Consider the following 64,333-nt stretch of genomic DNA (forward strand, 5'->3'; position numbering starts at 1 on the left):
CTTCAAGTGGAATAAGAACTTTTCTTCAGTATATTCCTAGCCACTCTGGTATAAGTGGTAATCATCAGGTTAATGAAATAGCAAAAAATGCTATAAATATCGACCAGCCAAGTGGGAGACCAATCCCCATTACAGATATTTACTGCTGGAGACTATCAGATACTATGTTGATTAAAAATAATCCCAGCCTTTCCCCATTTCCCAATAAGTATTTTTCTAAAATTTATCATAGACTTTGTTCTGGAATAAATGGCCTAAATTTTATTGCATTGTCGTACCAGTTTCTCAATTCAAGTGGTTCAGTTCCCCTGTCCCCTCTCTACAGGTATTGTAATATGAATAATGAAACAATTGACCACTGCCTATTTGAATGTAATATGCTGACGTCTGGACAACATACCTTGCTTTGCCAACTGTTAAATTGCTTCAAACACCACAAAATCTCACTATCAGCCAAGATCCTAGCCAACTAACTATACCTGCACACAGAGCAATCTAACAACTTATATTTGAATTCCTTGAGTCGAAAGATCTACTGAGAGATATCTGAGAATAGACCCATTTTTTAACACTAAGATCATACATCCAAGATCTTACATCTTTCTGCAAAGATTATCGTTTTTTACCTCATCTTTGTTCTAAGATCTTAAAGCTCACTGATGTTAGCAAAAAGCGTGAAGACCGCCACTGTTTTGCCCTATAGAACAATGATGAGAGAACTTTTATGATCTACTCATCATTGTTCTCAGACTGCTGATCAGAGCAGAATGATGAAAGACGTTTGCAGAAAAACGACCAAAGATGTAAGATCTTTGTTCAAAGATTTCACTTTTAAGCGATTTCTAACAAAAGATGTAAGATCTTAGCACATTGATGAGTGTAAAAACGCCCCTAATATCTAAAAAATAAGAGACAACCAAGCCAGTAGCTCTGTAGCCCACAGAGTGAAGCAAAAGGAAAAGGGCTAAATAGTAGCGACCGAAAAGCCCGCCTGCTGTGAAATAGAACAAGAAGAAGAATTTGATGAATTGTAATTCCTTTAGTAATTCATAAGAAAATCAAAATATATTTTCTTGTGAATTATTATCGCTTCTAATCAGCAGTTGTACCAAACCAATCCTGCTCAACTCATCCTCAGGGCTATACTGTGGTGTTTATCCTCCCCATAGTATAGTGCAGACGGTTTAATATCATTCTATTTTCCCTTCTTGTTTTAATTTTATTTTTGTGTTTAAAGCTTTTTCCAATAGGCAATGTTTAGAAGTCCTCCAAAAAAAAAGTCCCCCCAGATCCCAAATCAAATTCCAGTGAAAGTGTCATAGTGAAAGATACCCATCCTGGCAGGTCAAGCACACTATCTCAAAGTTCTAATGATAGCTCCAATTTGGAGAATAGGACAATGATAAGTGTAGGGGCTAATGTAACCATAAATGATGATAATGTGTTTCAAGAGGTCCTCTCCAGAAGCTCTAAAAAAAGGGGGAAAATCTCCCCAATTAAAAGAATTTTCCCTATCCCTGCCCAAGATTCTGCCTCCAAAAACTTAGGAATTTACCTTCAAATTACTCCCACTACCCTCTTTGAAATAAAAATGATCACTGCAATAAGAGTTGCAATTTTTAAATTGCTAAAATCAATGTTCTCTCTTAACATTAACCGTGATGGATCTCTGCTAATAGCTGTAGAAGATCAGAAATCAGCAAATACAATAATTAACCTAAAATCCCTTCTGAATACCCCAATTATTGCATCTAATTGGAACCCAAAACAATCAACAACAAAAATAGTAGTTTATAATGTTCCTCCAGAGATATCTACTCAGGAGTCAAAAGAAGGCCTCTCACATATTGCTGGAAACACAATCTCAGTTGAGGATGTTACCCAACTTGGAAAACCTAACTCTAATGGCCTAAAAACTAGTAGATCCTTCTTATTCACACTGAAGGATAAAATTGATATCCCAGAAAAATTATTCCTATTTTGGCAAATCAAACCACACAAGGAATACAAACCTAAGCCTATCCAGTGTCAGAAATGTTTCAAACTGGGACACACGACAAACAAATGCAATGAAATTCTCCAAGAGTGTAGTAATTGTAAATCTTTACATCCTAAAGAGATGACAACTTGCAACAACACTCAGCCTACATTCATCAATTTCACAGGCCCACATGAATCTACAAATAAATAATTATGCCCTGCATACAAGAAAAGAGCTCTAACACTCCAAATATCAACAGAGAAGGCCATCCCATACCCCTGTGCAGCAATGGAAGCAAATGCTGCCCAACAATCCCAAATAAAGCCTGTAATGAAACCAACCAACCCCCCCAAGTCAAATGCCCCCCATGCATCACGCCCCCCATATAAAACACCATCTTCTAAGCCCCCTAGCTCAAATCCCTATCAGAAGGAATCACCAAGCCAACAAGCCTCCTTGTCCGGTGGGATGAGGTCAGCCTGGCCCCCCCCCCTCCCAAGAAGAAACGAACCAGAAACACTACCAGGAATCAATCCCTTAACCAACAAACAGGAAGCACAACCAAAAATGCAATCCCCAAATATATGCTTATTCATTCTAAACTGTAATGCAGTTCAGGCCATGAACATACATCAACTACAGAAAACAAAAATTATTGCAGAATTGGCAAAAATCTACATCCCAGATGATATGCTCATTCAAGCAAAAAAAGATCTTGCTTTACTTTTAACAAAGCTGAACATTGATACACAGTCGGCCTGGCACCCCCTCCCAACAAGAAACAAACCAAAAAAACTACCAGGAATCAGTCCCTTAGCTGACAAACTGGATGCACAACCAAACATGCAAACCCCAAATATATGCTTATTCCTTCTAAACTGCAATGCAGTTCAGGCCATGAATATACAACAACAACAGAAAACAAAAATCATTGTTGAATTGGCAAAAATCTCCATCCCTATTCATATGCGCATTCAAGCACAAAAAGATCTTGCTCTACTATTAACAAAGCTGAACATTGATACACAGTCATATGAAAATTAAATCAACAACACAACACATATCAATACTCCAATGGAACGTAAGATCAAATACAGAAAATAAGCTAAATGAACTAATATCTTTTATGAATAATAATTCCATTGAAATTGCTTGCCTCCAGGAAACTCATTTAACCCAAAATCAACAAATTAAGTCTCCGGGATATGCTATCCTGAGAAAGGATAGATCTTCAGAGAAAAAAGGAGGTGGGGTAGCTTTATTAGTTAAAAATAATATAAAATTTTGTGGCATCAATTTTCCAGATTTTGCAAATGATGTTGATGCAATTGGTATCAGTGTTTGGCTGAATAATTTAAAAAACCTACATAATAAGCTTTTATAACCCTAATGGCCAAACTACAGATGCCAAGGATTTCTTAAATTATATAAATAATTCTAATATGTTAAAAAAAATCATTATTTGTGAGGATTTCAATGCCCACAGCCTTTTGTGGGGGAATAAACCAGCAAATAAAGCTGGTAAATTCATTGAGCATATGACTTCAAATAATAATGAATTGGCTGTTGCTACCCCTCCAAACCTGAACACATATTTCAACCCCAAAAGTGGCAGATTCTCTACAATTGACCTACAAATTGTGTCATTAAATTTTTTGAACAAAATTTACATAAATAAAATTGATAGTCTATGTACTGACCACTTTGCTATAGTTTGCTCCCTAAATGAACCATCATCATCATCAAATGAAACATCATCACTAAAGCAAATTTGTCTATGTTCCAAAATAAGCTAAATGATGAAATTACAAGTTTCACCCAAAGTTCATGCATTTCAAACACAACAGTTGACACACATGATGAAGCCTTGACATCTTTAATAGGAAACACAGCTAATACTTCTATACCCATGACAACACCTAAGAAAATAGTGCCTAAAAGAATTCCTAAAGCATGGTGGACGAATAAGTGCCTCAATAAATGGAGGGCAAAAAAGGCAGCCAGGACTGAATTCATAAAAAAACCATCACCTACTATATCTTTAAAAAAATTACAAGCAGAATCTAATCTAAAAAGGACCATAATAGATGCTAGATATAAATACTGGAATAATTTTGCAAATAATCTCTCCAGAGAAACGCATGAGCCAATTATACATAAAGTCATAAGCCACATCTGTGGGAAAAAGACTTCCCCCAACCCACTCCTGTATGAGCTTATACATAATAATACCCATTATGACAATGATAATGGAAAAGCTAACCTATTTGCAACTCTTTTCGTTAATAAGCGAACATCAAAAAATCAAAGCAAACTGTCCACAATTCTCATGAACCCAAGTTACCAACCACGCCCAGGATCCGAGTACATAACCAATCCATTTTCAATCTAGGAATTGAATAATGCAATACATCATATTAGGACCAAAACCAGCAGCAGCTATGACAATATACACCCTACATGGATAAAGAATCTCACACTTTCATACAAACAAGAACTGCTAAATTGTTATAATCACGCTTGGGCATCTTTTAGGTTCCCCAATATATGGAAATGTTCGTCCGTCATACCAATCCTAAAGAAAAATAAACCAAAAGATAACCCTGAGTCTTATAGGCCCATAATGATTACTCCTGTGATGGGGAAAATAATGGAGAAAATGATCTATCAAAGACTCCTCTGGTTTGTTGAAAAAAATAATGTGATCCCACACACTCAAACTGGATTCAGGAAACACCACTCCTCAACAGATGCTTTCATTTTGCTAACAAATGCAATAAATGAATCTTTCTCAAAAAATAATGTCCTAGTGGCAGCTTTCCTAGATTTTGAAGGGGCATATGACAATGTGAACCACCAAATCCTTTTAAATAAACTTGCCAACCTTGGAGTACCCCCTACGCTAGTATCCTTTATTAAATCCTTCATAGAAGTGCGAAAATTCATCGTTTGTGTTGGTTCAGCCTCTTCAACCCAAAAGACAATAACCAAAGGCCTACCTCAGGGAGCAGTCCTCTGTTGCCTCCTATTTGCCCTATATCTCTGGGACATGAACCTACCCCACAGGAATCTACAATATGCTGATGATCTGGTGCTATGGTCATCTGGCAACACCTTTCAGATAGCACAGTCAAATCTGCAAAAGTCACTTTTCCAGTTTGAAAAATTCTCTCAACATTCAGATTTACCCATTGCACCCACCAAGTCAAAAATAATCCAATTTCACCGGAAGCGAAACCATGTTAATGCAAAACTAACTCTAAATAAAACAACTATTCCAGAAAATAATCATATTAATTACCTAGGTCTCATGCTTCACCAAAAACTCAATTTCCACCTCCACATTTCAAACACAATAAAAAAATGCAATAGAAAAGCAAATATACTAAAAAGACTTCTTTCCACGCCCTGGGGTTGTAAGGAGAAAACCTTACTCCAATTTTATAAATCACATATAAAACCCCATTTTGACTATGGGCTCATCGTCTATGGTGCATGTGCAAAGACCCAGATGCAAAAAATTGAAACAACACAAAAATATAATAAGTCTCATATTTGGTCTTAGGAAACCCACAAGCACCAAGTTTCTGCTTATGGAGAGTGGATTAACAACAATAAGGGAGAGACGTAGCTTTCTCTTGACAAAACATCTTACAGAAATTGAATCAAATAGCTCACACACATTACATAATTGGTTTAGAAATCCAGCCACGTATAGATAGTATTGTAGATGAGTATGCCAAGATTCAAAAGAAGTTCCCTATACCAACAAAGTCTATTGCACCTACTTTCCCCCGATCCCCTCCATGGAATTGGTCATTTCCCATAATAAATACCGAATTTTCAAAATGGAATAAAGATTTAACCCCCATTGCTTTTGTCCAGAAAAAATTTGCAGAACTTAATACAATTACCTATAAAAATCACTTCCAAATATTTGTTGATGGGTCGAAAACGAATGAGAAGGTTGCAAGTGGTGTTTTCCTTCCTCACCTGAAAATTGCAATGGGTGAGAGATTATTTAATAATTTATCTATAATGTCTGCTGAGTTAAATGTCATAATCATGGCATTAGAACACCTTAAGCAAAACCAACCTTTGATTGCAAATTCGAATAATATTATCATCTATTCCGACTCTCTATCAAGCCTTGAGTTGCTGGCCTCAGCTCCTCAATTTAAGTTGGACATTGACACTTATCATTGTCTCAGTATTATTGATAATCTTGCTTCATGTGGCATAAAACCTTATTTTCAGTACATTCCTAGCCACTCTGGCATAAGTGGTAATCATCAGGTTGATGAAATAGCAAAAAATGCTATAAATATTGACCAGCCAAGTGGGAGACCAATCCCAATTAGAGATATTTACCGATGGAGGCTATCAGATATTAATTTTAATAAGATAAATTTCCTGGCATTCTCATATAAGCTTTCTAATTCAAGTGGTTCAATTCCCCTGTCCCCTCTTTGCAGGCATTGTAATATGAATAATGAAACAATTGACCATTGCCTATTTGAATGTAATATGCTGATGTCTGCACAACATACCTTACTTCGTAAACTGTTAAAATACTTCAAACACCACAAAATCTCACTATCTGCCAAGAGCCTAGCCAACTATACCTGCACACAGAGCACAGAAAGTCGATATCTATCATCTTATATATGAACTCCTTGAGTCAAAAGATCTACTGAAAGATATCTGAGAATATCTAATAAATAAGAGACAACCAAGACAGTAGCTCTGTAGCCCACAGAGTGGAGCAAAAAGAAGAGGGCTAAATAGTACCAACTGAATAGCCCGCCTGCTGTGAATTTGAAGAAGAAGAAGAATTTAGTTTGACATTCTTTAATTTTTCTTCAATTTTCAATTTCGAAATATATTTTCTTCTACTAAACCAATTCTGCTCAAGTCATCCTCAGGGCTATACTGTGGTGTTTATCCTCCCCAAAGTATAGTGCAGACGGTTTGATATCATCTATTTTCCCTTCTGGTTTTGGTTTTATTTTTGTGTTTAAAGCTTTTTCCAATAGGCAATGATTAGAAGTCCTCCAAAAAAAAGTCCCCCCAGATCCCAAATCAAATTCCAGTGAAAGTGTCATAGTGAAAGATACCCATCCTGGCTGGTCAAGCAAACTATCTCAAAGATCTAATGATAGCTCCAATTCGGAGAATGCGACAATGATAAGTGTAGGGGCTAATGTAACCATAAATGATGATAATGGGTTTCAAGAGGTCCTCTCTCGAAGTTCTAAAAAAAGGAAAAAAATCTCCCCAATTGAAAGCATTTCCCCTCTCCCTGCCCAGAATCCTCCCTCCAAAAACTTAGGAATTTACCTTAAAATTACTCCCACTCCCCCCTTTGAAATAAAAATGATCACTGCAATAAGAGTTGCAATTTTTAAATTGCTAAAATCAATGTTCTCTCTTAACATTAACCGTGATGGATCTCTGCTAATAGCTCTAGAAGATCAGAAATCAGCAGATACAATAATTAACCTTAAATCCCTTCTGAATAACCCAATTATTGCATCTAATTGGAACCCAAAACAATCACCAACAAAAATAGTAGTTTACAATGTTCCCCCAGAGATATCTACTCAGGAGTTAAAAGAAGGCCTTTCAGATAGGGCTGGAAACACAATCCCAGTTGAGGATGTTACCCAACTTGGAAAACCCAACTCTAATGGCCTAAAAACTAGTAGATCCTTCTTATTCACACTGAAGGATAAAATTGATATCCCAGAAAAATTATTCCTATTTGGGCAAATCAAACCACACAAGGAATACAAACCTAAGCCTATTCAGTGTCAGAAGTGTTTCAAACTGGGACACACAACAAACAAATGCAATGAAATTCTCCAAGAGTGTAGTAATTGTAAATCTTTCCATCCTAAAGAGCTGACAACTTGCAACAACACCCAGCCTAAATGCATCAATTGCAAAGGCCCACATGAATCTACAAATAAATCATTATGCCCTGCATACAAGAAAAGAGCTCTAACACTCCAAATATCAACAGAGAAGGCCATCCCATACCCCTTTGCAGCAATGGAAGCAAATGCTGCCCAACACTACCAAATAAAGCCTGTAATGAAACCAACCAAAACCCCCAAGTCAAATGCCCCCAATGCATCGAGCACCCCATATAAAACACCATCTTCTAAGCCCCCTAGCTCAAATCCCTATCCGTAGGAATCACCAAGCCAACAAGCTTCCTTTTCCGGTGAGATGAGGCCAGCCTGGCCCTCCCTCACAAGAAGAAAAAAAACAGAAACACTACCAGGAATCAATCCCTTAACCAACAAACAGGATGCACTACCAAAAATGCAACCCCCAAATATATGCTTATTCATTCTAAACTGTAATGCAGTTCAGGCCATGAACATACATCAACTACAGAAAACAAAAATTATTGCACAATTGGCAAAAATCTACATCCCAGAGGATATGCTCATTCAAGCAAAAAAAGATCTTGCTTTACTCTTAACAAAGCTGAACATTGATACACAGTTATATGAAGAATAAATCAACAACACAACATTTATCAATACTCAAATGGAATGTAAGATCACTCACAGAAAATAATCTAAATGAACTAATATCATTTATGAATAATAATTCAATTAATATTGCTTGCCTCCAGGAAACTCATTTAACCCAAAATCAACAAATTAAGTCTCTGGGATATACTATCCTGAGAAAGGATAGATCTTCAGAGAGAAAAGGAGGTGGTGTAGCTTTATTAGTTAATAATAATATAAAATTTTGTGGGATCAATTTTCCAGATTTTGAAAATGATGTTGATGTAATTGGTATAAGTGTTTGGCTGAATAATTAAAAAACCTACATAATAAGATTTTATAACCCTAATGGCCAAACTACAGATGCCAAGGATTTCTTTAATAATATAAATAATTCTAATATGTTAAAAAATATAATTATTTGTGGTGATTTCAATGCCCACAGCCTTTTGTGGTGGAATAAACCAGCAAATAAAGCTGGTAAATTTATTGAGCATATGACTTCAAATAATAATGAATTAGTTGTTGCTACCCCTCCAAACCTGAATACTTATTTCAACCCCAAAAGTGGCAATTTCTCCACAATTGACCTACAAATTGTGTCTTTAAATTTTTTGAACAAAATTTACATAAATAAAATTGATAGTCTATGTACAGACCACTTTGCTATAGTTTGCTCCCTAAATGAACCTGCTGAAACTTTATCTCATACATCCAAATATATCAACACTAAATCAAATTGGTCTATTTTCCAAAATAAGCTAAATGATGAAATTACAAGTTTCATCCAAAGTTCATGCATTTCTAACACAACAGTTGACACACATGCTGAAGCGTTGATATCTTTACTAATAAATACAGCTAATCATGCTATCCCCAGGACAACACCTAAGAAAACATTCCCTAAACAAATTCCTAAAGCATGGTGGACAAATGAGTGCCTAAATAAATGGAGGATAAAAAAGGCAGCTAGGACAGAATTCATAAAAAAACCAACACCTACTACATATTTAAAAAAATTACAAGCAGAATCTAATCTAAAAAGGACTATAATAGATGCTAAATATAAATACTGGAATAATTTTGCAAATAATCTCTCCAGAGAAACAAATGAGCCAATTATACATAATGTCATAAGCCACATATGTGGGAAAAAGACTTCTCCCAACCCACTCCTGTATGAGCTTATACATAATAATACCCATTATGACAATGATATTGAAAAGGCTAACCTATTTGCAACTCTTTTTGTTAATAAGCTAACATCAAATTATCAAAGCAAGCTGTCCACAATTTCTATGAACCCTAGTTACCAACCACGCCCAGGATCCGAGTACATAACTAATCCATTTTCAATCCAGGAATTGAATAATGCAATACATCATATTAGGTCCAAAACTAGCAGCAGCTATGACAATATACACCCTACATGGATAAAGAATCTCACACCTTCATACAAACAAGAACTGCTAAATTGTTATAATCACGCTTGGGCATCTTCTAGGTTCCTCAACATATGGAAATGTTCGTCCCTCCTACCAATCCTGAAGAAAAATAAACCAAAAGATAACCCTGAGTCTTATAGGCCCATAATGATTACACTTGTGATGGGGAAAATAATGGAGAAAATGATTTATCACAGACTCCTCTGGTTTGTTGAGAAAAATAACAAGATCCCACACACTCAAACTGGATTCAGGAAATACCACTCCTCAACAGATGCTTTCATTTTGCTAACAAATGCAATAAATGAATCTTTCTCAAAAAATAATATCCTAGTGGCAGCTTTTCTAGATTTTGAAGGAGCTTATGACAATGTGAACCACCAAATCCTTTTAAATAAACTTGCAAACCTTGGAGTACCTCCTAGGCTAGTATCCTTTATTAAATCCTTCATAGAAGTGCGAAGTTTCATTGTTTGTGTTGGTTCAGCCTCTTCACCCCAAAAGACAATATCCAAAGGCCTACCTCAGGGAGCAGTCCTCAGTTGCCTCCTTTTTGCCCTATATCTCTGGGACATGAACCTACCCCACACGAATCTACAATATGCTGATGATCTGGTGCTATGGTCATGTTGCAACACCTTTCAGGTAGCACAGTCAAATCTTCAAAAGTCTCTTCTCTAGTTTGAAAAATTCCCTCAACATTCAGATTTACCCATTATACCCACCAAGTCCAAAATAATCTAATTTCACCCGAAGCGAAACCATGTTATTGCAAAACTAACTCTAAATAAAATAACTATTCCAGAAGATAATAATATTAATTACCTAGGTCTCATGCTTGACCAAAAACTTAATTTCCACCTCCACATTTCAAACACAATAAAAAAATGTTATAGAAAAGCAAATATACTAAAAAGACTTCTTTCCACACCCTAGGGTTGTAAGGAGAAAACCTTAGTCCAGTTTTATAAATCACATATAAGACCCCATATTGACTATGGGCTCATCGTCTATGGTGCATGTGCAAAGACCCAGATGCAAAAAATTGAAACAACACAAAATGATATAATACGTCTCATATTTGGTCTTAGGAAACCCACAAGCACCAAGTTTCTGCTTATGGAGAGTGGATTAACAACAATAAGGGAGAGACGTAGCTTTCTCTTGATAAAACATCTTACAAAAATTGAATCAAATAGCTCACACACATTACATAATTGGTTAAGAAATCCAGCCATGTATAGAGGTATTGCAGATGAGTATGCCAATATTCAAAAGAAGTTCCCTGTACCAGCAAAGTCTATTGCACCTACTTTCCCCCAATCCCCTCCATGGAATTGGTCATTTCCCATAATAAATACTGAATTTTCAAAATGGAATAAAGATTTAACCCCCATTGCTTTTGTCCAGAAAAAATTTGCAGAACTTAATACAATTACCTATAAAAATCACTTCCAAATATTTGTTGATGGGTCAAAAATGGATGAGAGGGTTGCAAGTGGTGTTTTCCTTCCTCACCTGAAAATTACAATGGGAGAGAGATTATTTAATAATTTATCTATAATGTCTGATGAGTTAAATGCCATAATCATGGCATTAGAACACCTTAAGCAAAACCAACCTCTGATTGAAAATTCGAATAATATTATCATCTATTCCGACTCTTTATCAAGCCTTGAGTTGCTGGCCTCAGCTCCTCAATATAAGTTGGACATTGACACTTATCATTGTGTCAGTATTATTGATAATCTTGCTTCAAGCGGCATAAAAACTTACTTTCAGTACATTCCTAGCCACTCTGGCATAATTTGTAATCATCAAGTTGATGAAATAGCAAAAAATGCTATAAATATTGACCAGCCAAGTGGGAGACCCATCTCAATTAGAGAAATTTACCGAAGGAGACTATCAGATACTAATTTTAATAAGAATAATCCTAGCCTTTCCCCCTTTCCCAATAAGTATTTTTCTAAAATTTATCATAGAATTCGTTCTGGAACAAATGGACTAAATTTCCTTGCATTCTCATATAAGCTTTCTAATTCAAGTGGTTCAATTCCCCTGTCCCCTCTTTGCAGGCATTGTAATATGAATAATGAAACAATTGACCATTGTGTATTTGAATGTAATATGCTGACGTCTGCACAACATACCTTGCTTTGTAAACTGTTAAAATACTTCAAACACCACAAAATCCCACTATCAGCCAAGAGCCTAGCCAACTATACCTGCACACAGAGCATAGAAATCGACATCTATCATCTTATATTTGAACTCCTAGAGTCGAAAGATCTGCTGAAAGATATCTGAATATATCTAATAAATATGAGGCAATCAAGCCAGTAGCTCTGTAGCCCACAGAGTGAAGCAAAAGGAAAAGGGCTAAATAGTTATACTGAAAAGCCCGCCTGCTTTTAAATAGAAGAAGAAGAGAAGATTTTTGCTGTTAAATAGAAGAAGAAGAAGAATTTTTATTAAGCCAATATTTATTAAGAATTTTCCATCAATTGGCATCAATTTTCCAGATTTTGAAAATGATGTTGATGTAATTGGTATAAGTGTTTGGCTGAATAATTTAAAAACCTACATAATAAGCTTTTATAACCCTAATGGCCAAACTACAGATGCCAAGGATTTCTTTAATTATATAAATAATTCTAATATGTTAAAAAATATCATTATTTGTGGTGATTTCAATGCCCACAGCCTTTTGTGGGGGAATAAACCAGCAAATAAAGCTGGTAAATTTATTGAGCATATGACTTCAAATAATAATGAATTAGTTGTTGCTACCCCTCCAAACCTGAATACTTATTTCAACCCCAAAAGTGGCAATTTCTCCACAATTGACCTACAAATTGTGTCTTTAAATTTTTTGAACAAAATTTACATAAATAAAATTGATAGTCTATGTACAGACCACTTTGCTATAGTTTGCTCCCTAAATGAACCTGCTGAAACTTCATCTCATACATCCAAATATATCAACACTAAAGCAAATTGGTCTATTTTCCAAAATAAGCTAAATGATGAAATTACAAGTTTCACCCAAAGCTCATGCATTTCTATCACAACAGTTGACACACATGCTGAAGCGTTGACATCTTTACTAATAAATACAGCTAATCATGCTATCCCCAGGACAACACCTAAGAAAACATTCCCTAAACAAATTCCTAAAGCATGGTGGACAAATGAGTGCCTAAATAAATGGAAGATAAACAAGGCAGATAGGACGGAATTCATAAAAAAAAAAACACCTACTACATATTTAAAAAAATTACAAGCAGAATCTAATCTAAATAGTACTATAATAGATTCTAAATATAAATACTTGAATAATTTTGCAAATAATCTCTACAGAGAAACAAATGAGCAAATTATACATAAAGTCATAAGCCACATATGTGAGAAAAAGACTTCTCCCAACCCACTCCTGTATGAGCTTATACATAATAATACCCATTATGACAATGATAATGAAAAGGCTAAACTATTTGTAACTCTTTCTGTTAATAAGCTAACATCAAATAATCAAAGCACACTGTCCACAAGTCCTATGAACCCTAGTGACCAACCACACCCAGGATCCGAGTACAGAACTAATCCATTTTCAATCCAGGAATTGAATAATGCAATACATCATATTAGGTCCAAAACCAGCAGTAGCTATGACAATATACACCCTACATGGATAAAGAATCTCACACCTTCATACAAACAAGAACTGCTAAATTGTTATAATCACGCTTGGGCATCTTCTAGGTTCCCCAATATATGGAAATGTTCGTCCCTCCTACCAATCCTAAAGAAAAATAAACCAAAAGATAACCCTGAGTCTTATAGGCCCATAATGATTACACTTGGGATGGGGAAAATAATGGAGAAAATGATTTATCACAGACTCCTCTGGTTTGTTGAGAATAATAACATGATCAACAAACCAGACACTCAACCACACACTAAAACTGGATTCAGGAATTACCACTCCTCAACAGATGCTTTCATTTTGCTAACAAATGCAATAAATGAATCTTTCTCAAAAAATAATATCCTAGTAGCAGCTTTCCTAGATTTTGAAGGAGCTTATGACAATGTGAACCACCAAATCCTTTTAAATAGACTTGCAAACCTTGGAGTACCTCCTAAGCTAGTATCCTTTATTAAATCCTTCATAGAAGTGCGAAGTTTCATTGTTTGTGTTGGTTTAGCCTCTTCACCCCAAAAGACAATATCCAAAGGCCTACCTCAGGGAGCAGTCCTCAGTTGCCTCCTTTTTGCCCTATATCTCTGGGACATGAACCTACCCCACACGAATCTACAATATGCTGATGATCTGGTGCTATGGTCATCTGGCAACACCTTTCAGATAGCACAGTCAAATCTGCAAAAGTCACTTTTCCAGTTTGAAAAATTCTCTCAACATTCAGATTTACCCATTGCACCCGCCAAGCCAAAAATAATCCAATTTCACCGGAAGAGAAACCATGTTAATGCAAAACTAACTCTAAATAAAACAACTATTCCAGAAGATAATAATATTAATTACCTAGGTCTCATGCTTGACCAAAAACTTAATTTCCACCTCCACATTTCAAACACAATAAAAAAATGTTATAGAAAAGCAAATATACTAAAAAGACTTCTTTCCACACCCTGGGGTTGTAAGGAGAAAACCTTACTCCAGTTTTATAAATCACATATAAGACCCCATATTAACTATGGGCTCATTGTCTATGGTGCATGTGCAAAGACCCAGATGCAAAAAATCGAAACAACACAAAACTATATAATACGTCTCATATTTGGTCTTAGGAAACCCACAAGCACCAAGTTTCTGCTTATGGAGAGTGGATTAACAACAATAAGGGAGAGACGTAGCTTTCTCTTGATAAAACATCTTACAAAAATTGAATCAAATAGCTCACACACATTACATAATTGGTTAAGAAATCCAGCCATGTATAGAGGTATTGCAGATGAGTATGCCAATATTCAAAAGAAGTTCCCTGTACCAGCAAACTCTATTGCACCTACTTTCTCCCAATCCCCTCCTTGGAATTGGTCATTTCCCATAATAAATACTGAATTTTCAAAATGGAATAAAGATTTAACCCCCATTGCTTTTGTCCAGAAAAAATTTGCAGAATTTAATACAATTACCTATAAAAATCACTTCCAAATATTTGTTGATGGGTCAATAATGGATGAGAAGGTTGCAAGTGGTGTTTTCCTTCCTCACCTGAAAATTGCAATGGGCGAGAGATTATTTAATAATTTATCTATAATGTCTGTTGAGTTAAATGCCATAATCATGGCATTAGAACACCTTAAGCAAAACCAACCTTTGATTGAAAATTCGAATAATATTATCATCTATTCCGACTCTTTATCAAGCCTGGAGTTGCTGGCCTCAGCTCCTCAATATAAGTTGGACATTGACACTTATCATTGTCTCAGTATTATTGATAATCTTGCTTCAAGCGGCATAAAAACTTACTTTCAGTACATTCCTAGCCACTCTGGAATAAGTGGTAATCATCAGGTTGATGAAATAGCAAAAAATGCTATAAATATTGACCAGCAAGGTGGGAGACCAATCCCAATTAGAGATATTTACTGATGGAGGCTATCAGATATTAATGTTCATAAGATTAATCCTATCCTTTCCCCCTTTCCCAATCAGTATCTTTCTAAAAATTTATTATAGAATTCGTTCTCGAACAAATGGACTAAATTTCCTTGCATTCTCATATAAGCTTTCTAATTCAAGTGGCTCAATTCCCCTGTCCCCTCTTTGCAGGCATTGTAATATGAATAATGAAACAATTGACCATTGCCTATTTGAATGTAATATGCTGACGTCTGCACAACATACCTTGCTTTGTAAACTGTTAAAATACTTCAAAGACCACAAAATCCCACTATCAGCCAAGAGCCTAGCCAACTATACCTGCACACAGAGCATAGAAATCGACATCTATCAACTTATATTTGAACTCCTAGAGTCAAAAGATCTGCTGAAAGATATCTGAATATATCTAATAAATATGAGGCAATCAAGCCAGTAGCTCTGTAGCCCACAGAGTGAAGCAAAAGGAAAAGGGCTAAATAGTTTTACTGAAAAGCCCGCCTGCTGTTAAATAGAAGAAGAATAGTCTTCAAGAAACCCATTTAAACTCATCAGTTAATCTAAAAATTCCTGGTTATGATGTCCTAAGAAAAGACAGATCTTCCAATAGAATTGGTGGTGGAGTTGCAATCCTTGTACGATCTCACCTCAAATTCTGTGGTATAAGCCTCCCTGATTTCAGTCATGACATTGATGCAATTGGTGTAAAGTTGTGGCTGGGAAACATGGAGGTCACTGTTATTAATTTATATAATCCAAATGGCAATAACAATGGACATGATTTTTTCAATTTTATTTCTAATAATTTCTCAAATTCAAATCTAGTGGTTGTTGGGGACTTCAATGCCAATAGTTATATTTGGGTTTCTTCACCTAAAAATAATGCTGTAAAATAAATAGAGGAATTCCTCACCAATTTTACAAATATAGTACTAGCGACTCCTAGACACCTAAATACCTACTTCAGCAACAGAAGTGGGAGTTATTCAACTATTGATCTTCAATTAGTTTCATCAAGTTTAATAAATAAAACTACTGTCAACAGAATAGACAACCTCCTGATTGACCATTTTGCCATATGCACAAAAATTGGTGACCCAGCCATCATTGACAATTTCATTTCCCACTATGTGTGGCAAAAAGCAGACTGGCCAAACTTCTCCCACATTCTCTCAAACCATGACTACTCTTCACTCTCCACTGACCCTAACCAACTCTCCAAAAATCTCACATCACTACTTCTTGATGCTGCAAAACTTACCATACCCCAGTCCCAATGCCCTAAAACACTAAAGAATAACAAACCCCCTAAGCCATGGTGGACATCCTCTTGCCAAGAGGCTTGGCACAATAAAAGAAATGCCATCAGATCCTTCAAGAGAAATCCATCCACTGGAAAATATATTGTAAAGCTACAAGCAGAGGCAAAACTTAAGAGAACAATCAAACTTGCAAAAGAAGAGGCTTGCAAAAACTTTCTCTTATCAGTGTCCCACAAAACGCAAGAGTCAAAGATTCATAAATTCCTAGACAAGATGTGTGGCAAATTCTCCAGACAGAACCCCTTCCATTACCAGCTAACTCTAAATGGTCAGCAGCTGGAAACCAACGAAGAAAAGGCTCAATTTTTAGCAGATTTTTATGAGAAGAAATTCAAAAACACCTCTCATAATCCACATCAGATCAGCCTAACACCCCATTTTGACTTGCCTGGGTCCCAGTATCTACTCCAAGATTTTACAATGATTGAGCTGAATAAAGCAATCAATTCAATCAAACCCAAAACAACTTGCAGCCACAACCAGATCCATCCATCTTTGCTCCAACACCTTCCAATAGAGTTTAAAAAAGTACTCTTATCTCTCTTCAACAATGCCTCGAGTAATTCCTTCTTCCCATCTGCTTGGAAAACATCACTCATCATCCCCATATTAAAACAAAATAAACCCAAAGAGGACCCCAACTCCTTCAGACCCATTATGATTACCCCAGTTCTGGGAAAATTATATGAGAAGATAATCCACTCCCGATTGTATTGGTCTGCTGAGTCTAACCATCTCATCCCACATACCCAAACAGCATTTAGGAAATATTATTCTTCCATTGATGCATTTGTTCGCCTAACCAACGCCATATCTGAGTGTCTGAAAGGCAACCAAATCCTAGTTGCAGCCTTCTTGGACTTCCAAAACGCATATGATAATATCCAACATCCACTCCTACTGCAAAAATTATCAAAAATGGGTCTTCCAATACCTGTAGTGAATTTCTTTAAAAGTTACCTATCTGAACGCTCTTTTGTTCTCCAAGTAAATTCCTACATCACTTCCAAAAAGTCTGTCTCCAAAGGCCTTCCCCAAGGTGCTGTCCTCAGCTGTCTCCTGTTTTCACTATATTTATGGGATCTCAACCTACCCCAAACAAATATTCAGTTTGCAGATGATATAGTCCTATGGTCTACCTCAAATGATTTTGAAGTAGCCCAATCCAAGTTACAAAAGTCACTTTATGCCTTTGAATGTTTCTCCAACAATTCATGCATACCCACCGCCCCATCAAAATCAACTATAGTACAGTTTCATAACAGGAGAAATCCCCAATCTGCCCTACTAACCCTAAATGGTGTTGTCATCCAAGAGCAACAACACATCAAATATCTTGGCCTCACTCTAGATCAAAAACTAACATTCAGGCTCCACATTGAACATGTGAGAATAAAATGCCTCAGAAAAATGCGTATCTTAAAAAGGCTACTCAATATGCCTTGGGGTTGCCATGAAAAAACTCTAACAAATTTCTGTAAGACTTATATTAGATCTCAGATTGATTATGGACTAATTGTATATGGCTCATGCTCAAATACCCTACTATGCTGTCTGGAGACTGTCCAGAATACTATGATCCGTGCTATACTTGGCCTCAGGAATCACACCAAAACCAACTTCCTCCTCAGTGAAAGTGGTCTCACCTCTATTGCCATGCGTAGAGACATCCTACTTGCCCGCTACTTTACAAAAATTGATGGTAACAGTTCCCATAGATTACATGACTGGCTAAGAAACCCTGGAGCTTTTAGGGGCCTTGCACGGGAATTTGCAACCACCCAAATGACCTACCCCATACCTTCATCTTCTTTATTTCAAATTTACCCCCCGGATACCTTCCTGGGCTAACCACTACCCAGAAGTGAACCTTTTGTTTGCGCCAGTTATTAAAACAGACCTGTCCCTTGCCTATATAAAATCATTATTTCATGAACTTGAGTCTCAGAGATATATCCACCACCTCCCAATTTTTGTGGATGGCTCAAAAACAGATTCAAGGACTGCTTGTGGAGTCCACTTCCCATCTTTAGGTATCGCAGCTGCTGAAAGGCTCCAAAATGATGTGAGTATCATGACAGCTGAAATAGCTGCCATCAACATTGCATTGGAAACCATTATAAAGATGCCCAACCCCCCAAGAAACACCCCGCTTATAATTTATTCAGACTCAAAATCAGCCCTTGCCTCAATATCACCAGAACATTCAGACTACCCAGACAATGATACCTCCACCACTCTTGTACTATTGAACCAACTACTTAAACAAGGTATATCGACAAAATTCCAGTACATCCCAAGTCACATGGGTATAAAAGGGAAACACAAGGCAGATGAAATAGCTAAATCTGCCCTTCAGCTTGAAATAATTTCTGGAAGACCTATCCCAGTAAGAGATGTAAACCATTGGCGCCTAAAAATTTATCTAGCAAACCAATGTCCACCAAACCTTTCTCAATTTACATCCCGGAAAGACTCAAAGATGTACCACAGAATACGATCAAATGCTACTGGCCTTAACAGCCAAACTTATCTCTATCAAAACACAACCATTCCAACAGTAATGAGCCCTCTTTGCCGCCTATGTCAAACCTATGATGAGACCATCGACCATGTTCTTTTTGGTTGCCCTGTGGCAACTCTCAACCATAAAAAAGAATGGCTAACTTTATCTGCTATACTCAAGCGCCTCAAGCTAACCCCTGATATTGACCAACTAACACAAAGGAGACACTCTTCAACTGATGATGCTGAATTGTTCAAAGCTGTCTTTAACTGCCTCAATATAGGTGGTTTCATCAATGATGTATAAAGCCTATTATTGAATAATAATAGTCTAATCTCTATATTTAATTTCCCAGGACACCCCTGACATAATCATACAATACGAAAAAGGTTAAATGGATTCATCCGAAGCCTATAATTGAAGAAGAAGAAGAATAGTCTAAACAATAATTGTTTAGACTTGATATGTATCCTCAAGTAACATAACACTTAGGCTACTGCCTTTTGTGTGCTCTTTTTGAGTGTAATAATTGCTTTGGTACTTACCTGTTTGCCAGTAAACACTCAAGAATTTGGATCTACAGGTACAGGGTTGAAACAACTAAGATGCTTGGGAGACATGTAGGTAAATTGGGCTGTAGCATATAGGCTATTTGCATATTAGGGTGGGGCTAAGGGGTTAAGTAGTCTATTTAGGGGATACATGCAAAATATTACCTAACCAGCCTGTGATCTTGCCTTTACTTTTGACTTACCTATCCGCAAAGATATTTGGTCAATATATACCAAATCATATTATTGAGTTTCAAATAAAGTGAATAGACAATTCGATGCCTTTTTTTATGCTGATTACGAATATAATAAGCATTTCTATTGGAAATTTATTTCAGCCCCCCTCCCCTATATAGGCTATAGGGTAAGACACCCAGTAGTTGGCCCCCTGCCTATTCTCAGACAGAATCATTTATACTATTTTAATAACTAATTTACAATGAGCCAATTGTATGTCGGAGTTTAGGCAGAATTGTCACTTGTTAATAAATTCAAAAATAGGAGGCGCTGTACAAGTGAAACTATTTGAATTAGTAACCTACTTGTTCAGAAATTTTTTGATACAAAAATTAAGTTTCTAGGGGGTATAATACAGTAATTAGAGTAGTTTAAATGTCAAAAAGTTTTCAAAGTGATTTAAGTGTCCGACTACTGGGTGTCTTACCCTACCTAACCCTGAATTGGCATATATAGGGGGGAGGGGGGGGCTGAAATTCATTTCCGATAGAAATGCTTATTATATTCGTAATCAGCATTAAAAAAGGCATCAATTGGTGTATTCACTTTAGTCCTAACTCAATAATATGATTTGGTAGATATTGACCAGATATTCTGCATGCTGTTGCAGAAAGAGGCATAAAATATTTGGTCATCAAACCACTTGACTCAATATACAGTAATTGGTCAATATTTACCAAATCATATTATTGAGTTTCAAATAAAGTGAATACACCATTTGATGCCTTTTTTTATGCTGATTACAATTATAACAATCATTTCTTCCCCCCCCCTATATATGCCCATTCAGGGTATATATTTCTACATTAGGGGGGGGGTGGGGGCAAATTTTAACTTTTAATTTTAACTTAAATTTAAACTTTACCCCCACCCCCCTAATGTAGAAATATATACCCTGAATTGGCATATATAGGGATGGGCTGAAATTCATTTCCTATAGAAATGATTGTTATATTTGTAATCAGCATAATAAAAGGCATCAAATGGTGTATTCACTTTATTCCTAACTCAATAATATGATTTGGTAAATATTGACCCAGTAATCTTTGTGTTATAGGGTAAAGGCACCAATGATTCAACATTGCAATTTCGGAACCACTGTCAAAATTTTCCTTCAAAACAGGATAGCTCTGCTTAGCCGTGACTTAGAGCACCATCTCTTGGAGCCATCGTTATATTTCGATGGTGCGAAACGTGGACACTATATCCGGTACACCCAGATAAGAAAAGAACATTAAATTCGGTCAGTTTCCTGTTTTCAACACAAAAGGAGCTACCAACAATTTTTCAGGTATGTAATGTTCAAACTGTCATTACTTGGTTATTTATTGCAAGAAAAAATTGGGATAAGCACCAATGTGTTGAGATACATCTGATCTTCTCTGAAATGTAGCCACATTAGCTTTTTCTGGATAAAATTAAATGAAAATGGCAACGGAAATTGCATTGTTGAAACTAGGTTCCAAGTGTCAAAAATTCTTGTTTGATGTAGTGGAATACCAGGCAGACTAAAAATGTTCCTTCAGCTGCATTCAAGCATAAATATCTGCTTCTATCAAGGGATTTATTTCTTTGGCGAATATCTCATAGTAACCTTGTCGAAATTTTGGACAGACAGCAACAGGCCCTGTCAAAATATAGGTGACTTTGTTGAAACTTCACTGGACATGTAAAACAGATGAGAAATAATAGGTGTCAAAATTCCAGGATCCACTGACAAAACCATAGGCACCATAGCTGTCAAATTTTTGGGTGCTTTCTGTGCAATAAGAGATTTTGATGATTATTATTTCTAATAATATTTCAGATGAAAGAACATTTAAACAAAAGGTTTTTTTTTAAACTTTGAAGTTTTAGGCTACTTACAGACACTGAATTTTTCCATCTTCTGAGGAACTGCTGCTTGGCCTCATACCATGCAGGGGCGTATATTGCTATGGGGCAGACCTTGTTTGGCCCCCCTTCTACCTGATTTTGCCCCCCCCCCCCCAGATCTCTTTAGATTGTACCCTTATTTATCCTTCATCCAAATAAAAAATATAAATTTTATCAAATACGAAATGACGCATAGGCCTATGTTTTAGACAAAGCTAAGAATCTGCATATGAAAATAAAATCCACTAAATCAAATAAACTTCTTAAATTTCTTGAAATCCACTCCCGTTTTCCTAGACCCCATCCCTTCCGAAATGCTAGTGAAACAATTTTGTTATACTAAATACTATTTGTATTTAATAATTTATATTAAAATATGTTGTACCAATTTGGTTATACCAAATACTACATACTTGAAACGATTTTGTTAGTTTTATTACTTCTACTTTTTGTGTTTTAGTCTTTAATACTTTTATACATTAAATGAAGTTGAAGAAAAACAAAGAAACAAGAATATACATGTCAAATACACCAGGTTCTGCCCACAAGTATTCCCCAAGTATTTAGACGGGTGTTGAATTGGGTTCTGACTTGCGTCAAAAACAGGTGACTTTTTTGTTGTGTCGATTTTGTAGGTGAAAATGCTCTAATTTCGGAAAATTGGAGTTTTGTACCCTTTCCAGACAAAGCTTCAAACTTCTCATCAAACAGTTAGATTCCTAGATGTTTTTCCTACATACTGAAAACCTTTTCAAACGGAAAGTCTTTAAATTAAGACTTCTAGAGTAGAAAAACTGGCTTTTTACAAAAACTGTCAAATCATCGGTTCAACACCCAATACAGGTGTTGAATTGGGTTCCCACTTGCGTCAAAAATAGGTAACTTTTTTGTTGTGTCGAATTTGTAGGTGAAAATGCTCTAATTTTCGGAAAATTGGAGTTTTGTACCCTTTTCAGACAAAACTTCAAACTTCTCATCAAACAGTTAGATTTCTAGATGTTTTTCCTACATACTGAAACCCTTTTCAAACCGAAAGTCTTTAAATTAAGACTTTTAGAGTAGAAAAACTGGTTTTTTACAAAAACTGTCGAATCATCGGTACCTTTACCCTAATAAAGCATCCCAAATGGGATTGCAGTATGCTCTTAGAAATTGGTATACCAGTGAAAAGGGTATATCAAGAGTCATGATTGGTACATCACTGAAGCCCCTTCCTCCTCCCACATGCTTATTATTGTTAATGCCCTTAGACAAGTTTATCCTGTATATGGAAAGCTTGTCCCAAACAAGACAAGATTTAGTCAGTATTGTTGCCTGATTGTAGGCTATAATGAGTTTGAGTGTGATGATTCTGATGAATTAACTGGGATTACAATAGCCTATGCTCTTAGAAATTGATATACCAGTGAAAAAGGGTATAATGCAAGGCGCAGTAAGTTCACCAGATCTATTCAATAGTTCTATAATCCTAGCTCAATATGAAGCCCCAACAATGTGCATTTTATACAGGAGTAATGTGTTGCTTACTGGTCTTGCTGATGATATTTTAAATATTAGTAGAACTCTACATGGAATGAAGAGATGTTTTATTCATTAAAGGTAGAATATACTCGTGTTGGCCATACATTTGATTTATCAAAAACTGACTTGCTACTTTTAAATCTTAAAGTGTCAACTTTTGACATATGTGTTATGCTAGAAGATACAGAAATCAAACCTGTTCATTTACTTACCTAAGAGTCATGATTGGTACATCACTGAGACCCCCCCTCCCACATGCTTATTATTGTTAATGCCCATAGACAAATTTATCCAGTATATGGAAAGCTTGTCCCAAACAAGGCAAGATTTAGTCAGTGTTCTTGCCTGATTGTAGGCTATAATGTGTTTGAGTGTGATGATTCTGATGAATTAACTTACAGTGAATTAAATCCCAATTGTCAAAGTTTATGAAATAATAAAAGACCCAGTACATAAATAGTAAACTCCTATATGCCAAAGTGTTCAGAAAAGTCTTATCTATCATAAGAAATTGTCTGGAAAACAAAATATTTATCCATTGCCCAGATATAGGGTACTTCATTTGCCATAGTGTCATGCCATCTATTAATCTAGACTTCCTCAAGTTATTCTAACTGGATAGGTAGTGCTGTGGACAGCTCTTTTTCTTGAACATATGATTCATAGTGCCATCATAATCATCCTTGCTTACATAAACAATCAGCAACAAAAAATATCAACAATTAATCTATATTAATAACCTACCAAATTGAGTAAATAAACCAATTTGTTGACAATTGGCTGAGGTTTGTTGTTTTTTATATATTTTTGATTGGTTTCATTGAGTTTCTTTTGCTGGTTTAGTAGAATATATTATGTCTAGTAGGGCTAAAAGAAAACAAATAAGCCCAATTAAGGGACATGACAGATGTGCTGCTTGTTCTACTGAATTGGAACAAGCTATAGAGTGTGGTATTTGTGAGGTTTGGATTTGTTTTGAATGTCTTGACCTGTCCCCTGGAGAAAATAAATTATTAAGCAAGATGATGCAATCCCTTACCTGTTCCTGGTCATGTCCAGCCTGCAAAGTTACCCCCCCCCCCTCGCCCCTCTAGTGAGCAAGCTATGATAAATATGCCAGCAACAGCTATGGATAATTCCCTAAAATCTTTCAGGGAAGATCTTCAAAAATAGTTGGGCACCACTAGTCAGTTGACCCAATCACTTTCCCAACTGAGAACTGACATTAAAAGTGACATCTTGACCCAGGTTAGTGATATTGCTAAAAGGGTATCCCATATTAAAAATTCTCTACAATTGGTTTGCTTTGTTTCAACTGTTCAGGACCTAGTAATTTCTACAGAATCTTCTAAATTGTCTCAACATCCAGTAGCCCAATTAACTGAAACCAATGTTTGGCAGATAGCACATTCAGAGCACCTGCATTTTGAAAGACATCATAACATTGTTGTGTATGGTATCCCCACCCAGACTGATGATGCAGTTTTCCTGTACAATTATCTATTACACAATTTTTGGAGTTGACATTGGTGCCCCCCCCCCCAGCCCAAGTAAAAAGACTTTCTAATAGCCAGCAACTATCTGTTAGCCACCCCCTCCTCTTGTCTTTTCTGTACCATCAACTGAATTTAGAAGGCAAATAATACAGAAATCCTTTGAAACAAAAGGATCAATCAGTTTCTATGGTGATAGTCCTAAGGAAGATTGCATAAAACACAAAGCTCTAGTTGAGGAGCTGAAATGCAGAATAGCAAAGGGAGAGGCAGATTTGATAATTTGGTGCCATCATCCAAAAAAACTTACCAGTTGGAGCAATTCCCCAGACCACTCCAATGTCCCACTAATGTATGTGCATCCTTCTACCTCTGTTAATTGTTTAAGTGTTTATGGACCTGCATCACCAAATTCTGTCTCTCAATGGTCTAGTAGTAAACATAATAACAATATTTGCCTGTATGATGCTGACATTTCTCCTGTTTCTTCAGCAACAACTTGGTTACCTGATGTTTCTTACTTGTTGTTTCATAGTCCAATAACTTTACCAGTCCTTTAGTTCCTGCATCCCCTCAGTTTCCTACCTCTCAGGGAATGCGCTTCTTTAGCTCCAATGTTGATAGCCTCCCTAATAAGCTTTCTGAACTTTCCTTTCATATGAAATCTTGAGGAGTGGACATTGCAGCCATTACAGAAGTTTCACCAAAAAATACCTTGCCAGTCTTAACTCCTGATGAAATCAAAATCAATGGTTACCAATTATTATCTAATCTGAATTTCCCACTTTTCCACAGAGGAGTGTACCTTTATATTAGAGATTGACTAAATGTTAGTCACATTCAATTCAATTGTCTGAATACTGATGGAATTAAGTCTGCATGGATTAAAATATACAATCAAATAATTTCAATTGTAGTGGGTGTTGTTTATAGAAGCCCCAGTGCTATGTGTGTTTTGGACTCTGAGTGTAGTTTGACTGCTATGTTGTCTCATGTGATGTCCAAATTTGCCAGCTATGATCTTGTCCTTATGGAGGACTTTAACCTTCCTGAAATCTAATGGATTGTTGAATCTGGTTTTTGCAATAGAGATTCTCCTTTTTTGTCTACCCTCTCTGATTATTCCCTCTGTCAAACAATCTCACAACCAACTCATTACAGGGTAGGTCAAGTCTGCAACATCCTTAATCTGGTTATACTCAGCAACCCTGACCTACTTATTAAGAATGTAATAACCACACCTGTTTGTAATAGCAACCATGTAGTAATTATTTCAGAGCTATGTTTGCCTACCAAACATCCTTCCTCTAAGCAATAAAAATATGTAAACTACAAAATAGTCTCTGATAAACTTGCCAAAGTCAACTGGAAAACGCTTATTACTGATGATATTGAGGAGAGTGGGTCAAATGCAAAAACGGGAATTATAAATTTGGAAAAGTCATGCACCAGAATTTTTCAGGTAAAACAGGCAAAAAGTTTACCATTTTTAACCACTAAAGTAAGCAAGCTAATCAATCAAAAACACAGAACATGGAATCGCTGTAGAAAAAATAAGACCAAAGAAAACTACATAGTCTTCAAATCCCTTTGTAATCAAACAACAAATCAAAGGTAGGTGTTTAAGAGAAAGTTTGAGGAAATATTAGCTGAGGACGTTAAGGATAACCCTTAATTTTTCTGGCATTATGCCACTCAAAAATGTAGCAGCAGATGCACAATCCCAGATATCATGCACAGCAGTAAATCAGTTGCTGATCCTGAACTGAAAGTTGATATTTTCAACCAATATTTCTCTTCTGTTTTTTGTTCAACTACAGTATTGTTTATCCTACACCTCCTTTATATGATGCATCACATAATATGGAACCAATTCTGATTACAGATACTTTGGTACTAAAGGAACTCACATCCCTCAAACTGAATAAATTCGCTGGCCCAGATGGCACTCACCCACATATCCTACATGAATGTTGTACAGTTTTGTGTCAACCTCTTTCCCTGCTGTTCAATTTATCATTAAATCCTTCTAGATTACCCTAGGGCTGGAAAATTGCACATATCATTCCTATTTTTAAAAAAGGTAGAAAGGACCTTGCCAAAAATTATCAGCATGACATCAGCAGTTGTTAAGGTTCTTAAAAGAATAATCAACTCTGTAGTTGATAAACACCTTGAAGCAAACTATGCTTTACACAGTTCACAACATGGCTTTTGTTCTGGAAGATCTGTTGACACCAATCTCCTTGAATCATATGATCACATCACCAAGTTGCTTGATATTGGGGTGCCTGCTGACATGATTCTTGACTTCTCTAAAGAAGTTAAAAGTCTTGGCTTTTGACAGAGTGTATCACAATCAACGCAATTAAATTATGTGCAGTAAAGCTTGAAGAGATATCCCTGCTCTGAATCCTTGATTTTCTTTGTTTGCATAATCAATGTGTTCAGTTATTTGACAACTCTGGTAATTGTATTCTTTCTTCCTCAATGCTTGTTCTGAGTGGAGTTTCTCAGGGAAGTGTCTTGAGTCCTACACTATTTAGTATCTTCATCAATGATGTTCCTTCCATTCCAACTCTTTATGCAGATGACCTGAAGCTTCTTTGACCAGCTTTGTCCTGTGATGATCATTCCCTACTACAAAATAATCTTCAACTGCTGGGTCAATGGGTTGAGGCCTGGCTTTTTGAATTCAATGTTGCCAAGTGCCATACCATTCATTTTGGCAAACTGAATCCTTGCCGCTCTTATTTTTTCTTAGGCCACCCACTCTCCTCTGTAAATAATGAGCAAGATCTTGGTGTCACTATTGACAATGAAGTCAAGTGCAGCAGTTATGCTAAGAGGTCTGCTGCTAGGGCTAGTTTAACTTTGGGATCGATTAAGCGTACTATTTCCTCTTGTTCCCCTAAAGTCATCAGTCTTCTTTATAAGGGACTTGTGCATCCTAAGTTTGAAGTTGAAATGTGTCTTGCCTCTCCATATTTTAAAAAAAGACTTAAAAGTTCTTGAAGAAGTGCAGAGACATGCTACTAAAGTGATATCTGGCATGCAAGAGCTTTCCTGCACTGTAAGACTATCACAGCTGAATCTCCCTACACTTGTATACTGGACAAAAAGACGGGATGCCATATTAGCCTTTAAGTTATCGAGGGCAATGTTCTCCCAGCAATATTCCCTACTGCTGGCGCTAATTCAGGAACCAGAGGTCATCACCTGAGACTTGTCAGGTAGTCTACAACTTCTAGAGTCCATACTTGATTCTTCTCAACGTGTATTGTCAATAATTGGAACAAATTATCATAGGCAGTGCAATTGCGCTGCCTAAGTAAAGAACAATATATTATTTTTTTTTCTTCATACCAGGGCACTTTGTATTGAAGGAGTTGTCGTAGAAACTTCCAAAAGGGCTCATTCGATTGGAAATTGGAGTGGCTAGTGCCCTTTTTAACAGTTTAAAGTGATTGGAGTGCAACTAGCCCCCCCCCCCCACGCCTATCATTCCCCCAGACACATCCAATAAAAATTTTAAGATAGCCATTTTGTTCAGCATAGTTGAATTCCAGATAGAAAACATTTTTTTGAGGAGGATACACCTCCACAACCCCCAGGGCAAGGGTTTTAAGTTTATGCCCCAGGAGCATATAGGAACGACGTTGGCACAATGTATTATTTATTATTTTTTTCTTTAGATCAGGGCACTTCGTATCAAAGAAGTTGTCATAGAAACTTTTAAAAGGGCTCATTCAATTGGAAATTGGATTGTGCCCTTTTTAATAGTTTAAAGTGATTGGAAGGCAACTAACACCCCTTCCATGCCCACCATTTCCCAAAACACATCCAATCAAAATTTTGAGATACCCATTTTGTTCAGCATAGTTGATTTCCAGATAGAAGTTATGTTTTTGAGGAGGATAGTCCCCAACAGCCCTTAGGGCAAGGGTTGTAAGTTATTCCCTAGGGATGTATAAGGTATATAGAAGGCATTGTCATAGAAACTTCAAAAAAGGCTCATTCGATTGGAAATTCAAAGGGCTAGTGCCCTTTTTAATAGTTGAAAGTGATATAGGGTGACTAACCCCCCTCTCACGCCCGCCATTCCCACAAACACATACAGTCCAGAATTTGAGATTGCCATTTTTTTCAACAACGTTGTAAGCTTGGTAAATTAGGTCTTTGAGAATAACAACCTTCCCACAGCCCTCAGGGCAATGGTTGTAAGTTATGCCTTGGGGGCATATAAGGTTTTTATAGAACGCGTTGTCATAGAAACTTCAAAAAGGGCTCGTTCGATTGGAAATTGAAATGACTAGAGCCCTTTTTAATAGTCGAAAGGGATTGGAAGGCAACAAACACCCCTTCCAAACCTACCATTTCCCCAAACACATCCAATCAAAATTTTTAAATAGCCATTTTGTTCCATGCAGCTTAAAGTTCAGGAAATTATACCTTAGAGTAGGACACTCCCCCCCCCCCACAGTCTTCAGGGCAAGGGTTATAAGTTATGCTCTGGGGGCATATAAGGTTTTTATTGAAATATTTGTTATAGAAACTTGAACTAAGGGCTCATTTGATTTGAAATTCAAAGGGCGTTGTCTTAGAACTTCAAAAAAGGCTCATTCGATTGGAAATTCAAAGAGCTAGTGCCCTTTTGAATAGTCAAAAGTGATTGGAGGACAACTAGCTCCCCCCACGCCCATTATTCCCCCAAACACATCCAATCAAAATTTTGTGATAGCCATTTTGTTCAGCATAGTTGATTTCAAAAAACATTTTTTGTTTTGTTCAACCCTCAGGGTAAGGGTTGTAATTTATGCCCTGGGGGAATATAAGGTTTTTATAGAAGGTATTGTCTTAGAAACTTAAAAAAAGGCTCTTTCGATCGGAAATTCAAAGGACTAGTGCCCTTTTTAATAGTCAAAAGTGATTGGAGGGCAACTAACCCCCCTCTCAAGCCCAGCTTTTCCTCAAACACATCCAATCAAAATTTTGAGATAGCCATTTTATTCAAAGTAGTTTCAAGTTCTGTAAATTAGGTTTTTGAGAATGACAACCCCCTCACAGCCCTCAGGGCAAGGGTTATAAGTTATGCCCTGGGGACATATAAGGTTTTAATAGAACGCGTTATCGTTAAAACTTCAAAAAGGGTTCATTCGATTAGAAATTGGAATGGCTAGTGCCCTTTTTTATAGTCGAAAGTAATTTGAAGGCAACTAATACCCCTTCCACGTCCACAATTTCCCCAAACACATTCAATCAAAATTTTGAGATAGCTGTTTTGTCCCGCGCAGTTTAAAGTTCAGGAAATTATATCTTTGAGCAGGACACTCCCCCAACAGTCTTCAGGGCAAGGGTTATAAATTATGCCCTGCGGGCATATAAGTTTTTAATGAAATCTTTGTCGTAGAAACTTGAAAAAGGGCTCATACGATTGGAAATTCAAAGGTCTAGTGCCCTTTTTAATAGTCGGAAGTGATTTGAGGGCAACTATCCCCCCTCTCATGCCCACCTTTCCCCCAAACACATCCAATCAAAATTTTTAGATAGCCAATTTATTCCACCTTGTTGAAAGTTTGGAAATTAGGTCTTTAAGGATGACAAACCCTCCACCCCAGAGCCCTGAGGTCCAGGGTTGTCAGTTATGCCCTGGGGGCAAATAAGTTTTTTATTGAAATCGTTGTCGTAGAAACTTCAAAAGGGCTCATTCAATTGGAAATTGAAAGGGCTAGTGTCTTTTTTAATAGTTGAAGGTGATTGAAGAGTGACTAACGCCCCTCTCACGCCCACAATTTTCCCAAGCACATCCAATCAAATTTTTCAGATATCCACTTTTTTTCAATATAGATGAAAGTTCTGGAAATTAGGACTTTTAGGATGATAATCCCCACAGAGCCCTCAGTGCAAGGGTTTTAAGTTATTCCCTGGGGGCATATACGGTTTATATAGAAAGTTATCTTAGAAATCATAGGCAGCGCAAACTAGTGCCCTTTTTAATAGTGGAAAGTGTTTGGAAGGCAACTAACACCCCTTCCACGCCCACCGTCCCCAAACACATCCAATCAAAGTTTTGATATAGCCATTTTGTTCCACGCAGTTTAAAGCTCAGGAAATTATACCTTTGAGCAGGACACTCCCCCTACAGTCTTCAGGGCAAGGGTTATAAATTATGCCCTGGGGGCATATAAGGTTTTTATTGAAATCTTTGTTATAGAAACTTAAAAAGGGACGCATTTGATTGAAAATTCAAAGAGCTAGTGTCCTTTTTAATAGTCAAAAGTGATTGGAGGGCAACTAGCCCCCCCCCACACCCATCTTTTCCCCATACACATCCAATCAAAATTTTTAGATAGCCATTTTATTCAATGTAGTTGAAAGTTTTGAAAATTATGTATTTAAGGATGACAAACCCCCAGGGAATAGGTTGTAAGTTATGCCCTGGAGGCATATAAGGTTTTTATAGATAGAGTTGTTGTAAACTTCAAAAGGGGCTCCTTCAATTGGAAATTGAGAGGGCTAGTGCCCTTTTTAATAGCTGAAAGTGATTGGAGGGTAACTAAACCCCCCCCCTGTCACGCCCACCATTCCTCAAAACAAATCCAATCAAACTTTTCAGATAGCCATTTTGTTCAACGCAGTAGAACGCTCTGGATACTTGGTGTTTGAGGATGACCCCCCCCCCCAGCCCTCAGGGCAAGGTTGTAAGCTATGGCATGAGGGCACATAAGGTTTTTATTGAAAGTGTTGCCATAGGAACTTCAAAAGGGCTCTTTTGATTGGAAACTGAAAGGGCTAGTCCCATTATTAATAGTTGAAAGTGATTAGAGAGTGACTAACACCCCTCTCATGCCCACCTTTTTCCCCAACACGTCCAGTCAAAATTTTGAGATACCCATTTTGTTTAATATAGTTGACAGTTCTGGAAATAAGGGCTTATTTGATTGGAAATGGAAAGGCCTAGTGGCCTTTTTAATAGTGGAAAGTGATTGGAAGGCTTGACATTTTTATAGTAAAGATCAATGTGGGTACAATGTATTATTTTTTGTTGTTGTTGTTGTTTAGACCGGGGCACTTCATATCGAAGGAGTTGTTGTGGGAACTTCGAAAAGGGCTCATTCAATTGAAAATAGAAAGGGCTAATGCCCTTTTCAAGACTCGAAAATGATTGGAGGGCAACTAGTCCCCCTCCCGCGCCCACGCTCTCATTTGCCCATTATGTGTAAAAACTAAATGTTGGCTTAAGACTAAATCAAAATGCACTGTGTTAATGCTAATTCCCAATAAGGCATCTCAGCAGTATCCCAAGAACGACTGAGGATATTATGTTCAAACTTTTGGGGCTACTTCTGCTCTTAAAATTTAGCCAAATCAAAATAGCATTAGTGTATCCAAGCTATCAAAAAAAGTAAATAGATTTTTTTGCAAATGGTATCAAGTTTTCCATTTCTGGTCAACTAGAAGAGGTATGAAACTAAATTAAACACTACTATTTGTGTTAAGATTTTTAAAAGGGTGCATGTTGTTAAAAATTGCTGAAAATTTTTCTCTGGCATACAAATACCAGGCCAAACTATAAAGTCTTAAAGAAATGAAAAGATTTAAAGTATCATTTTCTTTTTCCCTGAAAAGACTATGTCAATATAAAACAAACAGAAATTAATAAAAAAAAACTTTTTCCACGAATAAGTTTTTCAAAGAAAAGTAAAGAACTCCATTAAACAAAAAATGATCAAAAATAAAATCAAATAATCTACCAAGCACGAAACTACCACAAATCAACATTGATGAATAAATTAAACCCAAAATGAAGAAAAATTACAATAGATAACCAATTCAAACTCAAAACGAGCAGAAATTAACATAAGTTGGGCTCAAAACCCCTATGCCTTCCCAAGGCCAGAACAGAATTTGCACTTTACTAAAAAAAATACAGCTGAATGTGCATTGTCAGTTTAATATACATATACTGATATTTAGTAATCAAAATGTTAATATTACTCGATTTATTAAAGTTATAAAAGTAAAAACATTTATGTTTTTTTCAGTAAAGTGCAATTTTGGTTCTGGCCTTGGGAAGGTATAGGGGTTTTGAGCCCAACTTATGTTAATTTCTGCTCGTTTTGAGTTTGACTCGGTTATTTATTGTAATTTCTGTTCGTTTTGGTTTCATTTATTTATTGATGATGATTTGTGGTAGTTTCATGCTTGGTAGATTATTTTATTTCATTTTCGCTAATTTTTTGTTTAATGGAGTTCTTTACTTTTCTTTGAAAAACTTATTGTGTGGAAATTTTTTTTTTAAATTAATCTAATGAAACAGTTACTGCTGAATCCGTTGATGCTTTTAAACAAAGGCTAGATGCTGAATGGTTCTCCAGAGAGTGTAAATTCAATTGGGATGCTACCGAAGATGCAACAGCACCTGGTCACCAGTGAACCTGCATATAACTAGTCTCATCATTCCGGAGCTCTACAAGGAGTAATCCTTAGACTACTCCTAGTTGCAATTTAAGGTAATTTAAGGTAATACTGGCTTTTCCCTGTATTTTTCGGTTTTGGGATTGTTTTACACAGACAGAAAAGAAAAGCTGCGTATGATTTATATCAAGTATGTGAAATATTTGCTTGGGCTCCCACCATGATCCAAAAACAAGTATTTGGTCAGTATGTTTGGACTGTTAGACCCTGCTTTGTCAGTTCCTATCAGAGCAGTGAATTTCCATCAAAAGTTCCTGACTCTAGGTTATCTTTGGATAACTCTTCAGGGATGGACTCAAGATGAAAATTTTGTTTGAATGTTGATGTTGAGTTAGCATGTTTTGTTATATATATCTGTGTTAAACTGTGTTTCGTTGTTTCTCTTTTTTTTTATACTCTGCTGCCCATTGCATTTTATACAGATTTGGTAGGTAATATATCCATCTATATATACATCATATCATATAATGTAACACTTAAATTTGTCGAGATCTTTATCCGTCTGAGATAAAGAGATCTTTATCTTTATAAATTCTTTCTATACATATTATCCACCTAGTTAGAGGGACTAATTTAGCTCTTGTGCCTTACTTAATCTGGCTGGCCAGATAAAATAGTTTTTCTTTTGTGTTTTAATTGTTTCCCCAAACTACTAATTTATTTCCGTTTTCCTTTAAATGATTTTTCAAATACATAACTAGTTTGATAATTTTGACAAAACTTAGGTATAGTTGGATATTATTTTCATATTCTATTTAATAAATGTTTTTACATATTATTTGTTGGGTATATTCCCTTTTCACAAATCTGGTAGTTATTGTAGAGGGTAGAAATCAGATAGGAAAAAATGAACAGCATTAGATTTTCCATTCAATGATCTTTTCAAATATAATTTGGACTGTAGGTTTCTAATCTTTGATGTGATATAGCTAAGATAGCTTCAGATGTTTGGGATTGGCTGATAGTTGGACTGGAATAACTTGTGCATTGTCCAAAAAATAACTGATATTTGTAAATAGCATAAAATAAGGAATGGGATGGTACTATTTCTATTTTATGAAAGTGTTTCATTCCAAAGAACACTAACTCTGGACAGTTAGGTCTACCCTTATTTAATTTCGTTATTTCATTTTTCTTTAAACTTTCAAATTTTTTACCCTTGTGTCCTAGTCTATTTAAATATAAATATTCTGCTTCCCACCACTTGCCTTAAATTAGATTGAATGTATCCACAATAGGGTCTGTTTATGATTTAGACATTTTGTTCTAGCTTTAATACCCCTTGTCTATGGTTAGGCAGTATGATTCAAGTTTAGGCCCAAGGTTGATGTGTTTGTCCATGATTAGGCTCCACTATCATTGCTCCACTGTTGACTATTACTGAATTTGAAATTGTTAGTTTTATATAGGGTTAAAACGTTCCAGCTAATCACATATTTACATGAAACACAGCACTTTAGAAAAATCGAAAAGTGAAACAATCCACTTTATAGGTTGTGTAATAAAGATTTTACAATGACACAACTGTTGAAAGGGTTATTAGGTGTCCAACTGCTGGTTATCTTACCCTAGCCTATGGCCTATAGCCTATTGGTATATCTTGCACCATTCAGGGGGTGTGGGATGTAATTGCAATGGCAAGAGTTATCACATGTCAAAGAGAATAGAATATGGAATTGCTGGATGTATTTTTTTGGTAATTATTTTGTTAGTTGCCTAACCATCTGGAAACTACTTCAAAATTTTCTAAAGACACATCAACTTTGAAAAGTTTGTGTAAAAAAAAGAAAAGAAAAATTCACAAAGTTGATTCAATGTTAAATTCTCAAAGGTTACAAAGCTGCATGGCATGATTACACCCATGCTTTAGAATTATTCATTTTAAAAAAGCAAAATTAAGGCTTTGTTCATATATTGCATGCCGCAAGACAATTGGATGTACTTTGCAGTACATTGCTACTGCTTTGCAGTAGCGATCTGGGCCTCAGGGAACAAAGAAAGGTATTTTAGGGAAGAGGGTGGCTCAAAAGGGACAATTCAAAGATTTTGATGGTGGTTATGATGTAGAAATGGCCTTCAAGAATGCCAAAAAGTCTATTCGATGAGATAGAACTCATAAAAATCAACAATACAATCTGCCGAGACAAATACTATTCTGGATATAAACATTTTTCAGAAATCATACTCAAAGTTAGAGTAGATGACAGCATGCTCAATCCAGTAAAAGTAAAACCAATGTTGTATTGTGATTAGTCCTCTCCTGTTTATACTCTTTATCAATAGAATGAGTTGAAGTATCATCAGCATTTTGAAAGTCTGGGAAGTTTCAAGCACTTAGACAGCCAAACTTTTGTAAAATTCTATAAGCAGATTGTCAGACCTAAAAATAAACTATGGGAGCATGATTTGGGGATCCCACTACACAGTAGACTGGAAACCATCAAATAGTTTTTGAACATATTGAAGTTAATAGACTTAGCTACAATTTTTGGATATATACAAGCTCTAGATGACTGGAAATCACTCCCAGAAGCAGTTGTGAAAGCAAAAAACCTAATAGGATAAAAAATAGTCTTGATCAATTTTGGAAAAAACATTTTTACATCGCATGTGAACTTTAGACTGGACACACAAAATTACTGGTAGCAGTCCGGAGAGTGTTGAAAAAGGTTTTTTTCTGATGGAAGTGACAATCCCACAAGTGACATAAATGCCAAGTAACTTGATTTCATCAACTCTATGAGATGCCATGAGAGGCTGAATTTAGCACTATTATTTAAAAAGGTGAAGTTTAATACAATAGACTTGCACATGTTAACAGACACATCTATTGTATAAACCTTGTCACAAGGGCTATTATGTTCCCTGCTTTGGTAGGGATATTTCCAGAGGCTTTCTCTTGGAAATAGAGCTCATTTATACTTCCTCTTGTTGGATAGCCTAATGCCAATTTGTTTGCCATAAGAAGAAATAAAATTGTTTCCAAAAGAGCACATTGGTATACATTGCAGTTGATCCGTAGGCTATCTAAAAAATTCACCCTTGTATTTAGTTTTTGCTTTCTTATAGTGAGGATTTATTACTACTTACTACTGTTTTTTCCATAACTATTGTTTGTGCATTTTAGGAAGATTTGATGACATTCTGTCTCACAGAAGAGGAGTTCTCTACTTTCTTCAACTTGTAGCTTTGGAGATATCAGATCACCAAGTATACTAATATCATCTGGAGAAAGTAAAATTTATATTAATCCCAAATATGGTGGAACCAGTAAGCTATTTAGAGCCTTCTTTTGGTGAGATGGGTAAGTCTAGCTCTTTTGATGATGTATTCCTTTAATAAGTGTCAGGGTTATAGTAAAAGGTTGGCTTAAATACAGTGACCAAGAAATTTTCCTGGGGGGAGGGCATCTTAGCTATGGTTTTTTTTGTAACCATACCATAAACATTGGTTCAACCCAGTAACTGGTAGTTTAGTTCAGTTTTATTTAAACCAGTAGTACAGCAATTTAAGTATGGCCTCAGGGCTAAGGCTAGTAAAGGAAACTAATTATAAATAATATGGATACAAACTGCAGTGTAAAAAGTTGGGTAGCATAGTAGCAATGCTACTTGGAAGTTTTCATGGCCTAGTGAAATTTGTTGGCAAATTTTGTCTGAAAATACTATTTTAAAATATAAAAATACGTTTTACTCAGAGAAAAGCTGTCAAAACAAAAGTTATGCTTCTAAATTGTTAGCAGCTTTTGGAATTCTGTTGAATCCTGCTACTGGCAGCTTTTTCCACACCTGGATATGAAGAATAATAGTTATAAATGAAAAAAAACTATTTCTAGATTTACACTTGATTTATCCAGTTTAACACCAAACTCCAGCAGCTACTATTTTTTCTAGTAACAACTCACCACAGTACCAAGTTGCCTGAGGCCAACACCGCTACGCATGCTCCTCCTTTATCCCAATCTACTCAAAGCCTTCCTCTTTACACCCTCCCAGGAAGTTCCTATTTCCTTTAAATCTTTCTTTATGACATCCTCCCATCCCAACCATGGACAACCTGCTTTACGCTTAGCCCTAGACAGTTGGCCAAAAAGGACAATCTGTGGCAATCTATAATCCTTCATCTGCAGAATGTGTCCTAGCCATCTCAACCTTTCTCCCATTATAGCTCTAGAAAGTGGGATTGAACCACACTTTTTGTATGGCCTACTGTTTAAAATACACTCAGTCAGCTGGATAACCAGAACAGTCCTTTGGCAATTTATTTGGAAAACATCTAGCAAATCTTTGTCTGCTTTTTGGAGTGCCCATGCTTCAGAACCATATTTGAACACTGTCAAAAACACAAGTTGTGCTGCTAAAGTTTTGGCAGCTTTTGGAATTCTGTCAAATTCTGCCACTGGCGGCCTTGAAATTTTTCCATACCTGGATATGAAGAATAGTAGTTATAAATTTTCTCTTATTTTTGCAATGCTCAGTGCTAAGAGAGAGGTAGTCCAGTCAATTAAAAATGCACATATTAACACATAAATATGCACAAATCAAATTATCTATCTCCCTATTGTCTTTAGATTACTTTTTAATTCTGTTTAAGGCCATACTAATTTTGGTTTGCACCTCAGTCAGCAAATCTTAAGTGTGACTCTGCAGTAATTATGCCAGCTGAGAGATCTGACTGTATGTCTGGCATCATTGAGATACCTCAAAGATCACTGTTTCTTGTCTTTCACATCTGACTATGTGACATGCAGACACACACACAAAAAAAAGAAATCAAAAATCTTTGAGAAACAGTCTATGTAGAAATGGAAAACAAAGAAATACAGAAGACAAATAAGTATCTTTTAGAGATCAACCAGACAGATTTGTGCAAACAGCCTTAAAACTGAACTGTTCACTCCCTAAAGTTTTTAAAGTGACATTTAAATGTTAAATGCTATAAAACTTCCAGTAAACAATTAGTACTAGTAGTTTTTGTAGTAGTAGCTGTAATAATAGTAGTGTTAATATAGTTATAATAGTATACACATTTTGCATTTTGTCTAGTTCAACATCCCCCTTAACATGTCTGGAAAGTTTCAATGTAATACCCTAGAACATTCTTGGGATACTGCTGATATGCTCTTTTGATAACCTGCTTGTACAGAGTGTGTTTTTATTTAGTTCAACATCCCCCTAAATGTTCCCTGAAAGTTTCATCATTGTACCCTTAGTCTCAGTAGTAGTAGCCATAGCAATAATTGTGGTAGTAGCAGAAGTAGCAGCAATAGTAGCAGTATGCACAGAGTGCCTTTGGGTTTGTTCAATGTTGCTTTCAACACATTTTGAAAGTTTTAAATTAATATTCTGAGCTATTCCTGAGAAATTGCTCATACACCCTCTGGGCAACCTGAACACACAAAGCATGTTTTGATTTACTTCAATGCCCCCTATATGTCCCAAGTTTCACCTCAGTAGAAGTAGTAGATATATCTGTTGTAATAGAAGCAAGGGTGATAACATGCACATAGTGCCTTTTGGTTAGTTTAACACCCCCCTCAACATGCCCTTGGTCAGTTGCTCATCCCCCTCTTTCTTTTAAATACTCTGAGTCATTCTTGAGTTTCCCGCTTTTGACCACCTCTGTGCCCATAACATGTTTTTATTTAGTCCTACAGTTCTCTCAACATTCTTTGAAAGCATCCCTTGAATGCACTTAGTCTTTTTGAACACCAAAGGTCAAACATGCCTTCTTTCTCAATAACAAATACTATATATAATAATGGGCAAATGACATAACTTACCGCCCTTGCCCTCAGGGCTTTTGGGTTGGATATCCCCAGAGTCATAGTTACTGGACCATTCAACTATGCTTGAAAAAAAAAAAAATCACTCTCAAAGTTTTGATTGGATGTGTTTAGAGAATTCATTTGCTTGGAAGGGGGACTGCTTGCCCTCCAACTTCTTTTGACTCATAAAAAGGGCACTATAACTTTTCATTTCCAATTGAATAAGCTCCTTTAAAAATTTTCTGTGATATTGCTGCGCTGCCTGTGATATTTGCTTGTATGCTTTTTGGAAAACCTGCATGCATATATATTTTGTTTTATTTAATTGACCCCTCCCCCCTTAATGCTCTCTAATAGTTGTAATCCTGTAGCCTACACGGGATGTCTACATTGTTTGAACATTCCTCAAAATTTTCGCCTTAATACTTTTAGCTTTAGTAGCAGTAGTACCAGTAGTAATAGCAGTTGTAGTAGTAGGACACAAATATGGCCATTTGGTTAGTTCAACATCCCTCACAAGCCCTGTAAGTTTCAACTTCATGCGCCAGGTCGTTCCTAAGATATTGCTGATACGCCCTTTTGACAACGTGCATGCAGACAGTGTGTTGTGGTTCAGTTCAACTCCCTCCTCAATATTCCCTGGTAATTTCACCTTCATACACGTAGCAATATAATAGTAGTCACAGTAGTAGTATTAGTAGTAAGAGTGCTAGTAGTACTAGTTGTAGGACTAGTAGTGGTATTAACAGTGATAGCGCTAGCTCTAGTACCAGCAGCGGTATTAACATGTTACCTTTTGGTCAGTTGAACATCCCCCTCATCAAACCCTGGAAGTTTCAACTTACAGTAATATAATTACTAATTGCTATGATATTGCCAATATGCCCTTTTGATAACTTGTATATCCATAATATTTTAATTTAGTTCAATTTCCCCCTCAGCACTTCTTGAAATTTTTATCCTAATATTTTTAGCGTTATTAATATTTGCAGTTGAAGTAGTAGTTGTAGTAATAGTAGTAGCAGTGGTACTAGTAGTAGTAGTATGCAAATATTATCTTTTGGTCAATTGATCTTCCTCTTTAAGGATTCCTTGAAAGTTCCAACTTAATACCCTAATCCATCTCAGAGATATGCACTTTCGAGTATCTGCATGTCCATAGTGTGTTTAGATTTAGTTCAAATCTCCTCTCTATTTCTCTCAAATTTTCACATCATACCCTTAGTCTTCCTATTAATAATGTCATAGTAGTAGTGGTAACAGTAGGTGTAGTAGTATTGTTGTATTAGTGTAGTAGTAGCAGTGGTAGCAGCAGTAACAATAGCAGTAGTAGTATGTACATGTTGTTTTTTGACAGGTTGAACATCCCCCTCATGATCCTTGGAAGTATCAGCTTGATACTGTAAGCCCTTCCTAAGATATTGCTGATATGCCTTTTTGACAATCTGCATGCACATAGTATGTTTTGACTTAGTTCAACTTTCCCCTCAAAATTTCCTCAAATTTTCACCTCAATATCCTCACCCTTAGTAGTACTTGCTACAGGAGCAGTAGTTGTTGTGGTAGTAGTATTATCCTGCAAATATAGCCTTCTTGGTCAATTAATTATCCCCTTTATCATTTCCTGGAAGTTCCAAATTAATACACTCAGTCATTCCTGAGTTATGCCCTTTTGACAACGAGTATGCACATAAGGTGTTTTGATTTAGCTCAACACTTCCCTCAACATTCTCTGAAGTGTTCATCTGAATGACCTTCGTCTTTTTGGATACTAAAGGTCAAACATGCAAACCTTTCTCAATTGCAAATATTATATGTAAACAATGGGCTATATAACTTAAAGCCCTTGTCCTGAGGGCTCTGGGGGAGAGGGGTTGACATTCCAAGAAATACAGTTTCTGGACCTTTCAACTATGCTGAACAAAATGGCTATCTCGAAATTTTGATTGGATGTGTTTGGCGAATTGATGGGTGTGCTAGATGGGCTGACTGCCCTCCAATTATCTTTGAATCTCAAAAAGGGTACTAGAACTTTCAGTATCCAATTGCATAAGCTCCTTCCAAAGTTTCTACAGCAATTCGTTTTATACAAAGTGCCTTGGTGAAATAAAATAATAACACATTGTGCCCACATCACTCTTTGCCTAGGCAGCGCAATTATGCTGCCTATGATAGGATTTTAAAACCTACTGTTGGAAGAAATAGCCTACCTGAAATCTTGAAAAAAAAACAAAAACATTTCTTTAGAGGCCAAAAAAGGCAACGAATTTATAAAAAAAAAAACTTAAAGGTCTGTCAGGTTCTCTACAACAATGTTTAGATGTTTACAACCTAAGAAACTGGTTTGACTTTCCAGTTTTGAAGAAAAGTTTGATCCTAATAAATTAATGTTGTGAACCATTACGAGGAATAACTAGGCTACATTCTGCTACAAGGGTGAGAATAATCAGACTGTTTTGCAGTCAGTGCCCTTCTAGAACTCTCTCTCTGTCCAGCCAGATTAAAATTTTGTGTTCTAACCGCACTGGAGATAACCTTGGGGACGGAATTTTGTTTGTATTTTATTCTTTCTTCCGATTAGAGGTGAGTAATTTCGACCAACAAGATGGCTGCCACGAGTTATTCTTTTTCTCTCCGAGGGTGGCGCTTCAAAAACGGATGAGGCATCTTGCATGGCCTTGTGTCTGGTTTAATTTTTCCTCTTTATCCGAGGGTGGCGCTTCAAAAACGAATGAGGCATCTTGGATGGCCTTGTGTCTGGTTTAATTTTTCCTCTTTATCCGAGGGTGGCGCTTCAAAAACGAATGAGGCATCTTGCATGGCCTTGTGTCTGGTTTAATTTTTCCTCTTTATATCCAAACAAAAACACCCCCTGGTGGGCATATTTTAATTTGGCTGCTTTTAATCACTCTAGTCCTGTCATGATATACAAAGATGAATTTTATTTATGTATACATATGTTGATTTAATATGCATATTAAATATGTGTATTAAATATGTAATCCATTTTTTTCCACCTTTAAAATTTGGATGAAAAATCGTTTCTTGCTTCCGGCTTATATGCAGTATATTGGTTTTTAGACTAACTTTTTGCCCTCCCCCCCCAAAAAAAAAATTCCTGCGTATATTTGTTCCTTGATTAGAAATGGTCAGAAATTACTACCACAAACACACGTGCACACAAGGGGCTCCCCGGAGATTGGCTTATATGCTCCTGTACTCTTTAGAAATGTTAGAAATTACCATAGCAAACACACTTTTTTGGCATTTCAGGGAACCTGAAAAAACTTCTTTTTGTCACATTAGAAATTAAAAAGAAATTGTTTGAAGATAATCCATACAAGAAGTACCTATTTTGAGAGAACATTTTAAAATTCTGTTTGGAGGAGTAGGGGTGCGGAGGTAATAACCTTGATTGGAAGGGTGTGTTCACTGTCTTCTTTTCACTTTCGGTTATGTAAGAAAACCTTCTTATTGCATTTTTAAATTTGTCCTAAGAAAATTCCATTCCAATTACAAATTTCATTTCTAGTTAAAAAACAAAGTTAAAACATTTCCCGACTGTAGTTTAAGAATATGCCTTTTTTATTTGTAATTTTCTCGAAATCTAGGCAAGTCCATCTATTTTGTCCGGTTTCAGATATTGAAGACACAACAAAAGGCCGCGCTGAAGGCTCGTTTGAACCTACAAATTTGGTTATGCCGCCTATTTGTGAAGATTCGTCTTTGCCTGTTTCACCCTGTGTCTCTGGCCAGATTGATATTGTCTCTGGGCTCTCAGAATCTAGTTCAACTGCTGGTAATGACAAAGGTACCTTAAACTTTTATGTAAATAGTCCTAATATCAGCTTCCTCATTTATAGAATAGAATACGATTTATTGGCTAAAATAGCACATAAGCTAGCATAAGCACGTCAGAACAATTACAATGATAAAACAGATGTTAAGGGATAAACATAAAACAAAAAATTAAATCAATCATTAAAATGGGAATCAAAATAGGGTACAAATGTTTTTTTGTACTTCATGGTCAACATTTGGGTACACAAGTCAAGTTGGGTAGTTGGAGCTCTATGAGCATTGAGTCTTGCATTAGGAAGGATTTAGGGGTTTTCTTTAAATGGGGGAGAAAACGTCAATGATAGTCAGAACTAAGGTGAACACTTGTGACCCAAAATCATGGTAAGGATGTGACGTCGTGATTCCAACGTAGTAAGTTCAAGTCTAGCCAAACCTTCATCGTATGTAGTATAGGACGTACCCAGTATAATTTTTATTTCTCTTTTTTGGATACTTTCAATTTTCGAACATTGGTCTTTGGTTAAGCCAGTTTTTTAGAACAGGGCAAGCATATTCAAGACAGGGTCTTATATAAGATCAATAAATTATTTTCTGGTTATGGATTGATATGGAAAACCGTTCGAGAAAGGAGAAAGATTTAAGGAGAAAACTACCAGACTTAAATAAGTGGGAAGTGTGGGACTTCCATTTAAGGTTACTGACCAACTGCACACCAAGGAGTTTAACCGTATTTAAATTTTGTATGCAAAGGTAATTATTGATCGAGGGTATATTTTTTTAAAAGGAGAATATAATGAAACTGCTTTTGGGTATGCTTAAGTTGAGTTTAACATTGTCAAGATCATTCTTTAAATTGTTAATGAGTGAGTCAAGTGTAACGTCCGTAGTAGTAGAGGTTTGACTAGAGAGTTGTCAAAGCTTGGTAAAACATTATTAAAAACAATTGGGTACATTTCACAACAGCGAAAGATAAGTGTTTCCTTGCATAATGTGACTTTTCTAACCTATATCCTGGCTGCGGTCACATTTTGTGCTGGTAGCTGAACTTCAGGTCGTCCAGTAGCTTTCACAAAAATAAAAAAAAAACGCATCATAATTTGTTTATATTCATTTTTGTTACGTTTATTACGAGCGGGACAAACATTGCGGGGGAGGGGGTCAAACCCCCTACCCCCCTGGATACGGCCCTGATTGGGTCTTTTCTTTTTACTAAGTACAAAAAAAGTTTCTTCAAATGAAAGTAAAGAGTGAGATTGAAACATAAGACGAACAGAAACTATTTCATATATGAAGGGGCCTGCCTCCTCCTCAATCTCTCGCTCCTTACCGTTTTTCTTTTATAAAGCTTTAAAATTACCTTCACGTTGACAGATCTTGGGTTTACTTCCTTCTGCTTTCGATTCGGCTTCCGCCAGAATTGTAGAAGAAAATCCTCGTGTCTTATTAACTTCAAATGTATATTACTTCAAATAACTTCACATAGTTTCACATAACTTCACATGCATATTACTTCAAATAACTATACATATAAATGTATAACTTGAAATAATTTCACAAGGATATTTCATAAATATAATATATATAATATAATATATATTGAAAACCCGTCGTATACAATAAATGTACAATGACAGAGTATACAAAAATGCGAAAAGAGGAAACAAAACGATAATATACTAAAGAAAAAAAAAATAACAACAAAAGCAACAACTTCTTAAATAGTATACAAAATAGTACGAAAAGAGGAAACAGAAAGATAGCATGCTCAAAAATTCCATCAGAAACGACAACTTCTTCGAAAATAGCAACAAGGACAACAACTGCTGAAAAAAGGGAAACAAGAGGGAAAATTTAACAAGCAAACTTGCCCACTCGTGCTTTAGAATTGCTGGTTTTGCTTTTTGCCGGCTAATAAGTGTTTCAAAAGCTAGATTTGAGTCCGCTAGGTTTTAGCGCCGAATCAGAAAACTATTTTTTGTCCAAGGTGGCAATTTTAGTAGGTACTTTGCAAAACGGAAAAATAAAGAGCGGATTTTAGACTTTTCACGGTTTGCCAATAAATTCCAGAAAAAGGTCACATATAATATATGTGGCAGAGCGGTAGCGTTGTAAATACTTGCCAGTAGTGGACGGTTAAATCTCAGAGTGGATTTAACGTTCATATTGCGCTTCATATTCTGTTAGCCTGACCCGCTACCATTTAGCTAGGGACTGTGCCTTAGGCTATATTAGAGAGAGTAAAGTTTCTTTTAAATCAACAGTATTATGCATCTTTCAAAAGTGGTGGAATTAAACTATGAGTTGGTAAACCCAGCACATATCATAAATATCATACACATAATAAATAAATACCATCTTTTTTCCAGGGCATATGTTCAACCATCACTGAACGAAAACTGTAATATTGACAGTATTGACTTTGTGGTAGGGGCTGCAAAATGTACATTTGCTCTTCATAAGAAAAAATCTAGGCCCGGCACTGCAACGTTGTGGTTTACAATTTCTAATTAAAATTGAGAATTATCTTAAACAAGAGGCCTAAATAAAAGGACTTGCTAATTTTAATTTAAAAAAAATGTTAAATTAAGTATTATTCTTAAATTAAAAAATATTTTATATCTAGATGAACTATTTCCCATAAAGAACCTTCCTTTGTTAATCAAGTTCCTATTTGTGTATATGTATAGTTTCTATATAGGCACCTTGATCATGCCTACATGCAATGGGTATTTGTTGATCATGGTTTAGTTGTTTTTATTTATTATTTTTTTCTAATAAAAAGGGAGGAAAACAGTATTTTGCAACATTAATTTTTTAAAGCAAAATATTTTGCCAAAAAAACTCCGCTAAGTATCTATTTTGCTTCGTTACAAAATTAGATTCTACATTCTAAAGTTATTGCCTTCTAAAAAAAAACTCTGACTAAGATAAGAACCTAGTGGTACCTCTTTTGATATTCCTAAGATTATTTTTCTTGTTATAGATTTGTATCTGTCATCAGCCAAGCCACCTTATACGACTGACTATCCGAAGGTATATGTAAAGGAAGAAATAGAATCAGCTTCAGAGCCAGAAACCCACCAACCCTGGATAGAAGAAGATGAAGGTCACATGAGAAGCTTCACTTTCATCAAAGTGGAAGCGATTTCTGAAATGTATGATGCCAGACAAGAAGAGATTGAGAATCCTGTCGTTCGGCTGCAGAAAGTACTCTCCTCAGCTGTAGAAAAGGTCTATGATTGCGGTGTTTGTGGTAAAACATTCTCCAATAAACGGGGATTAATAGATCATTCAAGGATTCATACAGGTGAAAAACCATATCAGTGTGAATGCTGCAACATGAGCTTTGCTCGGAGGCAGAATTTAACTAGACATAAGAGGACCCATACTGGTGACAAACCATATTAATGCCCACACTGTAAAAAGTGCTTCAGTCAAGGGCCACGTTTGACTAGTCACATGAAAATCCATACAGGTGAAAAGCCCCATGAGTGTGAATTGTGTAAAAAAAATTCGCCGAAAGACATCGCTTGAATAGACATATGAGATCTCATACAGGTGAAAAGCGGTATCAGTGTGAGTTATGTCAAAAACGCTTCGTCCTAAGTCAGAATTTAAGGGATCATAGAAGAGTTCATACAAGGGAGAAGCCATACGAATGTAAAATATGTCAGAGGAGATTTGCGAAAAATTGTAATTTGACTGTTCATTTGAGGATACATGGTATAAAATTGCCAAAATGTGAAATTTTAGACAAGCCTAGCCCATCTGAAGATACACTGACACTTTTCCCCTTAGATACGTAGGCGTGATCTTTATATTTATTAGACTATAGCACCTGCGTTTTTCGTTTAGATACAGAGATGCACTTGTTAACATCTGGGAACACGTTAACCGATAAAATATATAGATAAAACAGAATAAATAGATTATAATATATAAGATAAATATAATATATATAGATATATAATATATATAGATAAAAACAGAATAAATAGAATAAATATCGACTGTATAAATAGATTCGAGATAGATATTAGTAAACATTGTGCATAAGACTTGATTAGAAAATTACATTTAAAAAGTGCAACAGATTTCCAACAAAAAGACGGTTACTTTTTCAACAAAAAGTAGACCATCACTGCTCATAGGGGAAATCCCCCTGGTGAGAAAACTGTCAAACTTTGAACTATTCAATACATTCAAATAGGTTCATATTCAGAGAGAAAAACCTTTCAGTCAGTGCTCCCTTATATAAAAGGATATTAGAGCTTTCTGTGATTAGTTCCATATTTAACACATAGCTTGCTTCTGTTTCTTGTTTTATTGTTCTTTTCTGTTCTTTTCGAAAACCCTGCTGTCCCAGGAGAAACTTTTATGTTAGCTTAGATTATTTTCTGGAAAATGTGTATCATAACATGGGCCCAATTCATAGTTATGAGTCAAAAAACGTAAAAAAAACAAGCTGATCAGAAAAGATAAAATGGAACGTACTTAATATAATTTCTTAAACCACAGTTATTCGGTAGTATCTGTCGATGACGGTTCAAATTTTTGGATTTTTTGCCAATCGTGGATATTGGTGAATGACTCACTTTTATGGTTGTTAGATATTTGGTTTTAATTCTTATAATTTTGGCTATTATTGAATTTTATTCGTCTTTTAATTTTTTGTTTTTTTCATTGTTTTTTTTGTTGTTTTGTTGCTTTTTTTTCACATTGACTTTCCGCGTTTTATTTTGTTGGTTTTTTCTTCGGCACTCACATAGAATATATTTTTTCGTTTCGCACTGAAGAAGGCAGGCGTTTGTCCTCTCGAAATATTCGCTTTGTTGTGTTTTTGTCAGTATTTTCATTTGACCTTTAAAATCCCTATTTTTGTTCGATAACGTACTTAATCGACCAATACTTTCTTTTTGTTTGTGCTTGAGATTTTTTAAAGAAACAGCTGAAAAGGATAACAGCTTCGTCAGATATTTTCTTGGTTCGTATTACGGCTACTGAAACTATTTTAAAAATGAATTTTTCAAAAATGTACATTGAACCCAGTTCTTCTGCTATGTACTACACGGTTTCCCTGTATATCCCCAAAAGAAAACTGGGCTCTCCAAAAATTTATGCTTAAAAAAATGTAATAATTTTTATTAGTGTATTTATGAAAGCTAATTTTCTATAAATACCCGATTGACTTGCGACAGACAGTGTTGCCACCCCTAGTAATTTATCACTATTTTTAGTGATTTTTATATTGCAAAACAAAAAAAAATGCTAAATTTGTACATAAATCACTAGATTATTGATGAAAATCAATAAATCAACCAGCAAATCACTAAAATCTAGTGATTTTTTGTCAGCGGGTGGCAACCCTGATGACAGAGCTTGAGTTTAAACATTGCTCCTTTTCCAGTTCAATGCAGTGGTTTTATCCTTAGGTGAAACAACAAGAGTATTATTAGAATAAGTTTAAGGATTTTGAAAGGAACCCGAGTAAAACTTGAGGGGCTATTAAGTCTACTATTAGCCCGAATCCTAATCTAGTGTATCCAAACATTATTGATCCTGGTGAGGATGTCTCTGACTGCATTGATGATTTCTGTGTTCTTTGCGTTAAAACTAGAGCGTGTATGCTTAAAATTTCATGACGTTTAACAAATTATGCTTTATCTGAGATTTTATGGTTTATCAGAGATAAAGCAAATTATGCTTTATCTAAGATAAAAAATATAGTTGAAAATCCGCAGGGAGATTAACCTGGATTCACTTCGTGATAAAAACAGGAGTATAAAAAGAAAGAAGAAAAATGACACCCCTTGACTATAATCATTGCATTAAATAAAAGTATATTGACAAGAAGCAAAGTAAATATACTAAGAAAGCAAGAATAAAAGTCGGCAGTGAAAATAATAAAAGGCTCATATGGCTAATCCAGAAAAAGTAAATTTTCAAAACGTCAAAGAGGCTCTAAAAAAGGTTTAAAAAACGTATCTAAAACTACCTGAAATTTTAGCCTATATTCTCATGTGTGGGCTTAATCCGCCGGAAATCAAGCTACCCTCAAGAGTGGTGTAGTTTAAGGAACTCCTGAATGTCTTCTTTTAGTTTTTCCGATTTACGGTTATTTAATTCTTCTTCTTCTTCTTCTGTGAATTAGAAGAAGATTTACGGTTATTTAATAATTCAAATAATTAATAATTCTTCTTCTTCTTCTGCTGTGAATTAGAAGAAGATTTACGGTTATTTAATCTTCTTCTAATTCACAGCAGGCTAATTAAATTAAATTAATTCTTATAATTTAATAATTCAATGTATTCCACTAGCTTCTTCTTCTTCTGTAGGTGTTTTTCGTCACAATTGCTCAATTTAATCAGTTTGTTCTAAAATGTGTTCAAAGTCCGTAAAGTCAGATTGAAATAAAAAAATTTCTCTAATGCAATTAAAACTTCCTGTGATGTTTGCTTTTGTCTATAAGTAACTTACTATACGTTAAAGGTTACCGTTGAAAATCAGGCTTTTTTATTAATAGGTATTAATAGTGTGTCTGTCGTTCAAGGACACTGGGCATTTTTACACATCATCATGATTTATACTCCACTTAATTGTGTATTTACAAAGCTACATAGTTCCAAGGAATTTCCATTATTTTATATTATACCTGCATGTTTAACAGTGTACCTTATATTATTATATTATATACTTGTATTATATTATATAACTCACACTGAAAGTAAACAACCTAAAAGTAGACATTTCCATATTTATTCATAATCTTAATGGAACTCTTTTGCCTATTTTGAAGTATGTTCTATTATACGTAGTAACTGCTCGGTATTACCCTTCTTCCTCCAGAGGTTAATCTGGAGAAGATAGGTTAATCCTGAGGTTGACGCTTAAGGCTCAGACAGAACCTGTGAATGTTTGTTGGGTCATTGTTTAATAGTAAAGAGCAAGTTCATCAACTGTTGCGGACGAAATAAAGAGATTGTAAACTAAAAAAGAAATTGTTTTAAAATTCACATTTTGATGGAAATAATATGAAAACCAGAGGTACAAAACAACGTTAAAATTATATGATAAATAATTCACCTTGAGAGAAAATGCTTTCAACGGGAATTCCTAAATTCATCCTTGGCAAGATTTACAAAATTTCTATATTGCGATCACAGATCTTGCTTTTTATTAGAATTTTTCTTTAAAAAGAAAGTACTAAATTTTTATGTTAAGATTTGTCATTTGTAACGTAACAAGTAAAAGTAGATAAGTAAATAGGTACAGAAATATGTTAATAAATCCCTATATACCATTTGAAAAAATTGGGAACTCTTCCCCCCTCTGCTATAAAGCTCAGAAATTCTTAAAGTACCAAGAACATGAAGATGAAAAATTTCGTTTTTGGTATAAGCGTGCATCAGATTATTAAACAAAAACGAAACGTGAATGAAATATTAGCTAACAAAAAAAAAAAAAAAAAAATCAGCCAAAAACATATGGCACCAAACAGTTTAGAAATGATTAGTTTCCTTTCGAAGCTGTAGTTATCTTTGGGAACCAAAGTACTGTTAATGTTCGCGTTTTTACAAACGAAAAACGCTGTTAAACTTACTAATTAGCTGAAGTATTTATTTTCATGGTTCAGCGTGGCAACACTGCTGAAACTGTCTATTCATGCCCAAGGCTGGATTTAAGTCTTTGGCGCCCCTAAGCTCAAGCGTTTTTGGTGCCTCTAGGCCCAAACGTTTTTGGTGCCCCTAGGCCCAAGCAATTTACGGAGAAATTCCCGAAAATTTGGGGATAGTGGAAGCCCTGAATAGAACGCAAATGATGGGTGCTGAGTCAAAAGTAATGCAAGAGAGAGGTGATACCGAGCTCTCAGCTGCCATTCTTGGGAGACATCTGACAGTTTGTAAGCGGCTACTAAATTTCTGTGTTCTTTTAAAATCACTTTTCTGTGAATAGGCAGCGCAGGAGCAAACTGCACGTGGCACTTTGACGATAAATCACATTAGAAAAAAAAAATCGCTGGTTTTTTTTTTTTTTTTTTCCCCACGGCATTTTGCGCCCATAGGTCCGGGCCTACTGGACCTATGCGTAAATCCTGGCCTGTTTATACCTGAAAACAGTGATTTCCTGTGATTTTTCTTTTAGTTGTTTCATGAATATTTACGTGAAAAGCTTTGGGCAAAGTTTATGCGAACAGTGTTGCCATGCCGAAACGGAAAGCAAAACATACCTCGTATGTTATTTCCTTTTTACGCCATTGGTGTAAATTGGGTGGATACCCTCAACGTAAGCTCTTATCTGTCGATAAATTCTTTTATTATATTGAATGTGGGTCAAATCTGGAGTTTCGTCTTGGAATTTGGGCTATTTATCTAATTTAATATTTGCGCTTTATATAATAAACATTAAGCAATAAAAGTGATGCATGCAGAATCAGAAGAAAATAAGGATTATGGTGATATATGAATACGATTTGAAATACTAAATTAAAAACATATAACAAAATAGAGCAGTTGGTCTTTCTCCGATGTTCTTGTGTGCAACTCGATGAACTAGCAACTTAAAGTGTTTAATCTTGAATGATTTTAATAATAAACATATTAATGCATTGCTAAAATTTTTGACTATTCAATTATACAAAAAAAATTTTTTATTCCTATCTGATGCCAAGATGTCAGGGTTACATTCTTATGTAATTTCAGTCTTTCAATTATTGCTTTTTTATCCAGTATACTGCCAATTATGGTAGTGGCTGGCTTTTGCCAAATCACTCAGAAAATTTGTCCTTTCTAGACCTACATGATAATACATTTTTTGCTCATTTTCTACGGATGTTTCAGATACGTTTCCTTATTTTCTGAATTGGCGTCGGTTAAGAACTCAAGCTTCTTGATGGCATAGAGAGGCTCTTTCATTAAAAGAATTGAGTTCTCGGGTTTTCTAAGGCCTATATGGTTGTGTTGTTTTCTACTGAATTAATTCCAATAATCAGGTTTTTTTTCTGCGCTTGGTAATTTAAAATATAAACTATGAGAACTGAAATGAAAGGACTGCTCCAGTTGTTTTTTATTGTGACATAGGTGACTCAAAATGTGTACAATATTCAGACAAAAGCTTGGATACAGTGAAAGTAGCCATTTTACGGTTGATGTATTCCTATTTTCTCGGTTTTAATTACTTTACGTTTTCCTGTTATAAATGCTTTCTTTTTATGTAAGAAATTGAAAAGGCCAAAAAACAAGTGTATTGTGTGAAATACACTTGTAAAAACAAAGATTTGAAGTGGGGCTAGGTCCACGCTCCCTAAAAACATATCTTTTGTATAGTTGTTACATAATAACGGATTTTTTTGTGCTTTTGCAATTTTGCCCCACCTCCCCCGAAATAAACTGAAGTGCCGTACAGGTGATGCTTTCTGTAAATTGATTCACATATGTTCCATATGAATCGCCTATCAACCAACATAGTCAACGTTTATAAATCACCTTTGTAGATGTGACCTTTGTATATTGTTAATATTTTAATTCCTTCTCCTATTCTTCATTTTAGGCTCCTTTTTCGATATGGTTTGTGATGCAAGTTGCAAAAAAAATGCATAAAAATATACTATTAGCCTTCTACAGAGGATTTGTGGGTCCTAGATAAAATTTAAGATAAATAAATCAATTTATAGAAAATTTGAGAGTCGAGGGTGCCTTAATAACCCTGAAAATAAATGTTAAGGAGATTAGGTCACTTTGACTAGGGATTGAGGAAGATGGGGGTGATTCTAGACGACGCAAAAATAAATCAAGTAGATGTCCCCACTTACCTGGGTAAAATTACTAGTAAAGATAGTCGATGCAGCAAAGTTGTAAAAAAAATAATAGCCAAAGTGAAGGTATTTTTTTTTTTACAGCTGAATAAAGTTTGGGAAATAGGAGAGTAAGTCTGACAGCTAAAATTAAAATAAGGAAAACCTCAGTAAAGACAATGGTCAAGAATGGTTCTGACACGCAGGTGCTTCAGATGCTGAGAGAGATTTTTTAATTGTTTTGTGGACGCATCGTCTTAGGACAGTCTTGAAAGATACACGTTTTATTGACCGCACAATATGGGGCAATCCTACATTCTAGGGCTACAATGAAAGAAATCTTAGGATGGCTAGGTCACGTTTTACATTTGAAGGATGAAAGATTGCCAAAACTTGTGCATTTCGACTTTTTATCCGGGAGCAAATGAAAAGCAGGTCGTTCCTGAATGGGGCGGAAGAGGTCATAGGGAGTGATTTAAAGAATTTGGTAATTCATGAGACAGGGTAAAGAGAAACTTAAATAAATTGGGGCGGAGGAGTAGTGTGCACAGCTATGTTAACCTCAGGCGCATGGTCAAAAGCATAGCGAGGATCATGAGAGTTCTCTTCCCGCTGTTATGCCTCAGGAACTGCATTGTAATTACTCAATTCACCTCCTCATTCTTCTTCATAAGGGATAATTCACAATGCTTTTCACAACCCAAAATTGATTTCACGTATTAATTTTTACAATTTCTTTTTATCTTCTTTAGAAAAGCGATTATTTTTCCAATAATTTCTTCATTTTCCTCATCCTTGTCGAATTCTCCTGGTGTATGGTATTAATTCGGTTGCAATCTTCTATTAAAAAAGTCCCCTCCTTATATCAATTCTTTTAGAATTATGTCCTAACTGCTTTTATGCAATTCAGCTGTTTTTGGTAAGTTTTTGATTTTATCTATTTGTTTTGTATTCATTTTGCCAGAAAGATTCTGTTTCTTGTCTATTTCAGCACCTTATTGCCATGGAGCCAATTCCGTGGCGTTTTGAAAAGAAGGGCGTAACCAGAACTTCCTTGAAGTAATGATATTAGGGCTGTTTTAAAACATTTTTTTAAACATTTTTAATGATTGAATTTTAATGTAAGTTTCTTTTATAGTGTTTTTATTCTCTTCGTCTGTTTTGCTGAGGACGGCCCTTGGATATAGGGTCGAAATATTCATTTAAAGTTGTGTTCCACTGTCTTGTATAAAAATTTCCCTGTTGTTCTACTTATTTGTTTATGATGGAAAGGCAGTGTGGTCTTCGTCGCTATTTGTGTTCCAAAAGGGTGTAAAAAAGAGCTTAAGTCCCTTGTCTTCTAAGTAACGAACAGTTCAGCAATTTGGATTTCCAGCGAATTCTGATCGAAAAGTTAGCTAGGAATCAGTCTATAAATTTTCAAGTTTCTTAAATTCTGATTTATGTAAAAGATTTTTTCATTGTACCTTTTTTAATTTTCATTTTGCACTCCAGTAAAATTAGGGAAAGTGGACTTGGGCCCTTTTTGCAAAACACCATGGAATTATCTTGATGGATAAGAACGGTTATGCATGAAATGAAAATTAAATTAATTTTTCTGCAAGCACTAAAAGTTTCTGTTTTTTGATGAGATCAAAACGGTTCTTTTTCATTCAAAGAATTCAAACTCATTTGTAAAATGATGAAAAACTGTAATACTAAAAAAAAGCTATAGCAACATGTTCATTCTCTCTTCAAGGGAAGTAATGAACTTGGAAGATAATCAACTGGATTTGATTTTTTAAAAGGGCGAGGATCCTACGCATGTGCCTGCAGTACTTATATTTTTTTATTGCTCATTATCAAGCTTACAAAATGTTATAAATGGAGTAGAAAAAAAGTACAACAAAATGCAAAAAAAAAATATCGACAACACGAACCAAACTATAAACGGTGTGCCAAGTCAGAAACACAAAATTTTTCTATCTACAGAAAAATGGTGGAGTTTCATTTTATACGGTTACTATTCAAAATTGAATTGTTGTTACGTCAAGATAGACTATCAATTCAGTATCACTTGACTTAATCGCAATAGCTATTGGTTGCTATGTTGGAAAGGGGTTCGGTTGGGAAAATGAAACTTTCAGGGATGGGTCTACAGACTAAAGCATGTCCTGGGAAGGCACTTTGAACAGGGGCGGATCTAGAGCAAAATGTTGGGAGAGGTCCAATGTAAAAAGGGTGCCAATGAACAAAATCTTGGGGGGGGGGAATCTAACAAGGATGCCAATAACTGACCAAATTGATAAATTTAGGAAAAATTCTACTTTAGGTACTTATGGCTATCTTGGAAAGGGGATAAGTTAGGAAAATGAAACTTTCAGGGATGGGTCTACAGGCTAAAGTTTGTCCCGTGAAGGTATTTTGAAGTACCTACCTCCATTCCTCCCTCTAGAGGGTCCTGAAATTTACCTACATGACAGGTCTAAATCTATTGAAATTTTGACAAAACAACATTTTACCTTAATTTTCAGTTATTAGTTTCTTTTTCTCTGGCTTTAGTTCTGAAGATGCAATTCCTGTTATTTGAATAGAATTTTAAGCCGGATCAATGTTTTTTTTTCAAAATCTAGGAAATGTATTTGCGTATTTATAAAACCTTATAAATCGGGATTGAGCAAAGTTGTGAAGCTGAAACAATCTTGTTGTACTTCACTTAAGCAGACGATATGTTTTACAAGGTTTCATTTTTATAACACAGAGATTTTTAAAGGTCATCAAACATCAAGACCCTCTAGACGGAGGAGTGGAGGTATGTACTTCAAGATATCTTCCCGGGACATACTTCAGCCTGTAGACGTATCCCTGAAAGTATCATTTTCCTAACCAAACCCCTTTCCAAGATAGCCATAAGTAACTAAAGTATAACACACAGTTTCGGACACACAGTTTATGTGTCCGTGTAAACTGTGTGTTTATAGCACAGTTTCAACCAAGTTGAACATGTACAAATTTTAACTTGTATTTTACCGAATGATATTGCCTCATATTTTTAGAATACTGAAAAACTGAGTTCAGTGGTTCAGTTGCACGATGGTTCATTTACACTAGGATTTAGTTGGAAGATAGTTCAGTCGCACGATGGTTCAGTTGCACGGGGGTTCAGTTACACTAGGATTTAGTTGGAAGATAGTTCAGTCGCACGATGGTTCAGTTGCACGGGGGTTCAGTTACACTAGGATTTAGTTGGAAGATAGTTCAGTCGCACGATGGTTCAGTTGCACGGGGGTTCAGTTACACTAGGATTTAGTTGGAAGATAGTTCAGTCGCACGATGGTTCAGTTGCACGGGGGTTCAGTTACACTAGGATTTAGTTGGAAGATAGTTCAGTCGCACGATGGTTCAGTTGCACGGGGGTTCAGTTACACTAGGATTTAGTTGGAAGATAGTTCAGTCGCACGATGGTTCAGTTGCACGGGGGTTCAGTTACATGGGGAGTTCAAAGCTCCTTTCTTCAAAAACGTGGAATTTTGTATTTTTTGCCAGAAGAAAGATCATGGATGCGTGTTTTTTGTTCATTGGTGATCGCATATAACCAATGGTCCTAAAAGATCCAGAGAGGGCGGATTCGAACGAAAATTAAAAGTTCTAGTGCCGTTTTTAAGTGATCAAAAAGATTAGAGGGCAATTAGCCCCCCCTCTCACGGTCCTTTTTTCCCCAAAATCGTCCGATCAAAACTTTTAGATAGCCATTTTGTTCAGCATAGTTTGAAGGTTCAAAAACTATGCCTTTAGAATAACATGATCCCCCCCGTAGCCCCTGGGGGATATATCCTTCAGTTATAAAATTTGTCCATTGTTTAATGTATAGTATTTATTATTGGGAAATATAAAGACAGCTTCGGGGGGGGGGGGATGTTGCTTGGGGTGGGTTTCCATGGGACAATTTGGAGAGGGTAGGGAAGTTTCGAGGGGAAATTTTACACTGCGGGAATTTGACAGAATTTCCTATACGAAATTATTTTTATTAATCTTACTTTCTCTTTGCCAACTCAATTTTGTGTGAGGAGATGTTCTGGGGGAAACTTTCATCTGGCTTGAATTTTCGGAAAAAATTTCCACGGAAGGGGGGATTACCGGAGTGATCGGAAAAACGATTAGAAATTAGTCTTTTTCAAAGGAAACTATCATTAGGATCATTTGTCCGGCGGAGTCTTGGTCAAGAAACTTTATGGCGGTGGGGGGATTTTCAGCGAGGATGGAATTGCCCGGAGGGAGTTTTACGGGGGGAGGGAGTTATTTTACGTAGAAGGAACTTTCCACGGAGGAGTTTGCTGTCAGGGATTTTTTATGGAGGTTTAGCCAGATTTACCGGCATTATTTGAAAGAAAACATTTTTTTTTATTGAAAGTAAGGAACAACATAAAAGCTGAAAACGAACAGAAATTATTCCGTATATAAAGGACTGACGCCCCCTCCTCCCTCCTCAATACCTTGGTCTGTTAGCTAAAATTTGACCGCTTGTCCCAGTTGTTTAATAACAACTCCTGAAACACAAGGGCCGTTTAATTAGAACAGGAAGCTTTTTTAAAAGTGCTAAAAGCATTAGCGTGAAGAGCAAGGTATTGAGGAGGGGGAAACCCCTTCATATACCGAATAATTTCTGTTCATTTTGAGTTTTAATGTTGCCCTTTACTTTCAGTAGAAAAAACTTTTTTTATCACTTATTCTTGGCAAAGGGCAAGTTGCTAAATTTTTTACTGTGTAATGCTCGGTCATTAAACAAAAAGATGAATGAGCTGGAGGTCCTTATTAGACAGACCTGTAACCAAATCAAAGCAATAAATCAGTGTTGGTACATTACAGACGAAACTGGGCTTATCAAAGGTTATACAGGTTTTTTTTTTTTTTTAATACAAGACGACAACGCAGCTTAGAGCGCAGTGGTGGAGGTGTCAGCCTACACTTCCGGGGTGATTTACCTCGTAAATTACTAAGTGTGCCCACTGATCCCTGTCACGAAGTGACCTGGGCTTATTGTAAACCGTGTTCTTTCAATACAATCCTCCTGCATCATAATAGCCGTTGTTTACTGCCGTGAAGGTACAAGGAACTAATACAATACCTTCAAACTAGTATCAATAATTTTTGCCAACAATTCACTGCGCCTGCATTCATAACTGTTGGTGACTTCAATCAAAGTAATAAGCAATGGATGTCATCTATGCTTGACTTAAAGCAAACCGTTAATATTCCCACTCACCAAAGCGGTAGTATACTAGATATTATTTTTAACAATCTGGCCAATCAATATTTAACCCCGCGGTCTCTTGGCCCACTCCAAAACTCAGACCACTTTTTAATTCTGTGGGAGGTTACAGATAATTTTCCTAAGACAAAACGACTCGAGTTACCACCCAACTTCTATCCAGAGAATCTATCTGTTCTTTCAGACGCTTGACTGGGACTTTTAGGTTTGAGGAAATGTGGCACTTTTAACTTTGAAGAAACTTCTAGACTTGAAACTTTTAACTTTGAGGAAAGTGACAGACATGAACATGAAAGTGGATACCCTCAATTCTAAACAAGTATTACGAACACTTTCCCACGAAAACCATAATATTGAGCGATAGAAACAAACCATGGGAGACGCAAGAAATTCAAGAGATAATCAAGAACCACTGCAATCTTCACTCCAGTGCTCAGTTAAATGCGGCAGTCACTCAGAAATCATGCAGTTGAAGTTAACAGAGATACTAGGGAACGTTACGTCCGTGAGAAGGAGTCACCACTTTTGAATACTGATCATCGGAAATGCTGATGTCTAAATTTAGCCGAAAAGAAAATAACCAGTGACATTAAGATGCATATACATAGCGGATCAATGGTGACATCTACTGAGGTCAACATATTTTTCTCAACAATCTGCACCTCTTATCCTTCCATCAACAACTGTGAAATTGAAACCCTCGTACGAGATTCTTCCGAAGAATTGAATATTCAGTCTTTGAAGAAATCGAGAGGCTGAAAAAGAACTGTTCTTCGTATCTTGGAGAATTGTTAGTAAACTTACTGATTGAACAAGCAGTTTTCCGTTCAAACCCCTCATTTCAGCGAGTAATCAGTGTTTTTTGGAACAAAGATTTCCTCAGGCATGGAAAAAGGCATGCCAACGAGTTATAACCAAAGTCAAAGGTCCAAAATCTTGAGATCAGCTGCAACCGATCTCAATTATTCCTAAACTTCCAAAGCAACTCAATCGTTTATTTACCGCGAACTTCTTTCTCAAATTAGCCCATGCCTTAACCCATTTTAGTACGGCTGTCTGAAAGGAAGCAGCACTACTCTCTATTTGATAAGTTATTCTACCTCATAACCGAATGGCTAGATCAAAGAAACAGTATTGTGGGCTTGTTTTTAGCTGATTATAGAAAAGCGTTTGACCTACTCCGTCATATCACCGCTACCGAAAACTGAACAGTGATGGGTGCGAAAAGCATATTCTGCTACTTTTTATAGATTTTCTTCGCGGCCGTTATCAGCGTATTTATGAAATTTACCCGCGTTATCTCGACTCGGAATGGGCCGAAATAACACGCGGTGCACCTGAAGGCGCAAAACCTACAGCCATGCTGTTTCTAGTGGTGATAAATTCCGCGCTTTCGGAAGTTAACGATCGTCTTAAATACGTTGATGACTTATCTATTTTGCTAGAATACCTAGTAGACAAGCACCAAGTCATTCCGCAGTTCAGTAATGACCTCAAATCGACTTTCGTCGGTCAGTGTGACACATATGGGATCCCAATTAACAAGAATAAAACAAAAGGATGAGGTTCAACCCTCTAAAACGTGATCTCTTCTGTCCTAAACCATAGTACCCAAAAATCTGAACTGGCATATCTGTGTTATGTGCAGCCATTACTTCATTGCACATGTCCGGTCCGGGGCCCACAATTGCACAATACACAACATCTCAGTAGTGACATTGAAACTGTGCACAAACGTGCTGCAAAAGTCACGCTCGGTGCAAATTATGTGTCTTATGAATCTGCTCTCAAGTCATTAAAATGCCTCTCTCCGTGAGCGCAGATACCCGAACTTATTCTCAAGTTTCACTACTAACGAGTCAGAAGCATCATTCATTGTTGCCACCTTCTTGTAAATAGTGTCTGCCTAGCCGAAGCAGGAATCAAATCGAATCATTGACATTTCGTATCAGTCGTTTTACGAAATCATTGTTCCTTTTTTGTCAGTACATTTAATCGTTCGGAATTTATTCACCTTGCAATTTATTTATATTGGAAAAAAATACCGTAATTTAATAGCGGTCTACGCCATAATTATGAAAGCTGTTTTTTTAAGCAAGTCTTGAATATTCTGAACGTTAGCAGAACACTTACAGGTATTCAAAATAGCTTTTATGTGTTGAATAAAGAATACGATAGAATAGGCCTATCTTTCACCCCCAGAAGGGGGAAGTTTTTGCATTTAATAGCAATGTTAAAGAGTGTACCAGTTAATATTACTTTTGGATTCCATCCTAATAAACCTTCGCCTAAAATTATGTACCTTGACCTTCCAATATGTAGCGACTTAAAAAAAAAAGTATCGCTGTTCGCTGATGAAGCACATAGAGCTTATGGAATTGCGTCAATGAAGTGCCATTTTAACCGCTTTTTACTTTTTCGTGGGTATAATGCTTATTCTCTGCCACATCTATCAGCCCTAGTAAGTAAAGTAAGTAAGTATGACGGCACTAGACCCTTAAGGTCCAAACCGGCGGTGCTGATCATCGTTTCGTGGCCCTTTAGCCAGGAAGTGCAATGAGGGGGGGCAGCCATCCTGTGCTTTCGCACACCCTTTCTGCTTACCTTCGTAGATTTCTCCAGGTACCCATTTAGAGCTGGGTCGACTCTGGCTAAGCTTACAGAGTCACACCACTGACCCGCGTCCCAAATCAAATAACTGACCACGCCAGAAATTGAACCCTTGCCCCTTGGACAAAGAATTCTCAATCCAGCACACGTCCACTTAGCCAGGACGGCTATCAGCCCTAGCTCCGTTTTGAACAAAATGTAGATTGACAATATATAGAGAAATATCTTCTAAGCATGGCTAATCCCTCATCGCTGTGGCTAATCGTTGCGTTTGGTTTACAAAGGCTTTTGACCCAATCCAATCTTCATTATATGTCATAATAACTTAAGGGCTTTTTTAAATTGTTATTTTTGTAAATTATTGATAATATTTTTATTCCTATAGATATTTTTGTTTGTGTATAGTTTAGTCCGTGTTGTCGAATTCTGTTTTTGTTTTGCATTTTGCTGTTCTTTTTTCTTTTTTCCTACTGCATTTATAACATTTTGTAAGCTTGATAATGGGTAATCAAAATAATAATAAGTACTGCAGGCACATGCGTGGGATCCTACGCCCTCACCCTAAAAAAATCAATACCAGTTGATCATCTTCCAAGTTCTATTACTTCCCTTGGAGAGAGAATGAACATGTTATCATAGCTTTTCATAGTATTACAGTTTGTCATCATTTTACAAATAATACAGGTACAATCAGTTCTTCGGAAGAAAATTGTATGACGGTTTCAATATCATGTCGGTGATGGGAGGGTAAGTGGTCCAGATTGTTGAGAAAAACGTTTTACTTCAGTAGATGTCACCCGTTATCCATTATCTACATGCATCTTAACGAGGCCGTATCCCGGGGGGGGAGTGGTTTTAACCCCCCCCCCCCCCCCGACATGTTTGTCTGACTCGTAAAAACGTAACAAAAATAGACATAAACTAATTTTGTATGCATTTTTTGAGTTTTTTCTGTGTAACCCTCCCCCCCCAAAAAAAAAGAGTAAAATCCCCTCCGAAAAAATCCTTGGTACGGCCTTGCATCTTAATGTCACGGGTTATTTTCTTTCCTGTTAAATTTTAACTTCAGCATGCCATTTCCGAGGATCAGTATTCAAAAGTGGTGACATTTTCTCGCGAAGGTAACGTTCCCTAGCATCTCTGTTAACTTTGATTACATGATTCCTTAGTGAGTTCGTCACATTTAACTAACCGCTGGAGTGAAGCTGGAATCGATTCTTGATCATATCTTTAATTTCTTGCATCACCCATGGTTTGTCGCTATCAGTGAATACCATGGTTTTTATGGGGAAGTGTCAATGATACTTCTTAAGAATGAGAGAATTGAGAGTATCCACTTTCATGTTCAGGTCGTCACAGAACAAATTTCCTCAAGGCTAAAAGTCTCAATCCAGTGTCCGAAGGAACAGATAGATTATTTGGACAGAGTTCGGTTGGTAATTCAGGACTTTTTTTTTACTTCGGAAAGTTAACTTCAGCCTCCCATAGAATAACGAAGTGGTCTGAATTTTGGAGTGAGCGGTGAGACCGTGGTGTTTTGTAATGATCGGCCAAATTGGTGAAAAATGGTCCAGTATACTACAGCTTCGGTGGGTGGGGATATTAACGGTTTGCCTTAGGTCAAGCATAGATGACACCCATTGCGTATTACTTTGATTGAAGTCACCTGCTGTCATGAATGAAGGCGTAGCGTACTGTAGGCAAAAATAGTCAATACTTGTTTGAAGGTATTGTATTTGTTCCTTCCTGTTCCTAGTACTTTCAGGGTAGTGAACAACGGCAATTATGATGCAGGAGAAACGTCTAGAACGAAACCGCGGTTTACAATCAGCCTAGATCACTCCATGGAAGGAATCAGTGGGTTCACTTAGTAATTTGCAAGGTAAATCATCCCGAAAGTGTAGGCTGACACCTCCACCGCTACGCTCTAAGCTGTGTTCTCGTCTTGTATAAAAAAAACAAACAAAAAAAACTGTATAACATTTGATAAGCCCAGTTTTGTCTGTTATGTCCCAACACTCTGTTATTGCTGCGATTTGGTTAGAGGTCAGTTTAACAAGGACCTCCAGTTCGTCCATCTCGTTGTTTAATGACCGAGCATTGTACAGTAAGAAATTTGGAATCTTGTTCTCCGCCAAGAAAAAGAGTGGTTCAAGGGAAGTAGGGTTTATCTCAGTTGATAATATTGGGTCACAATACCACGGTCTCAGTACTGGTGGCATTTCGTACGGAAGCTCACAATGTGTTACAGTTAGTGTCGTTTGTGTTGCACTTCTTAGGGGTCTGCATTTCCTTTCCGATTCCAACACAGAAATAAAATCATCAGCAAAACATCAAAACCTCTAAAAATACACGTTGACTGAACCAGTTCGTGCTCCATAACAATACTATGATTAAACGGTGGCGGAAAAGTTTGAGCCCCAGGGCGTATTCCCTTCGCAGCACGGGTGAAATAGACGGATAATACTAACGAATTAACACACGGTACTTTCACTCGAATCTAATTTTTCAGACAATTGCTAACTGCGCGCATTTAGACTTATCAACACGACGTTTCCGAGTAGACAACAAAATATGAGAATGTACACCTGAATCAAAGACGCAATTGACATCGTGCCCAGAAGAATGAGCGTCTCATTCGAATCATCACCATCAATCAACGAATTAGTAATCAAATAATTCTCATGTTCTCTACTCGTAATCTTTTTTAAACCAAACTGGTTGGTTATCTAGAGTATTACAATTATCGCTAAAAAGCCGGACGCAAGTAATTTCTTTCGGCCCAATTTCAGCAGCTCATTGGGCAAACGATAGCGGTGCAAAAACAGTGCCCTTTGTGCGAAATTTTCAAAACTAAACATCACGGACACTAATAGTCAACCGCAGTTTATCAATAGTTGCGTGATTGATCATAACTTGGTTCTTCTGATTTTCCTGCTGAAGAAAAGGAAACGATTGAGGATTGAAACAGCTCAGGAAGAACATGGAAGAAAAGAGCATGGGTCAGGCCATCTTGGAAAACAAGTCAGTCTTGGGTATATATATTAAATCTTTCATTAAAGAAATATCTAGATGACTTTTACGCATATCTTTCACTTTACTTTCTCGTTTCTGACGACCACGACGAAATTCGGTGTCATTTTTGTAAATCAGCACTGAATACTAGAAAAATTTTCAATCTCGAATCGACGACATTTTTTTGTAATTCCGTGATGATTTGGCAAATCAGTGCCGAAAAAAGATACGCGTGTCCGGCCCTGGAGGGTACGTTAAAGGTTGTGACAGTTATTGGTCGAAAAGAAAAACACCACCCTCTGTCCTTTCCAAATATACCACTAGTAACAACTCTTCGCTTTAGCAGATGAGAAGCATTGTAGGAAGACGTTCCTTCATTCTTTGAAGATTACATTGAATATGCTTTAAATGGCGGTATGATTAGCTAAATAAGATAAATGATAAATGCAAGGAAATTACTTAAAGTAGCTGTTTTACTACTATCTCTTTAATCTTTGTCCTATAAGACTGTAATTTTGAAACAAAATACCCTTT

The 64,333-nt window shown here is 36.2% G+C and overlaps 1 protein-coding gene across 7 annotated transcripts; it reads left to right on the forward strand.

Moving 5' to 3' along the window:
- Positions 1-19,864: 19,864 nt before the first annotated feature.
- Positions 19,865-46,682, forward strand: LOC148947900 (uncharacterized). Of its 7 annotated transcripts, none has more exons than XM_089095542.1 (5): positions 19,865-19,996; positions 21,259-21,492; positions 36,696-36,872; positions 42,947-43,146; positions 46,120-46,682. In XM_089095542.1, the coding sequence occupies exons 4-5, from the start codon at positions 43,035-43,037 to the stop codon at positions 46,542-46,544; spliced, it is 537 nt and encodes a 178-aa protein (XP_088951668.1). In that variant the 5' UTR covers positions 19,865-19,996; positions 21,259-21,492; positions 36,696-36,872; positions 42,947-43,034; the 3' UTR covers positions 46,545-46,682. The 7 variants fall into 7 exon arrangements, with proteins under 7 accessions (XP_088951668.1, XP_088951662.1, XP_088951665.1 ...); XM_089095536.1 differs by having other exon boundaries at positions 42,976-43,146; XM_089095538.1 differs by having other exon boundaries at positions 19,881-19,935; positions 42,976-43,146.
- Positions 46,683-64,333: the final 17,651 nt, after the last annotated feature.

Source organism: Artemia sp. Qi Xiang Cuo, chromosome 10 (genome assembly GCF_049724085.1).
Source record: "Artemia sp. Qi Xiang Cuo chromosome 10, ASM4972408v1, whole genome shotgun sequence".
Taxonomy (NCBI): Eukaryota; Metazoa; Arthropoda; class Branchiopoda; order Anostraca; family Artemiidae; genus Artemia; species Artemia sp. Qi Xiang Cuo.

Excerpts from the sequence above, each read along its gene's own strand:
- LOC148947900 (XM_089095536.1), top strand. The coding sequence starts at position 36,827 with ATGGTGGAACCAGTAAGCTATTTAGAGCCTTCTTTTGGTGAGATGG. Across the intron at positions 36,873-42,975 it reads GCCTTCTTTTGGTGAGATGG|ATATTGAAGACACAACAAAA; the intron begins GTAAGTCTAGCT and ends GTCCGGTTTCAG. Across the intron at positions 43,147-46,119 it reads AACTGCTGGTAATGACAAAG|ATTTGTATCTGTCATCAGCC; the intron begins GTACCTTAAACT and ends TTCTTGTTATAG.